This window comes from Zingiber officinale, chromosome 11A (genome assembly GCF_018446385.1).
Source record: "Zingiber officinale cultivar Zhangliang chromosome 11A, Zo_v1.1, whole genome shotgun sequence".
In the NCBI taxonomy this organism is placed as follows: Eukaryota; Viridiplantae; Streptophyta; class Magnoliopsida; order Zingiberales; family Zingiberaceae; genus Zingiber; species Zingiber officinale.
Window position 1 is genome coordinate 84,033,468 of NC_056006.1, and position 72,089 is coordinate 84,105,556.

The window sequence follows — 72,089 nt, forward strand, 5'->3', positions numbered from 1 at the left end:
GGAGGTCGAGCGACACAGATCCTCGGGCTTGCAGACCATGGTGGACCGGCTTGAGACCCAGGTCAAAACATATGATAAGAAGATCACTTTGGCCACAACAGGAAGAATCAGGCCATCACCGACCTGAAGACAAAGAATGCTGAGGCCCGGGCGCTTGAGGCGAAAGTCAACGAGTTAACCGACCTGCTGACCACTGAGAAGGACGGACGTTCGGCGGAGGTGGCTACTCTTCAGAGTGATCTGAAGACCCTTCAAGATGCATTAGAGGCCTCCCGAGCTACCTTCAAAGAATATCAAGATTTCGAACCGAGCCGGGTTGCTATCATGCAACAAAACTATATCCGCTCAGAGAAATTTGTGGAGAAAACCTGTGATCGGCTCGTCCACGCATTTGGGTTAGTCATTACTGCCACGACCGACTACCTGAAGACCAAGGGTTAGCTTCCTGAGGACTTCACTATTCCCGTCCGGGATCACACAGATCTTCTAACCACAATTTTGGATGAGATTTTTAATTATCTAGAGTGAAGTCGTGGCTTATGTACTGGCCATTCGACCTATCTTATCTTGTATGTTCGTCTTTTTTTGTCTAATGAATTTTCCTTATTGCTCTTCTGCTGTGTGTATTTGTGCGGGTTATCCGCTCCTTTGATCTTCACTAAATTCGTGGGAACATCTTTTGATTTCCGAACTGCCTCTCGACAATCGAGTACAAGACCACTTGAGTCTTGTTAAGCTTAAGCGATGCCATGGCCGAATCATTACAGAGGCTGATCGGTGATAAGCCGACTTTTTAATAGTCACTAGTTCGGCTCTGTGTTTTACATCGCCGCTCGACGGTCTTCGGGCCGGGGGGTTTATAATCGCCGGTCCGACTCTGGGATTTAACATCGCCGCTCGACGGTCTTCGGGTCGGGGGGTTTATAGTCGCCGGTCCGACTCTGGGATTTAACATCGCCGCTCGACGGTCTTCGGCCCGGGAGGTTTATAGTCGCCCGTCCAACTCTGGGACTTAACGTCGCCGCTCGACGGTCTTCGCGCCGGGGGCTTTATAGTCGCCGGTCCAACTCTGGGATTTAACGTCGTCATTCGACGGTCTTCGGGCCGGGGGGTTTATAGTCGCCGGTCCAACTCTGGGATTTAATGTCGCCGCTCGACGGTCTTCGGGCCGGGGGCTTTATAATCGTCGGTCCGACTCTGGGATTTAACGTCGCCGCTCCACGATCTTCGTTCGGCCTAAATTGCTCGTACCCTTGGTTTTCTTTGATTTTACTCCTGCGGTCAAAAGATACAGAAGGATTGAACGTTATGAATTACAATGACACACCTTTCACCCAGCTCGGTACGGCTGGAGATGATTTGCACTCCACGGTTGTTCTAGCTTCCATCCGTCTTCATCCTCGAGGTAATAGGCGCCCGAATGGAGCTTTTCTACAATTTTGAATGGTCCAGCCCAAGGAGCTCCCAGCTTGGTCACATCGCCGACCGACTTAACTTTCTTCTAGACGAGGTCGTCGACTTGAAAAGATCTGGGAATTATCCGTCTGTTGTAGTTTTGCTTCATCCTCTGCCAGTACACCATTGACCGGACGGCGGCCTTGGCTCGCGTCTCGTCCACCAGGTCCAGCTCCAAATGCCTCCGCTCAGCATTGTTCTCGTCGTAGACTCGGATCCGATCGGATTCTACCCCGACTTCTGCTGGGACGATGGTCTCTCCCCCATACACCAGGTGGAAGGGGGTCGCTCCTATTCCTTCCTTGGGTGTCGTTCGGAGTGCCCATAATACCCCGGGCAGCATGTTTACCCAACTCCCACCTTCATGGTCGAGCCGAGCTCGTAGAACTCGCAAAATCTCCCGATTGGCGACTTCAGCTTGCCCATTGCTTTGGGGGTACGTAACGGAGGTAAAAGCCTGCTGGATGTCGTACCCCTCACACAACTCCATGAGTTGTTGGCTCGAGAATTGTCTCCCGTTATCTGATATGAGTCACCGCGGGATGCCGAACCGACAAATGATGTGCTGCCAGATGAATTTTTTGACCATCTACTCGGTTATTTTAGCCATTGGTTCGGTCTCGAGACACTTAGAGAAATAGTCGACCGCCACTAGTAGGAACTTCCGTTGTCCTGTCGCCATTGGAAATGGTCCTACAATGTTCATGCCCCATTGATCGAACGGGCAGGATACTGTGGATGTCTTTAATTCTTCCGCGGAACGATGTGAGAAATTGTGATACCTTTGGCAGGATAGGCACGTGGCGACTGTCTAGACGGCGTCCTCCTGTAAAGTGGGCCAAAAGTAGCAGGCCAAAAGAATCTTCCTTGCCAACGAGCGGCTGCCCGGATGCCTGCCGCACAAGCCTTCGTGTACCTCTTGCAGAATATAGTCCACATCCTCCGAGCCAACGCATTTAAGCAGAGGCCTAGAGAACGTTTTTTTGTAGAGCTAGTCACCAATGAGAACGAACCGACCAGCTCTCCTTCTGAGCATATGTGCTTCCGACCGATCGGACGACGTTGCTCCTGACTTCAGAAACTCTGTTATAGTTGTCCGCTAGTCATTTGGAAATGTGAGTCCCTCCATCCGGTCGATGTGGGCCTACCAGAGACACCTGCTCGACTGGTTGCTCGATGTCGATCGGTGATATCGAGCTGGCTAGCTTAGCCAGCTCGTCTACAGCCTAATTCTCCGATCGGGAGATCTTCTGTATCAACACCTCTCGGAAATCGACTTTCAATTTTGCAAAGACTTCCGCATAAAGCTTGAGCCGGACGTTGCTTATCTCAAATGCTCCCGAAAGTTGCTGAGCAGCCAACTGTGAATCTGAATGAATCAAAACATTTCTAGCTTCCACATGCCGAGCGACTTACAAACCTGCTATAAGCGTCTCATACTTTGCTTCATTGTTGGTTGCTCAATAGTCCAGTCGTACGGACAGGTGCATTCGTTCTCCATGGGGGGAAACCAGCAGTACGCCAACCTCACTTCCCTGCCGAGTGGACGATCCATCTACGTATACCTTCTAGGTGGCTCCGGGATCGGGATTTTGTACCTCAGTGACGAAGTCTGCCAGCGACTGCACCTTGATAGCCGTTCGGGGCTGATACTGTATGTCGAACTCGCTAAGCTCCATGGTCCATTTGATCAGTCGCCCGGACGCCTCGGGGTTCAGCAGAACTCGACCTAAGGGGCTATTTGTCATGACAACGATCGTATGCCCCAAGAAATAGGCCCGGAGCCTCCGAGCGGCGAGAACAAGTGCGAAGGCAAGCTTCTCAAGACCAATGTAGCGAGACTCAGCATCCTTTAGAATGTGGCTAAGGAAATACACTGGTTGTTCTTCGTCGTTCTGCCGGACTAGCACCGAGCCGACCGCGTGCTTGGTTGAAGACAAATAAATGCGGAGAGGCTCGCCGACATATAGCTTAGCTAATACAGGTAATGAGTTTAGGTAGGCCTTCAATTCTTCGAATGCTCGGTCACATTCCTCATCCCATCGGAATTTGGTTGCTCGGCGTAGGATCCTGAAGAAGGGCATGCTCCGATCGACTGTCCTGGAGATGAACCGGGATAGTGCTGTTATGCGACCCGTAAGGCGTTGGACTTCCTTCAAGTTTCTGGGCGGCGGCATATCTTGTAGCACTTTGACCTTGCTAGGGTTGGTTTCAATGCCTCGCTTGATGACTATGTAGCTTAGGAAACGACCACTTTTTGCTCCGAACATACACTTTTGCGGGTTCAACTTGACCCCGTAAGCCCGTAATGTCCGGAAGGTTTCTTCTATATCTGCACAGAGGTCGGCCGTTCGGAGTGATTTAATGAGTATATCATCAACATATACCTCTAGGTTTCGCCCGATCTGCTTTCGGAACACCTTGTTCATGAGTCGCTGGTACGTAGCTCCGACGTTCTTCAGTCCGAACGGCATTACGTTGTAGCAATAGGTGTCGTCCGCCGTAATGAAGCTTACTTTATCTTGGTCTTCCCGGGCGAGCGGCACTTGGTGGTACCCCTGATAAGCATCCAACATGCATATCAGCTCGCATCCAGCGGTTGAGTCCACCATTTGGTCAATCCGGGGCAAAGGGTAGAAGTCCTTTGGGCATGCTTTGTTGAGATCACGAAAATCGATGCAGACCCGCTATTTGTTGCCAGGTTTGGAGACCAGTACCACATTCGCTAACCAACTCAGGAACTGTACCTCGCGTATGTGGCCGGCCTCCAAGAGCTTCTCGACTTCCGCCTGTATGATGATGTTCTGCTCGGCACTATAGTCCTGCTTCCTTTGCTTGACGGGAAGAGCGTCCGGCCGGACGTGTAGCTAGTGCTGCGCGACGCTTGGCGAGATCTCTGGCAGCTCGTGCGGTGATCACGTGAAGACATCGTGATTTTGCTGGAGGCATCTGACCAACTCTTCCTTCCGTTCTTCTTCCAGATCGGACGCAATGAATGTGGTGGCCTCCGGTCGCCCTTCCTGAATCTGTACTTCCTCCTTTTCCTCATAAACTAAAGTAGGGGTTTTTTCAGTTATAGCGTTTACCTCGAGGCGCGGTGCTTTCCGAGCGGACTTTGCTTCGGCTTGGACCATCTCCACATAGCATCGTCGGGCCGCCAGCTGATCTCCTCGGACTTCTCCCACTCGATCTTCTACGGGGAATTTGATTTTTTGGCAAAGGTTGAGACGACCGCCCGGAACTCATTGAGGGTCGGTCGCCCCAATATTACATTGTAGGTCGAGGGGGCATCGACCACAATGAAATTAGTGGTCCGCGTCCTCCGTAGCGGCTCTTCTCCCAGCGAGATAGCCAACCTGGTCTGCCCGATCGGAAGGACTTCATTGCCAGTGAACCCATATAACGGGGTCGCCATTGGCAATAGCTTGGCTCGGTCAATTTGAAGCTGGTCAAACGCCTTCTTGAAGATAATGTTGGTCGAGCTGCCTGTATCAATAAATATGCGGTGGATAATGTAGTTAGCTATTACCGCTCGGATGATGAGGACGTCATCGTAGGGTACTTCCACTCCCTCAAGGTCCCCGGGACCAAAGCTGATCTCGGGCCCGGATGCCCGTTTTTGGCTGCAGCCAACCGCGTGGATCCTGAGTTGTCGGGTGTGTGACTTTCAGGCCCGATTCGAGTCACCGCTCGTCGGTCCGCCGACGATGATGTTGATCTCGCCCCGAGCTACATTGCTTCTATTCTCCTCCTCCCGAGCAGAGGGTCTTGCTCGCTCCTGTGAGGCTCGGGGGTTGACTCTTGGCTGGTGATGTTGTTGCTGATGGTGATGTCGCTCAGGTGAACACCTAGCTATTCGCTGCTCACCGTTCTGATGATGAGCTCGCCTGTCCAGTGAAGGTGATCAGCGGCGATAGTTCCTCGGCTCAGGTTGGCTGACCGGGGGTAGACTCCGGCAGTCTCGAGTGTTATGAGTGGCTGATTGATGGATTCTATAAAACATGAGCGTCCATACCTTGCCTTTTTGTCTAGGTCGCTCAGCCGCAATGTGCTGAACGACGGGCGACCTGGAATCTTGATGTGGCCTCATCCCCTCGGCACGTGGTCCTCTCGACGGTTGCTGGCTCGCGTGGGGTCTACGTTCGATCGGGGCCGAAGGCTCGCTTGGTGCTTCCTTCTTTCGGGCCGCTTGCGCTTTCTCCACGTTAATATACTCACTTGCTTTTTTCAGCATGTGGTCGTAGTCGCGAAGCGGCTTCCTGATGAGCGAGCGAAAGAAATCCCCGTCGACTAAGCCTTGTGTGAAAGTATGCATCATTGTTTTGGACGAGACCGCGGGGATGTCCATAGCTGCTTGGTTGAAGCGTTGGATGTAGGCTCAGAGAGTTTCTCTTGGCCCTTGTTTCATGGAAAAGAGGGTGACGCTGGTCTTCTGGTAGCGTCGGCTGCTGGCAAAGTGATGAAGGAATGCCGTTCGGAAGTCTCTGAATCTCTTAATTGATCCGTCCGGCAACCTCCGGAACCAGCGTTGTGCCGAACCCGACAATGTAGTGAGGAAAACTCTGTATTTGACTCCGTCGGTGTATTGATGGAGAGTAGCAGCATTATCGAACTTACCGAGGTGGTCGTCCGGATCGATTGTACCGTTATACTCTCCGATCGATATGGGAGCGTAATGCTTTGGGAGACGGTCTTGTAAGATCGCCTCGGAGAACTGGCGATTGACCCGCTCGGGGGATGACTCAGCCCACGGCGCCTTCTCCTTCCTGGCGTCCCGTACGGGTGCTTCATCGGACGATCCCTAGTTGGCTAGGGCCAGCTCTGACGGAGTTTGGAACAGTGCCCGATGAAACGTAATAGGGGCCAGCGGCGCGTCTCCTGGTGTGCCGGTCTGCCCCTTGTTCTATGCCCAAGTAGAGAATTGCTTCGGTCGGTCCTCCATCGTTGCTCAGCCACCAGAAACCGAGGTGGCCTACTGCGCTATCTGCTCGGCTTGGGCTTTCTGTTGTTGCTCGACCATCTTCGCAGCTCGCGCTTGGATGAGTGCGTCGTGCTCCTCGGGAGAGAGCGTCACCATGAGTTGGCGTCCAGCTTCTTCCATCTTCTCGGCTCATATTCAGGTGCGTTCCCACAGACGGCGCCAATTTTATCTTATCCGAGAGTTGAGTCGATGGATGCTGTGGGCGTGGCGCTCTCTGCTGACTCCGCGTAGACTCCAGGATGACGTGGTCTCCTGTGAACCTGCAACAAAACCGAGTCGGGAAAGGAATCCCGGCGACGACCCTCCGACGCTCAAGTCAGGCAAGGGGAAATCGAAACAGCACAACGAGGCCAAGAGCTACAGTAGATGAGAATGCATACCTCCGCCGAAGTCTGAAGGTCCTTATATATGACCCCAGAGAGGCGCGTGCAGGCTTCTCGGGGCGTGCACGCTCCTCAAAGCATACCTCAGAATAGTTATGTCAGAAAAGCATGTCTGACGCCATACCGCAACCATCTGAACATATCTCTGACTCGACAGTGGAAACTTCCACCGTACGATCCTTGGTACGACCCGACCGCCGACCATGCTATTTGTCGGCGGTAGGTGTCTCGAGAATGATATGACTAGTTGTCCTCTTCTGAGTCTTTTGTCTCTTATTGGGCCGGACGGGATTGATCGCTCGGCCTCCAGGGCGCTCGGGTATGTACGCGCATCGGACCGGGCGAGAAGGCCGCTTGGTCATATACTCGGACGGGAGTACGAGCTGGTTGATCTGCAGTTCGACCGAGCGGATCGGTCGCTCGTCAAAACGGTTCCTCTATAAGGGAAACTCGTGAGCGTCGAAAGCTCAACCCAAGGTCGAACTATCTTCGTGCCGACTCGGGATTCACTCCGGTCGGTCGGCCAGGTGACCCCCCGATCGACCGAGTCCCCAATTTGATCTTGACTTTCACTCTCCTGTGTCGTTGACCCCTTCCTATGTGGACCCCTGATCCATACCACCGGATCAACTATAATATTATTTTTTATTTTCAAAATTATTATAACAGTTTTCACTAATTACTATATATATATATATATATATATATATATATATATATATATATATATATATATATATATATATATATATGTATATATATATATATATATATATATATATATATATATATACCGTAGAGTTGTTATAACGGTTTTAAGATAATTTTGAATAAATTGATAAAGAATAATTTGATATAATAGTGTCAGAGTTTAGAATTTAAGATTCTAAAATTTAGAGTTTAACCAGGGGCGGATCCAGAATTTTAAATTTAGGGGGACCACACGCTAAGTGACAAAAATAATTATCGTCAGAAATTTGTACACTCTTGAATAACCTCTGAATTCTCAATTTATCACTGAAATCGAGGTCAAAATTTACCTAGAAATCACAGTCCTAAGTTACCGTGGTTGACAAGACAACAATAACAAACAAGTTCAAATGTAGCTCCGACACGAAACAAGGGCCAACGACCCTTCTCAAATTGCGATATTACTTCAAGATTTTGGTATCAAACTACTGATAGAAAATTTAGGTTGCGGACTTTCTAAATATGTAATCAATTTTGAATTCTGGCGATCGACGATGCTACAATTGACAATGAAATCAACAATAATGATTTTGGTGTGAATTGGAAAAGATCGAGATGTCTAGCCATAGGAGAGAAAATGCCTATATCATAAATTAGTAAAGATTTCTATATAGTAATAAACTAATAATATTATTACAAATAATATTTGTATATAATTAATGATCAATAGTTTATTTTTGTTAAATTTAATTTTTTTTTCAACATAATTCCTATCAGGTAAATTAAAAAACACCCAAGAAAAATATTTTTCTCTAAAATTATATAGCATATTTAATAAGTATATCATCGATTATATTAAAATATATTAAAAAGGAAGATTAATTTCATCATCTTGTACTCCTTCACCATTTTAATTATATATATATCCTAATATATATAATATAACCATATATATATATATATGATTTACATGGAGACTGGGGGGGGGGGGGGCCGTGACCCCCCCAAGCCCCCTTGTAAATCTGCCACTGAATTTAACCATAGCATATATACTTACTCGATGACTGATATACTATGCAGATGTTAATTGGTAGGTACTACTATATAAAAATTCAACTATTTTATAGTTCAAAGTTTATGATTTAACTATAATGTATAGAAATTAATCAGTAATTATTACTTGATAGTCGCTACAAAATATAAAAAATACTTGGTAGTTGTTATAATATATGAAAAATTAACTATTTTATTAAAATTCTAAATCATAACTTTAAATATTATTATAATACTTTTTACCAACTTAATCAAAATTATTTAAATTGATTAAAATTATTTGAAAATAATTATAACGGTTATCTAATAACTACATTATGTATAAACTATTTAGTAGCTTCTACGTAAGTACAATAATATTATATTAAAGTAATTAATCGTAGCTATTATAGTAGTGTTGAAAGTAAAAGTATTAATAAAATATTTGATGGGTGCCTTTGGCTTATTTTTAAAAGAAAAGTCCTTTTAATTTGATAATTTATTTAATTTGGAGTGTCATTTTGATTTTTTTTCCAATAATAATTGTGAACAAAATTTAGAGAACTGACTTTGGCCGTCCACTTATTTTTATAGAAAACATCCTTATCTTCTTTGAAAAATTGTTTTGTTTTAAATCAAATTAGTTTAGATCGACTCACATGAATTGCCAGAATGATATATACAAATATTAAATAAAGTTTTAATAAGAAAAAGTTATGTCAACTGTATCAAAGATAATAATTTCAAACAAAATGAGCATGGATTCTTGTGAAATATAATACAATCCAAATAGGAATAATGGCTTCTTTCCTTCTTTCTTTATTGTAGTTGTTTCTATCCAAATATAATATTCATTTATCTAATTGTTTCTTTCTTGTTGTGGATCAATATGGAGAAATCTATAATGACCTTGTGACTTTGCCTAATACTTATTCCTTTAGTGAAAGTAATTAGATTTTTCTTTGTATTGACAATCATGAACTCATACTAGTCAAAAGTAAAACAAAAGAATGAAAAGGATGAGAAAAATGAACACTTGATCATAAATTCATTATGAGATTTTAAATACTCTAATACAATATTAATATTTTTATATTTAAAAGAATTTGTTTTAATTAAAGATCTGAGCATGTTTTGTAAAACAATGAAAGGCCAGAGTGTTTTTTTTAGGAAAACATTAAATATAGAATCATTTTTTCTAATTCTTAACTATAGAGAACTACTTATGGAGCCATTTTTCTCAATTACGAAAGAACATATTTTGAGACAAGGATCAACCATTAGCACAGGTTTTCACTCTACTCTTTGACTTTACACAGACGTTAGTGAAGGACAGCTGAAATATTCAATGCATTCATCCTCTCACACAAACATCAATCAAGGACAGATGAACTAAACAATAGCTTTTAGCTAGTTTGAGTTTGAAATCAGCTTGAATTAAATAGCTTTGGACGTACAGAGTTGCACATATTTGATATTCATCACTCATCATTCACAACCATAGAATAGAATATATCAGTGTGGCACACCAACTCCACTGCACCAAAGCAGAACAAGCGTGAAGGAGAAAAGGTAGAATCAAACGCGTGCCGAAGCTTAAAGCTGAGCCAAATCTGGCAGACAGTGGGGCCTTGTGGTCTGGTGGTGCGTTCACGCTTTGCAGCTCAAACTGTACATATTCCTCAAAGATAGAAGTTGTGGTGCGTTCACGCTTTGCAGCTCAAACTGTACATATTCCTCAAAGATAGAAGTTGTAAAGTGAATCATGACCCACTTGAAGATAAAAGTATCATAAAATGAACAATCAAGTGCTTACCCGATTGCTAATGTTCTGGTTTGGACATTAATATTCTTCAGAGCATTGCAACACTGTAATGCATTTTAAAAGTTTAACTATGAAGCTGCTGGTGCTGCACAATGAAATGCTAAAGGAGGAGATTTATTGAATGATGTAACAACCAGCCTTAAGGCACTGGAAACACAAAGAATCTGCTTCAGTTGCAAAGAGTAATGCACTAAACCATTTACCAGATAAAGAAATTATGTTTTCTTTTGATCAGGCACACTTCACTTTTGGGTCTGTATAAATTGGCATGATTCAAGTTTGGACTTGGGCTAAGTAGACTCGATTATTTGTCATCCATGCCTAGTCATAATCCGAGTGACTACAACATAGGAATTAATAAACGTTTTAATAATAATGCTCGGAGTCAAACTGATGGCCATTACATTACAAATACAATGCTCTAAGCTCTAAGCTCTAAGCTCTAAGCTAAGCAAGCCCACGTAACACATAATGTAAGAAAAAATTAATATATAGAAATCTGGAAAACTACCAAATTTTACCTATTACTTAATCTTAGTTAGCTATCTATTTTAGTTCTGTATTAATTACTTTAATAAATATTATATAACTAACTATATTTATCCATATAGATAGAATGAGTTATAAAACTTCTAACCATAACTAATAACCTAGAATTATATATATGCATTTTTATTTTCCATATAATTTCTAGATAGATTATAGATATATAGTCCTTCGAATATATAGAAACAAGATGTTTTTGTCTTCTAGCTCACAAATTTTCTCCAACCTCCATATGGAGAGGAACTGTGAAGGCATGTGGTAGTTCGGACGGTTCACCTACAAATTAATGCTGGTCGGCACGAGGGACAGACGATGTCTCCCACTTTTGAATTTTGATTGATAATGTTGAGATGGTTGGGTTTCATTTGGTATTTTATCTATTGAAAATTCTAATTAAATATACTCAGTCGAGACACCAGAGAAGACAGCCATAATAGAAGCTACATAAAAATGCACTTAAGGCAATGCCATAATAATTAAATAAACATTATATTTCTTCCCAAACTTTGGCTTGCACATGACTAGTACAGGTTTTGCTTCAGGACAGGCTCTTCCCATCCTGAATAAATTTGACTATTCTATTTGAAAGGCATAGATATGAGAACCATGATACAAGCGTTACCTCGCACGAGGCTGGAAAACAGAGAGATACTTACAAGAGCATTGATGGGAAAGTTTTACATTCCGACACAAATTAACGGATGCAAATTTTGTAGCCATATCTATTAGTTTTCAAGAATATGATCTGACAGTGAAAAAAGAGACAGGTTCATCTCTAGATGAAAAGCGTGCCTTTAATAATTTGTTGATTTGTTTCCCTATTAAAATATCTAAAAATCAACGAACAAGATCCATGTTACACGTGCAAAGATATATAGAAAGCACAAAAAAAAAGTCGTGTAACAACCAAAATTTTTAATCACTCTAATCATTTTCAAAGTTTGAAGCATTTTTTTAACCATAAAACAATGATATTATGTGATTGAATCAAAGGTTGACTTGCTCTCTGTTGTTATTGTCACTACTGATGTTTCTAAGTTGCTGAACTATGAAGATGCTAAGAAGAAGCTAGGTATAGAGTGACAGATATTTGCAAGCATCAATAAGTGAGAAACATAAAGGACTAGGAGCAAGTCATCAATTCGATGTCAATGCAATCAACAAACAAGCAGCAGCATCTGGATGGTAACACCAACAAAACAACAATATTACAATCCAAATGTATTTCGAGAACATCAGACAAGTTTTGTACACATCAATATTGCACTAAGAAACTTAAAGTCATTGATTGAACAGGAAGTATTGCCATACATGATATACACCAAAACAGTGTAGAACAATGTACCTTACCAAATTACCTCGCCATGTCCTGCCGCTGCTCGCGCAAGTATCGGAGAAGCGTCTCTGCCTGCGAGATAAAGCATCAAACATGTTTTAGCTTTGGAGGAGTTGGAAGCAGAGGAAGGTTGCGGTGGCGAATGCGTACCTTGAGCTTGGCCCGGGCGGAACCGCACTGCGAAAGGGCTACCAGCGGCGGAATAGCACCTTCCCTGACCAGGAGACCGCGGTTCTGGGTGCTGTCGGCGCAGAGCAGTACAAGGGCATGCACAGCGAATTCTCTCCCCCTTGCTGGCCCGGCCTCGATCGCCTCTACCAGCGCTGGGATGCCGCCGGCCTCTACTATCGCCTCTCGTCCCTCCGGGATCGCAGCCAGGCTACCCAGCACCACCATTGCCTTCTCCGCTGTGCCGCCATCGGGTTCTGCGATCATGCCCACCAGAGGCACTGCCGCGCCCGCGCTCACCGCCCGCTCCTTGTTCCGAAGCGTGGAACACAGCTTATAGAGCGTGGTGAGGGCGTCCTTCTTCCCCCGGCTCGATTCACCCACGAGTAGCGCCACCAACGGTGGGATCGCTCCACATGCTCCTATCGTTGCCCGGTTCTCCTCGATCATCGAAATGTTCAGCAACGCGCACGCAGCGTTCTGCTTCGCAGAGGCTGTCCCTGTCCGCAGGGCGTACACCAGCGGCTTGATCGCGCCCGCCGCCGCTATGCGCCTCTTGTTGGCCTCCTCCAGCGAAAGGTTAAGCAGCGCCGTCGCCGCATTCTCTTGCGCAGCCGGATCCGTGCTGCGCAGCAGCGGGACGAGGGCCGAGATCGCCCCCGACGCCCCGATCAGCGACCGGAAATCCGACCGGTGCTTCGCCAGGAGCCGGATCCTCGCCGCAGCCTCCCGCTTCGCCTCCACCGACACCGACCTCAGACGCTCCACGCAAGCGCGCACCACCGGCTCGACGCCCTCCACCGACGCGTACTCTAGGCTCTCCGACGACGTGCTGAGCCCGGATTCGTCGAAACCTTCGACGTTGGATGCCACAACGCTCCGCGGCACCTCAGATATGGAAAAGGAGGCCAGCCTCTGGAGCTCGCCGGAGATGTCGGAGCCAAAGCTGGAGCAGTCAGAGAAGCCCCTGGAGATTTCGAGAAGCTCCTCGTGCTCGGCGCTGGAATTGGCAGAGCGAGAAGGTCCTGCTCCGACGGAGGCAAGCTCCCGTAGCTTGAAATCGACGAGTGAGTCGGTTAGGTTTTCGGAGACAGCGGCGGAGGATGGGAGGACGGGCGGTGTTGATGGGAGGTGGGACCGGACGGTGCGCATGGATCGGCCCTGCTGGTAGCGCTGAACCCTGTCGCACTGGGAGTCGGCGAGGGAGACCATCTCAAAAGGGCGTAACTTCTAGAATGATCAACCGATGGAGGGCGCTGGGCAAAGAAGGGGGATTGGAAGGCTGGCTGAAGAACAGAAGAAGGAGACAGGAGCCCATGAGCGAGGTGGAGGGGAACACTACAAATCACGCTGCGGAAGGAAGAGTACGGCGGACCCACACCTATCTATGTAAATCAGGAGTCAGGCCCCACAGTATAAACTTCCAGGTAGTCGCTGCAGACCCGTTGTTTTGCGTTCGAATTTAATTGCAAATCCGCTTAATTAATTATTTTCGACATTATTTTTTTATTCAACTAAGAAATTAATTTTATCACCCAAAAAACAAGAGAGAGAAGAGATTGTTTACGTAGACGTTGACCAAGAGTAGTAAAAAGAGGATACAATTCCAACTTAAGTGACAGTTCTTAAAAATACTTGTAAATGTCATCAACCATTCACTCAAGCATGACATTAATAGACTAATTTGACTAAGTTAATGAAATCTAACCCCAGGAAACAAATTAATAGTCAAAAGCAAGCTAACACTTCTGAAAATCTAGGAACATATTCCTTTGGTTTGTACTTTTTAGAGAGACAATACAATATACAAGATGCCTTGGGACTGTTATATTTTTCTTGTGAAGCTGGAGATTAGAACCAGTGATAAACTATAGATATATTTTATTATAAAGGGGAACCTAAGAGTTTTGGCCCAACTTTCAAAGTTCTTGCTGACTAAGCCGGTTAATATTGCAGGACTAACTCTTCCAACATTCTATAAAAACTTGAGAAGGCAAAATGATATAGCATATAATGTTCCCAATTATGTGTTCTCTCACTTGAGGGCTTCTATCTCTCTCGTAGCCTGGGCTTTGTCTCCTTCAAATTGCTCATCTTCTGCAGAAAAAGTTGGGAAAATGACAGCAACAAACAATAGCCAAATCTTGATCAACTAATCCTGATCCGATCCTTACTGCTTGGCAGTAAAGTTGAGTAAATGAGTTTGTCCACTTAAGTATTTGCTTCTTAGTTATCTTTATCGATTTGATGTCAAACAAAAGTTGGAAATGAAAAGAAAGTGCTTTTATTTAGTAAATAAATTGGAGCTCTGGCATACCTTTATCTAACTTGATTTGTTGGAGCAAACGAAGAAGCTTGTTCTGATTTGTGATCAGTATAGTTCTTATTTCAGGAGGCTTCTTTTGATTGACGACAAAAAGCTAAAAAAATTTCAAAGAAAAATTAACTCATAACTAAGAATAGGTTATTAAAAAAAAAGTTTCTAAAAGAAAAAAAAATAAGGATGCAAGGTATACCTTAAATACACGGAATGCTTCTATTTGAATATTCTGACTTGATTCCTATCAGCAGAGATGATTGAAAAATGATTTCTGATAATAGTCTAGGTAAATATAAAATAAGTTTATCATATATAACAATAGCAATGAAATAATACCATTGCTTCTAGTTGCAAAGTAATCACAACAAATCATTGTTATTTATCAATAGAAAAAAAGGAATTGTCAACTTAACTATAATAGTAAATCATTAAGCTATATGAATACGGATAAACAAAGATATGCCATTTGGCAAACATCTTTTTACGTATATTTGATACATTTAACTTAATTTACACTAGCACTTACTGGTGATTTTCAAACCATATAAAATTTAGCCTTTGTAACAAAGTAAGCATAGAATGCTTATGAATCCTGATTAGGAAAGATTTGAGTAAACGTACCCTTAGGAGATTCATTAGGATCATAAGATTATCCTTTGAACTAACATAACGCACCATAATTGCAGTGTTTGATTGATCGAGTAACATATCACCTAGAAGCTGAGTTAAAAGAGAGTAAAAATAAGGTTCTTGAAGTAACTACTCAAAACTGTATATAAGATATATAACTTCATTAAATTCCAAACACCAAACTGAAAAATGCATCTAGAGCATAATTTGGAATATACCTTGACAGATTGTCTTCTTATGATGTAATTGGAGGATGATAAGAGCCTTGTGTTGTATTCTGCAAAAAACTGTAAGAGAACACTTTAAAACAAAAGAAGCAAACACACATTAATTGAATGCCTATGGCCTTAGGGTGACTACAAAGAAAATGCAAACTTCTGCTGACTGAAATTTAAGACCACTCATATTAAAACTAATAATCCGAAACCAAATAACTTAGTTAATATTCAAACCTTTAAAAGGAATCAGTTATTTAAGTTATTCCGTAATTAGTTAGTCCTAACTCAATGGCAAAGTGGTTGTTATATTAGCAAAGTTAGGTATTCATAAGCCTGTTGTTCACGTTTCAGCTCTTTTTTTAAAAATAAAAAATAAAAAACAAAAATGAAATAAAGTTCCACTCCCTGCAATATTTTACATTTATTTTCAAAAGAAGTGAATGCCTAGCAACTAGGTAGTTACACTTGTTAAGCTTCACATCAGCCATGGTGCTGCTTGATTAGGATCGCCCTTAAAATTAAAGGCATTAAAGTGATGCCACAGTTTTAGGTGCTCTCTAAGGCACCTTCTCAGAATAATTCCTTTATTTACACCGTAGATGATAAAACAGACCAAATATCAGCTTTGTCCTCTCAGGATCTTGTATCCTTTACCATGAAGGAGAATTGAGAATAATGATGTGTCTGACTCATCAGCAAAAGTTTTTTTTTCCCCTAATTTGGGCATCTTAGTTGTGTCCTGATGAAGGACGTCTATAAGTTTTTTGATAAGCATTGTAGTACTAAGACTATATTAACCATTTTAGGCTAGTGATTCAAGCCTAAGGTCTTTACAGATAAAATCAAAATAGATAGTCCAAATCTTGATGAGGTGGCCCAAAAGGAAAGGGCTACCTGTAATGTTGCGTGTACAACTGGGTCTAAGATGCCTTCAGTTAAAAACCTTGAGATTTAACCATGTCGCCACCCTTCGGTTAGAGATTTTACATCGAAGCTTAAGCCAAAGGGAGGTTTTGCATTAACAAAGGATTATAAGGCCTAGATGAGTTCACCATCACTAATTTGGGTTCAAGAATTTTGGATCAGTAGTTCATACTTACCCAAATTGATAGGACAATTTTCTCATTTAGGTTAAATCATTTCATATTAGTTTGGAGTTGATTGAGTTGTTGAACTAAAGCTTGCTGAGGTGGAGGTTTATATGGTTGGCTCTTCCAGCACTAGCCATAGTAGCTACATTTATGGTCGAACACCCTCAAGGGGTCCAGCATAATTCAACTAAACCAGACCTTGACCAAATGAATGCATGATGATCCTGTCCGAGCTCTGAGTCGACGGACGCTGGGGATGTGGCGCTCTCCGCTGTCCTTTGGTGTCGAGGTGGACCTCCGGCGAACCTGCAAAGAAGCCGAGCCGGGAGGGGTTTCCCGGCGACGACCCTCCGACGCTCAAGTCAGGCAACGAAGAAACAGAGTAACGTTAATGTGGTTACAGTGGTCAAGATTGCATACCTCCGTCGAAGTCTGGGGGTCCTTATATAGGACCCCGGGGAGGCGCGGGCACGCTTTTCTATGCGTGCATGCTTTTCTATGCGTGCACGCTTCCCCAAACATACCTCAGTAGGGTTGTGTAAGAAAAGTACGCCTGACGCCATTCCGCAATCGTCCGAGTATATCCCGGATGTGACGGTGGAAGCTTCTACCGTACGATATTCTGTCCGTTCCGGCCGCTGACCATGCTGTTTGTCGGCGGTAGGTGTCTCGATTACGAAGCTACCAGCTGTCCTTTTTGTCTCCTAGCGCTCTTATCTGTTCCCGGGCCGAGCGGAACAGCCGCTCGGCGCTCATGTCCTCCAGGAAGCCCTATTCACGTGCTCGGCTGGGATTGCGGATTACTGTCCTGCAGCTCGGCCGAGCGGCCGCCTGTCCGACCGGCACGTGCTCAACTGGGATTGCGGATTACTGTCCTGCAGCTCGGCTTAAAGACTCTTTTACCTTGAGCATCGGAAACCCGCCCCATGGTCGGGTTGTCTCTCGTTCGGCCGTCTGGGAGACCCGGGCCGGGTGCCCGGTCAACCGGATGTCCAGGGATGGTCCGCCAGTTCGCGCGGCATGACCTTGGTGTTGACCCTCTTGACCCTTGACCTCCACGTGTCGTTGACCCCCGCTACCAAGGGTCCCTCATCCTTATTACCGGATCACATGTATACAATTATTGAAGGCAACAAATACAGAAAAAGTGTTTTTACTTCTCTTAATAGTGCTGTTTCTAGGAAGTAAAAGTAAGATCTTTGCTTATATATCTCATCCCGTTTGTAAGTATAGAGGGGCATCAGCCTCTAGGATTCGGGTGTAGGCACTGCTTTTCTCTGTTTATTTTTCACCTTTTCCATCTAATTTTTATCTAGAATATACAATGATTGTGACACTATATAGAAGCTATTGTGCAAAAATTTTCCAGCTTCATCTTGGATCAACAAATAAAATACATGTTAGTTTCAAGTGAAAACCGAATCAAGTTTATGGCTCTCCTAGCTTGTGTGTTTGGTGTTTGTCACTTATGTTGTTGAGATTGATTTCAATTGCACATAAAATTTTTGGTTTCTTCGCCTTGTTGATGGAAAATTATGTTATGCAGTGTTCTGATTGGTTCAGTTTCAAATACTAGGAAATTAGATGCATCCCATCTTCATGGGAAAGATCAAACAGGTGGTGTCATAGTGATATTTTGTTCCACAGGTATCACAATAACTCACATAGGTGTATCACAGCAATGTGAATGTGAATACTAAGAAATAATATCAAAATAGAATTGAGACCTACAATTTATATCTAAAATGATTAAGTTCTACAATTGGCACAGCCAGGTGTTTTTTGGCAAATAAATGTCTTCCAAAACCAACACTAAATTAAATGTATGCAAAAAAATTTAAATTGTCAGCTGGTCCTAACTATACCAAAATGAAAGAAGTACTAATCCCAAAGTAAAACAGAAAAAGTGAGAATAAATAAAATGTATGCAAAGTATGGTACATGAGTTTGACCATAACAATAATAAAGAAGAGAACATAACCATCTGAATAAAATCCCCAATCAGCTCTGAACAACTTGGTCCAATGCAACTGATTATCCTAAAATTTACCTACACAAAAGAACTCTTGAGAGAAATATCCTTACCCATTCAAAATTTTTCGAGAGATATTCTGCAACAGTTGATTTGTGCCTTGTCATGAGCTCCTGTATAATAATATCTTTAGTGGTCAGTTTTTTTTCTTGCCTTCTAGAGAAAGAGTGGGAACTCAGAATAGCTTTAGCAGACTCAGATTCCAATACTCCCAAGTAGAAGTTGGAAACTAATTTCTTTGTTTTCTGATTGTTCTGCACTAATTACTAATTCTCAACTCTTATATAATTCCAAATATTTTAAAAATAATAATAGTTTTATATTCTTCATATCTACTATTTTCCATTGTAAATTTCCTATTATTTATAAAGTTAAAAAGGGATCTTAAACCAACTTAAATCCAAACATATGTTTATATTATCCTCATCAAATAATCATTAGGGAAAAGTAATTCTATACCAGTTCATACAAATCTGCTTAATCCATTCTAAAGTTTTGTGGTCCCTACCTGTCTCTTGGTCAACCAACAAACTTAGACCATAAAAGCTCTGTGGTTTGAAAATTTAAATCCTAGCTGGAAATAAAACAAATATATGCTCTTAACCGTTTAAGGGTAATAACTAACCAAAATTGATAAAAATAAACAGATTGTAACAGTTGCTTGACCTTAAAAGTTAAGTAGGCATCTGATGATATGTCAAAATTTGGAATCTCAATATAATCAAAGAACTTCTTCATTTTATCGAACTCTAGAACGTACCTGCAAAAGCAAATCAAGGACAAGTGCAATTGGCAAACAAATGGTTCCAAGTGACAAGCATATTTAATATCATATAAAATGGAAACCAAAATCTTAAAAGCAAGAAACAACACTTATCCAACAAAGTGTGATGTAAAGACAATACATAGTCCATCAAAAGTTCTGTTCATCTTAAACTCTCCACAAATTGAATCTATTGGCTTATATGAAGTTATTTATACATTCCTCCTCATCACTTATATCAATTTTCATGATTATGTGCTTAACTGTATTTACTCTGGAATACTAGTTGGTATAGAGTTTTAGCACAAAAGCAACAACATTTAAAAATTCTACCAGCCAGGAGTCAAGACTGTTCAAACTTAAATATTACTGGTTTATGTTTGAAGTGGAAGAATTTTAATTGAACAGTGTCTATTTACTTTTGGGACAGTGAAGTCGACACCACAAATTTAAAGAATGCAGGATTGATTTGAGGATAAAACTAGTCAATGAATACAAGTATTTCTAAAAGCAAAAAAGTGAAAGAAAAAAAAAACATCAGAGATTTTTTTTGCCAAAGGGCTACTACCAGTCAATGTAACACATAATTCATGCAAAAATTCACAGAAATATACTAGTAACTGCAAATTCATATGGATAGAAAACATGCCATCATAAGGGAATTGTAATTGTCGGGACATTAGTTCCGCCATTGTGGTTAGAGCTAACCACACTATTTTGATGGTTTGACAATGTGATTTAAGTTAGGTTTTTACATTTGATCTAGCACCATTGAAATGCTGCAATTATAAGTACAAGATATAGATACTTTTAGTAACTTTTTCTTTCAATATTTGGTGCATCTCCTCTATCCCTCCCTTCTCTTTTTAGTGTTTCATCTTCTCTTCGTGATTAACAAATGACAAAATTGAAAGATGAGTGATGGAAAATGATTTTTCGTCTTGGTAGATATTCTTTATTCGTGTTGCTTCTCTTGGCATTCCCTCTTCTTTTAGTATTTATTTCCTCCCATGACTGGTGAAAAGAATTGAAGGATACCTTCTTAAGTTAATTGCAGACTCTATTAGTCTAGATAAACTATGACTTGATTGGCACTATAGAAACCCCGAAAGCATAGGCGTCACAATAACATTTACCTAGGTATCAAGTGATGATCAGTATGCTGCATTGTGACCATGTTAACCTATACTGGTAGCATAAAATAATAAATAGAATTTCAGAAAAAGAGAGATACTGATAACACAACATAACCACCTATCACTAAAAAATACTTTCTATGTAAATGAGGATCATTCAAGTCGTCATTTGCTTTTCTATCTTAGATTGACACCGTCTGAAAATGCATTACATTTTCATTCATAGCCAACACTCTAGGGAACAACAATTCAGATTAAAATATTTTGAGTGCTAAAAGAAAAACAAAGACTATACATTACCTTGTTATACTCTGGTGCCGAATACATTCTCTGAGCATTAGTCCATAATGTAAAGCCATATTTATGTCTTCATACCTTTATACACAATATGAGAGATATATTAAAAAAAATCATAACATAGATCTTAGTTTGAGTACATATAGATGTATTTTTAAATTAGTAGAACAAGGAGACAAATCCTAAATCTGAAATGGATAGGCATCACAACAAAATAAATAGGAAGGTTGAAAGCTATGTTGGGATGTATACTATAAGCCTAGCTTTTGTATGAACATCTGTTTTGAAATGAGAATCACTTTGGTCAAATGTTTGCATTTTATATTTATATATATATATATATATTAATGCAGTTGTCCATTTAATTTATATTATAGATAACATGGTTTGTTGTGCCACACAGAAGATCATGTTATTGGTTCCTTATAAATTATAAATAATAGCTCACAACCAAGATGGATTGGGGCAAACCATTGGAACGGTTGTAGTGTAATTTGATAGTAGTCTGTCTTGACTATAAAATTGCACTAGTACACTATGTGTGTATTTAGCAGGATTGTTTGAGGTTGTTCGATTTATACTGACTACATAAAAGAACAGAACCTCTGTTATTATGGATGTGCGTCCTCTTAATCCCTATATAATAACAAGCATGTATACTTAATATTTATTTCTTTAACTTATCAATGGGTGTGATTTATTCGTTAAATCAATAGGCCCGATGAGTTGGGAGATAGTATTATTTATATGGTGTGTTGTTAATTATAGAAGGAAACTGTGTCCTAATTATTTAGGTTGATGATGTCCCCTTGAGGAGCTCATAAGGATTATCATGTAAACCTTGCACGTGGACTTAGTCCGGCATGATAATAAAGTTGAGTGGTACTACTCTTGGAACTAGATGTTAATTAATTGGGTTGTTAGTAACTCAATTAATTAACGGACATACGATATCTTAAACACGGGGAGATTAACACACTCATGATAAGTAGGAGCCCATATTGTAATATCAGATTGGTGCGGTAGTTCAATAATAATCCTTTAGTGGTATTGGTTATTATTGATGGACTTGAGTTGGGTGTTCGGGCCGAACACAGGAAGCCCAAGCCCATCAGGAGGCCTAAACCAATTTCTCCTCTAGGTCCTTGTTGTAGCCTCTATATAAAGCCTTGCATCCACCCATCTTTAACTTGGTTCAGTTTAACTTAACTTGGTTTGATTTAACTTAACATAGTTTGGTTTAACTTAACTTGGTTTGGTTTAACTTGGTTATAGAAAGAGAGATTTTTTCTAAACAAAATTCGGTTATAGAAAGAGATATTTTTTCTAAACAGAATTATGTTATTTTTCTTTCTTTGTAACCGACAGCAAGCCTATAAAAAGGAATAGGTGGTGGTTCTTAAAACCTAATTTTCTAATTCTCCACAATCCTCTTCTCTCCTTGTGGCCGGCGCCCCTCCTCACCTTGCTAGGGCCACCCCTTCCTCACCTTGCAAGAGCCGCCTCCCCTCCTCTCCTTGCTTAGGGTCGGCGCCCCCTTCCTCTCCTAGTTAGGGCCTGCACCCCTTCCTAGCAATCCATTGGTGGCTGGCGGCTTGAAGAAGAGGAAGAAGATTAGAAGGTGCCCCATCCCAGAGCCTCCTTTTGTAGCGGACGGTTTGGAAACCGAGAAGAGAAGGAGGGTGGTGTTGTCTTGGTAGATCGTCGCCCACACGACGTCCAAGAAGAGGAGAGGAATACGGCAGAAGATCAAGAGGTCTTTAGCTACAAAAAAAAAGGTACAACTAGTTCTTTAATTCCGCTGCGTAATTAGTTTGGTTTTCTTTGTATCGATTTTGAATACCAACATAAGAGGTCAGCGATCTTGTACTTCGATCAAGGTGTGCTTTAATCCATCAAGAACACATGTCTGATCGAACATGCGGGTTGTTAGGAAGATAAGCATAGATCAAAACAAGGTTTTATATTTCATTTAATACTATTGTAAAAATATGTGCATTATCTTAATTTTCTTTGATGTTGTAAAGTCATAATAAACACGAAATGAAATTTAGTCTTAATTCCTCTAATGTCACGAAATCATTGCAATTTCATAAAACTTTTCTTCATGCATCTGAATATAGATGCATAGTTTCTTCCTTATTTTATAGTATAATGACGCAAATTGGGTCCCCAATGTTGGGAAATGCCAAAATCAAGCTCCTTTTTTTGTCAAATGCATAAATCAAGCTCCTTCCACTTTTCTAGGCCAAAATACCCTCAACTATTTCACCAAACAGAATTTAAAGTTTTGGTGAAATAGCTTGACTGAAAAATAAATTGAAAAGAAACATATTAAAAAAAAGGCAAATGCCCATCTAATATTACAGGTAAACATGTTTTTCTAATTTTAAAACTGAAAAATTAATTATTCCATCAAAAGCTATTTGGAGAAAAAAGTTGATGGGTAGAAATTGGTGAAAATTAAATTATTTTTTCTTCAAAACGAATACCAATTAAATTAAATAGGAGATTTTTTTTAAAATGAATTCTATTAAGTTGCTTCACCTACAGTTTAATAATCAAGTTGTTTGATGAAACAACTTGATGACTGAAATACTTTGATTATTTTTTAATCAAAAGGAGGCAAATGCACATTTAATTTTATTACTAAATGTTTCAAGTTGTTTGGTAATTCATTCCCTTAGGGAATAAGTTCCTCCCACCTAGGAGGCCGCTCGGTACTGTGATTTACTACCCTTCCACAAGCCTTGGGGCGGGCCATGGAGGGGTGCCTGGGGTGAGCGTTATCACCTTTTGCAACACATGGAAACATATGATTCAAAATATGTTATAGATTACATATACTTGTATATACATACCATATTAGAATAATATCCCTCATTTTCACAAAGATAATTGATATGGTGAAGACAACCAACACCACATGGCATGGTCAAGTCAAAGGTCAAGTTGAGCTGGAAGTCAAAGTCAAGATGAACTTGGGTCAAGTCAAATTAGCTTGGATCAAGACATATCGAGCTCAGGTCGAGTTAAACCTAGCTCAGAGCCATTTAGACTGAGTCCCGATCAAATTAAACCAAGCTTCAACCAAATCAGCTCTAAAAGAAGACCTCAAGTCAATTAAGCCCGAGTAACATCTGAATGTCGTTGGCCCAAATTAGGACCTGACTCGCCTATTATTGAAGCGCCGATCACCAAGGGATGCAACCGTTAAAGCACTAGTCAGATAGAGAGACGCCTCTCAGTAACGAAAGAAAGAGGTTCGCCCTTCGAGAAATAGGGTCACCCTTTCACTTTCTATTTAAAGGTAACTAGTTACTTACAACATCAAGGAAAGCAATCTAATAACTTTCTACTTTCTTTACTTTTCTCCACCTTTTCTCATGAGCGTCGGAGTGCCCAAGCCGAGTCATCTGCCCTCTTAATGTTCTTCTCGAGTCTTTTCAGATCCTCACTCGAAAAATCTCCTGATTACTCGGTCTATTGAAGCCCGACCCGAAGGCAGTCAGTCTATTGAAGTTCGACTTGATTAAAGTCCGACCTGATAGAAGATTGAATTGAAGATAGCCTACTCTACTTAATTTGTATCCTGGTCGAAATTACTCGATCATGGTTACTTTGACCAAGTCATCCCATTCCTTGATCTCAGACTGGATCAATAATCATTCTAGACTTTTCACACTTCTCAAGAAACTCAACTAATGCATTTACTTTTTTTTTTTTGAAAAATCAGAACTAAATACTTAAATTACTCTCCGTCCTTATTTGTACCTCTCTCATCTTAAACAATTGAAGAACCACCATAGAGAAATGACCAGACATGTGTTGGGAACATGGGCGATTATCTTTATTTATAAGAGAGTAAAAATGAAAGATAAGAATTTTAATTACGAATGACAAATAAGAGGAAACTACTATTTCTCCTTAACCAACTCTTTTTTGTGAAAGAGAGAGAGTACTGCCTAAGTTGAAAAAAAAATGACAACTATATGAGAAGACATTAAGGTAAGTGGTAAGAAATTTAGAGATGATTTTGGATTCTCGACTTAGGAAACCTGCAATGCAAATTTCTCAAGGTTAGTAGAGACTAATGGAGATTAAAAAGTTTGTAGAGAGGACAGCATTATTCTTAAGGAATGTATTTTATAGGAAGTGCCTCATGTGAGAGTGGGGTTACACTTGGGTTGCAGTCTTTTTTTACATAGTGGCCATCATCTTATCCATTTTTTTTACCTTTGCTCTCCTGATCATATTATATAAATTTGAATGCTCTACATGAGAGGTAAACTTATGCCAAACGTTCTTGTCCATTCTTTACGTTTATGTTTGCAATCTTGTGGTGTTGGAGGAGACAACTCTTGACTACACGAGGTGTTTGATATATTGCTTCTACTACAAAAGACAAAGATACAACTTGAAATAGAGGTAATTTTGCATTCTACCTGCATAAATTTTGACATATAGAGGATATTTAAGGTGGCATATTCAAGTATCAACTTTATTGAGATTGAAGTTGACAAAATACCATTAACAGAATTTTAAGAGTCTTTTATGATCATCATGTGCTCCTTAGGCTATAAAGTGTTTTACAATACTGTGGCTTGACTCACTATATTTTATGGATTAATTTAGTATTGTAGAAAGGATAAAACTCATAAAATGAAAGATATTAATATCCAAGAGCAATTAGGTGTCACTTCAATTTTCAATTTATGATAAAATAAGACAAAATAAGTTAACTTAAAGAGATGAATTGATTCGAAAGATTTAGAGTAAAGGGAGATCAATTAAAGTTTTAATTGATGTAATAAAAAATAATTTAGTTGGTTTAAATATTAATCTTTTTATAGAATTGCATGCAGTTAAAGGAGAAATAAGATCAATGTAGTTGACCATAAATAGTTAGGGAAACTTTAGCTTTTTTAAATACAAACCTTATGAAGAATTTTGTTTCCTTAACTAGGTATCTATTTATCGCCAAAGAAATAGGTAAAAGAAATTTCCATCCAAGATTTAATTGCTAGTCCATTCTCATCCGGGGTAAAGTCCATCTTGTTGTGATAGAAATGAATAAAAACAAATAAGCTTTAACTAATGTAACACAGATTCCAATTGCCATTCCAGAGACTCCAGATATATTTTTTTATTCTGAAAAGTTCAGGAACAGATATATATGGAATAGATACGCTACAACTTGTAACTCAGATCCAAACAGTAAAAACAGGGTTAAGGGGAAGAAACAGACACAAATGGCAGAAACCTTCCTATAATTCTACAATACATAACTGACATCTATGAGATAGATCAGTTATACATGAAACTTTAAATAGGAAACTCACCCAGAAATTAAGAGGTCCAAGAGATCTTTGTTAGCTTCCAAATAGTCAGATGCAATTAATCTTGACTGGACCTGCTGCCTTTGCAAATTAGCTACAATTTGGGTAGCATCATTGCGAGCCTGCAAACTCACACAAGATCAGACTTCAAAACCAAGTTATATGCATGTATACATATATTTAGGACTTTTTAATCACAGCATGTAACAATAAAACAGATCTGTGAAAAAAAATTGTAAAATGTTCTTCAAGATTAATCATGCACTTTTAAATCTTACTAAAATATCATAGATTAAGATACTTACTTCTAGGCTTAACTTTGGAAGACAAACAATTAGCAGGCGTAGGGTGTTCTCCCTAAAGAATTCCTGAGTTACTTGTGCGCAACCTTCAGCAGTTGGCTCTGAATCCCTGTTGCCATAAAGCACAATTTTCACCTCCCTGATGCTGCTAGATAGTTCTGTCATCTGCATAAGAAGAGATGATAGTTTGATGGACTATCAATATCTAAAAATTAGCTCGCTGTATGATACTGAAGATCTGAGTTGAACAAAGATACACTTTTCAACAACCAAATCTAAACAAGAGAAGACGATGCTCAGTTTGGCATAAGAGTTGGATTTAGATATTGTGGCTGGAAAGAAAATGAAGGTAGTTTCATATAAAGTTTTCAATTGTAAACTGAAATCCTCTTAAGCGGTATCACTTATTTGCTTGGAAATTGAAGTGGCCAAGTAAATCTACTGCATTTTCAGTAAAAAAAAAATGGATACAGACAAGAAGATCCTTTTTTATGGCTTAGTAGACATCAAATAAAGATTCGGCTTCCAACCGCATCTGAATTTGTCAATGGCCAGCCTTCATTCCCCTGAAAAGCAAAATATTTTTGATTGCACATATATTGCTCTCTCCAACCAATGAAGATGCCACTCCATGTAAAACGCGATAAAAATATTATTACTTTTGATCTTTCTCATTGATAGTAATCGTATGCTGCTCTTCGATACGGAAAACAGAGGATTATATTCACCACTGCCTCAGCATAGTGAAAGAATTCACACACAAGGAAAATGACAAAACGAAGAGCATAGAACCGAAGTCGATCATGGAGCCAGATTTCAAAACCCGATCTCACCGTTGCGCAAAATGCCGATTAATACCAATCCTTGGCACAGATATAAAGACACACACACACAAAAACACGATCCGAATCCAAAGATCGATGAACACAAAAAAATGAGAGGGCATTGACTAATCCCACCTTCTCCTCCCGTTTGGCATCCCGCAAGTCTCCGTCGCGGTCGATGTATCTCAGGAGCTCCCGCGTCAGGCGTACGAGGTCGGAGGGGCTCCGAGGCTTGGTCTTGATCAGGTCTTTCACGCTCTCCTCCGGCGGAATCCGCTGCTTGCGGCGGTTCCGGGGCCGCCACAAGATGGCGAGGCACCCCCCGCCGAGGGTGCCGCCGCCGCGACGTCCAGATTGAGAACTCGTGGGTGCTCGATGGAAGGACAGAGGGAGAGGGTGAAGACTTCGATTGACAGCGGCGACTCCTCCTCCTCTGCACTGGACAACAGCAACCACGACGACCACCCACAAACCACAAATAGCAACGCCAACATTAATAAAAGACTCCACGTACTCTTCCCGACGGTTCTTCCTAAGTTCATTTGTTTTAACCTGAGGCTTAATCTATAAACAAGCGGCAGAGTTTTAAAATCACACCTATATTTTGCCTTTCCCAAATCAAAGCCTCAATTTTGGAAACTTCTAAAATGCACTTATGCACACCTTCTCAGACTTTCTTTCTTTACATATTCAAACTTATCAAGTTTATTTATTGAAAACCCTGAATTTTACTGAAACAGCCTAATCAGGTTTCGGTATTATCCAAAATCCAACTTTTATAATATTTAAATCATGTATCAAGTTTCGGTATTATCCAAAATCTAACTTTTATAATATTTAAATCATATATCATATTCCTAAAATGCCGCTTCTCTTTTTTTTTAATAGGTCTCCCCATCAATTTTATGCCAAACTAATTAATGAACTCAATCACTGTAAATCAAATCTAATATACTCTTCAAAATCTTTGTTGATCCTCGACGGATGCTGGGGACGTGGCACGTTCCCTTATCTCTGACTGTTGGTATAGATCTCCAACGAACCTGTAAAGAAGTCGAGCCGGGAGGGGTTTCCCGACGACGGCCCCTCCGATGCTCAAGTCAGGCTACGAGAAATGAGAGAGGCAACGTAACTGTGGTTACAGTGATGATTTGCGCATACCTTCGTCGATGTCTGGGGGCCCTTATATAGGACCCTGGGGAGGCGCAGGCACGCTTCTCCAAACATACCTTAACGAGCCCATGTCAGAAAAGTACCTCTGACGTCATTCCACAATCGCCCGAGTATATCCCGGATGTGATGGCGGAAGCTTCCACCGTACGATCCTACGTACGGCTCGACCGCCAACCTTGCTCCTTGTCGGTGGCAGATGTCCTAAGGATGATGTTATCTCCTGTCTCCTTTGTCCTTTTGCGTTCCCTGTCTGTTCCAGGGCCGAGCAGTTAGGCCGCTCGGCAGGCGTATCACTTCTGCCGCCGGATGTAGGTATCGTTCCGACCGGGAGGACTCTCGGTCGTATGCTCGGATGAGATTGCTCCTGCCTGTCTTTGTTGCCTTGTGCCCCGGCCGAATGGACAACCCACTCGGCCCTGAAACCTACCTTGAGCATCGGAAACCCGACCCCTAGTCAGGTTGTCTTTTATTCGGCTCGGGGGATTCTCGGTCGATCGGCCTGCTTCGTCCGGTCGGTCGGGTCTCACGGTTGAATCTCTTGACCTTTGACCTCCATGTACCGTTGACCTTCTGCCAACGAGGGTTCTCCGTCCTTACCACCGGATCATTTGTATTTATGCCCCCAAATATAAATTTAATATGTAAATTAACTTGAGAGAACATTTCTAAATTTTTACTCTATCAATTAAAGAATTCATTGCTCTCAATTTATACTATTGAATTTAGATTTGAGGACATAGATATATTGAAAAGGTTTTTAGAAGAACATTAATTTTGATTTGAAGCGATTCAGAGTTCTTTGGTCTATCAATCAGTTTCATCCGAAATTTTACGCCATTAAAAAATTTAAAAGTTTAATATTTTTCAAATAGGGTAATCTTAAGAATTCACTAGTGATGTTGGTTAGTAAATATCATTGTCCAAGGTCTTATAATGAGTTTGTGACAATTTTTTCAAATATTTATCCGCTTAAAAGTTTACTTATTTCAATTTATGTTATCGAATTTAGATGTGATAACATAGTTATATTAAGAAGATTTTTAAGAATATATGTATTATGATTTAAAGTGATTTAGAATATATTTATTATGGTTTGAAGTGATTTGGCTAATAGACCTAGAGAGAAAAAGGAGTATAGAAATATGGTAATATTGAAACTTACTTATAGAGATTAGTAAAACATAGAAAATCCAGCATTTTATTGAATCGCGGAAGCAAGTTTATCTTATTAAACTTAAGATGAACTCAAACTTATTCATAAATATTATTTAAGCTTTTAATAAGCTCAACTTTATTATTTTTATAATTTATATTAAATGCGTGTGAAAATTTAAAAATAATCTTCATTTTTATTCCAAAATTTAGGTTCACTATAATTTTTTTTTCCAAAATATTTAATGGTTTACAATATCTCATTTAAAAAAAGTTGCTCGTGTTAGGTTAGAGTTTTGTGGACAATAGGCATGCCATGCATTGACGCATAGAACCAATAAATATTCATAAGGAGTGATGACTGTTGCTAAGGGTGGGTATGAAACTAATAAATTAAGGTAGCATTTTGTTTACATATTTGAGAAGGAGGGAATAAATTTATTTTCAAATTTTATGATGGATGAGAAGGAAATTAAAATTTTAGAATAAAATCTTAAAATTTAAATTTTGATTAAACCCACCTTTCCTCTTAGGTTTTGATAAAGAATAAAAATGAAAATTAAGTTTTGAAAAAAATACCCTTAATATATTTATTCAATTTTTCTTTAATATCATTTTTATCTTTTGTTCTCTCTCATTGTATTTTCTCTCTCCTCATTCTATCATCATATTTTTTTCTCTCATCATACTTTCTCTCCTCACTCTATCATCACACTTTCTCTCTCCTTAAGCTCTCCCATCATGCATGGTCTCTCCTCATTTTCTATTATCACATTTTCTCTCTCCTTAAGCTCTCCCATCATGCACTGTCTCTCCTCATTTTCTGTTATCACACTTTCTCTATCTTCATTCTCTCCCATCATACTTTCTCTCTCCTCATTCTTTCTCATCATGTTTTCTCTCCCATCACACTCTATTTCATCATTTTTTCTTATCACACTTTTTCTCTCATCATACTTTCTCTCTCTTCAATCTCTCCTATCACACACTCTCTCTTCTCATTTTCTCTCATCATATTTTTTCTCTCTTCATACTTTCTCTCTCATCATGTGCTAGTCATTATTCTAAAGGCTAATAGTCGCTCGTGATTTACCTTCTCCGTATTGACCCTGGGACGGGTTGGCAGGGACGCTAGAGATGAGCGTATTCGCCTTTTGCACCATGATGCTCTCCCATCACATTCTCTTTCATTTTTTTTCTCATCACATTTTCTCTCTCCTTAATTTTTCCCATCACACACCCTCTCTTCTCATTTTCTCTCATCACACACTTTCTCTTCTGGCTCTCCATCATACTTTCTCTCTCCTCATCCTCTCTCCATCACACTTTCTCGTTCTTCATTCTTTCCCATCACATTTTTTTCTTTAATTATTCTCTCTCATTAAATTTTTCTCTTAAATTCAACTTTCTTGTACATCTAATTTTTTCTCTTATTTTTCTATAAGGGTAAAAAAGAAATTTTAAATTTATTCCGATAGAAAATATTCAACTAATCAAATATTATTTTTAAGAATAATACCTATACTCATATTCATTCTCATTCTACAATACTATAATTCCTATTCTCATTCGGATCCTTTGGAAAGAACCAAATGCTATTTAAATCGAACGAAACCAATTCAAATTAAAGTACTGAAGATACCATGACTTGTTTAAACAAATGACTGTTAAATTATAATCTGAGATGGCAATCAAAAGTATAATATTTTTGTTGTGCCAAGTACACGATGCTTTATTGTTAAATAAACGACCTGTTTAAAATTTTGTCTGGAGATGAGATCCAAGAGAATCAATATAAACAAATTAATGTGGTAGGTTTGAAATCACATCAACATGTGATAAATAAAGCTTCTCATTGTCCTTTTACGCATGAGACAAAAGTGATTAGATCTGAGAGTAATAGTAGAAATGCAGACGTAGTAGTCATCTATGCAATGCACATTTCTTTTGTTCCTATATGATCAGAGTTTTTCAGGCCTCATAAAAAAGCTTTGAATGTTGAGATAAACAATAGCAAGTGGCCATCTTTTATTAAATGGCAGCTCTTGCAATGGATTATGACATCTTTTTCCTCCTTGATTACTCCACTCTTGTGCCTTGGTTGTTTACTTCATTTGAAGTAGTGTTGATGTAGGCAAGTATTTTAGGCAAGTATTTTGATTCTAGCCTATCTGTTGAGAGAGGAGGTATAATTGATAATATATGATTAAATACTGGAGCAATAGAAATCTAAAGTTATACTCACCATCATACTCAACATAATAGACAGAAAGTTGCTATTCTAGAAACATTGTCCGACTGTATTCACAAGAAGTGAGCAGAATGCACTTCTTGGAATTATCTGAATGAAAAATGAATTGAAATAATCGAACCTTGCAGTTCATCCAGATTGCTTTTATTCTATGGCAAGAAATATGCAAAGGAGCAAGCATGACTACCAATAGGGGGGGGGTAAAGGTACATAAGATTTCCTACATTTAGGTCGGGCAGATTCTTTGTATTCTTCCAGAATTGTCTGTCTAGTCCTTCTTAGCTCTATTTCGCGCAGCTTTGGCTGAGGCTGAACGCTCGGACTGGGAGAATCTAACAAAAATGTGCATAACTGCCGTCACCAGTAAAAGCCCCGTAGCAGTAACTGCAACTCCTTTCCATGTTGACAATAGTTCAGTCCATTTGAAGAATTTGAATGTTGCATATGACAGAAGGCCAAACCAAAACATTACCACCTGTTTGTAAAGTTGATTAACCAAAAAAAAACAAGAATATCAGTTGAGTACTTGTGTAAATATTGAAAAGTCGAATCTAATGGCGATGCAGAAAGTATTTTTTGTATTGATAAAACCAAGAGTGTCGAACTATTTAGATTAACCTAAATTTGAGCAACAAATTGTTTCTTTTATGAATAGCGAGTCTAACCCAAGTGCAGAACAAAATTTACAACCGTACAAGTCAATATTTTCTTCTCAAAAGAAGCTGCAATATTAAATCTCCATGTCAGCAAAGGCATTTTCCAACACTAATTTCTCTTTTATCAAACATGAACACCAAGGCTGCATGAGTAAAGTTACTAGTATGGGAAAAAATGACATTGGACAACGAGCAAGTGAAAACCACCACCAGATGGTTCTTTCAAGAACAAAATTTTTATTCTTCATCAGAGCAAGTGTCAGCAGAATGAGATGGACAAATTTCAAATACTAATAAAACAGGATAGCATCATCATAACTACAAGCAAATTCTGTTGGCAAATTAATATTGAATAAAACCTTTTTATGTCTTACCAGCAATGATTTCACAGGACGACCAATTTGCCTTTGTTCAACCCCAAAGCTGCCCTCTGATTTGTATTTGTCCAGGAAAGCATCCTGCCAAAAAATAAAAAAAGAAACCTGGTATGATGCTGTTGCGAGGAAAATATAGCATAAGGTACACTACAGCGAGTAGTCCTAAAACCAACGATATTCAACTATTATAGACCAAAGTAATAGAACTAAGAAACCCATATGAGGCTTGCCAAGAAAGATACTATGCCTTAGCTACAAATATGTCTTTACACCACTGCGACACCCCCTCGTCTGTTCCAGGAAGATCCGCTAATGGGTGTCGTTTCACGTGGACATGCACCTGAAAGCACAGGAATTTTCAATGAGTACAGAGTTGAAAATAACTAATGTCAACTGAACAACCCACATTAAATTCTGTTGTTGACATATGAAGCTTAAGCTAAAGTTCAAAATAAAATTTCATAATGTAACCACTAAAGGCAGAGGTAAAATAAGAAATCCATAAAGTAGAAAAACAAGTAAACTTCAAATTCAACATTATCAGCAAATTGAACATTCCTAACCAGATTATCATTGAAATCCACATTAGCGATAGCCTTTGCACAACTTTTCTAGATCTCTGTTCCAATCAGACAGTAAGAAAACCTTCTTCTCATCTGATTCGATACTCCTCCAAACGGCTGCCATGCCACTGCTGCTCCTTCCCTTTTCTGTTCAAATTGTTCCTCAACTGAATATGCTATCTTTGCATCTTCTCTAGAACATAATAAAATATTAAAAAAGTGGCCTCAAATCCCAGAAGCTGACAGCAAAGAAACTTTGGCTGCAAAGAACTACTCTTTCCCCTCTCTTCTTTCCCAAATTCTTGTCTTCTTTTCACTGGCTATAGATTCATGCAGCATTGTCTCATAGCTCAGAATGTTGGTTTCTCATTTTCCTTTATTTTTTCCAAGTATTGGTTAAAATCAAAACACTTCAAATTGTTGAGAAATGGACCAAGCTCAAACGAATATTAGAAGAAAGTAATATGGAAAGGATAAATTTTGAAGGCAAAAACTTATAGATTACATCAAAGGGTATGGACAGGAAGGTCAAGCAAAAACTATATGTGCGATCTCCACAAATATATTAACTTGATTTAAACATTTATAGGCATCTTTCATCAATCAATATTCTGTATAAGTGACCAAAATACTATTCTTCGAAATAGCTCATCGCCATTTTATATGATACAAGAACATTCTAAAAAGTTTCAATTATAGCCCATTGTCAAGTTGAGATTAGCAAATGGTTAAATTTAGCTGACATAGCCCTAAAACATTTATATTTTAAAAAATTTCCCAGGCCAACATTGATGAGTATAATTTTTCTTCATTAAATTAATTTTTTAAGTGGAAGTCATTAAAATAAATCATATTTTAGAATCAAGTCAAATAAAGTTCAATGATTTGCTAAACTCAAGTTGATAGTGAGCCACAATTAGCATATTTTGTGATGTTTGTGAATAAAGGGGAGAGCCTTGGTGCAATGGTAAAGTTGTTGCCATGTGATGTTGTGGTCAGATTCGAGTCGTGAAAACAACCTTTGTAATGTTGGGTAAAATTGTGTATAATAGACTCAATGTGGTCCGATCCTTCATCGGGACCTACATATGAGGGAGCTTCGTGCACCAGGCTGCCCTTTGTGATGCTTGTGAATAAAATCTCTACGAAATGGAAAACTTGTTATACGTTGAACAGCCCTTGTAGTTTGCCTACATTTAGACATTACACCAAATTTTTATGACCAGATAAGGGATCACATTACTGGATTCTGCAATCTACATAGCACACTAGCACCCATAGTTATTTAAGACGTGAGGCACTCAAAAGCATATAGTTGCTGTGGGGCATGAGACGCTAGGTGTAAGGTGAGGCACACTGAAATAAAATGCTTTGGGTATAAATTTTTACAATTCAAACACATATAGGGATTTTCTACCAAAATATTTCACTAACAAAATTCAAATATGTTAAAAACTATTAAACAATAATGTATATATAATATTCATTAACATCCAAATATTGAAATAGTTTATTTTCATAATCAAAATCAAACTTCAAATTAAATCCGTGAGGAAAAAACATACTATTATGACAAAATTAAAGGAGAAAAGCAAGAAAGTGTAGCCAAATCCAAAAGATCGATGTTGATGTTGTAGGCGAGAGAAGAGTTCACGTTTGAGAATGGAGGGGAGGGGAGGTTGATGCTAATTTTTTAAGGGAGACGAAGAGTCATGCAAGAAATAAGTTTCCAAGGGACTAAGGGAGGTTGATGTTTATTTTCTAGAGGAAAGGAAGAGTCACGTAAGAAGAATGTGTCACATGCATGCATGCAAACTAGTTAATTTAAAGGGTAATTAAAGGTATGGGTTGGGCTTTTAATTTTTTTTTAAAAACTTCAATAAGGTGAGGAAATTCGCGCCTCAAGCGCTTCTTAACCTCTCATGCTTAAATGTGTTTCATTCAAGTACTGTGCTTCAGCCACTGCCCAGGCGCGCCATTGCGCAGCCAAGCGCATACTTTTCACAACTATGTTAGCACCAATGACTTAACTTAAGATCTATTTATTATTATGCCCCAAGAGTGAGCGACTTTACAAAGAATAACATTATTCTGATTCTCTTACAGATTAGCCTGTTATAATTATAAGAAACATTCTTGCGCTGAACTTGCATCAATGACTCAGACACATAAATATGTTTACTTTTCTACTATCATGAAAGTGTAGCCTTACAGCTAAATACATGTTATTCCTTGCTTTCATTTACAAATTCAGGAAACTTGCTGTTCTACAAACTAAAATCTACAAAAAATTACATATATTAGCATACTCAAGATACATGCACAAATAAACTGCATATTATGGACACCACTAATTCTGTGTACATACCACTGATGGTTGCCCTTTCAGAATCCTAAGCATTGTTGGTGATGGTTGATCGGAAGGAATGGCCACTGTTACATCATATACAGCAGGAACAAAAGGTCGCATGATCTGTACTGCTGAAACAAAACCCTGAAATCAGAATGTATATCTATCAATACCATTTATGACTGCCCCAGAGTAGCTAATTAACTTCAGTTAATAAAGGTCTAGTACACCAGAAGGGGAACCAAAACCAAAGTAGTTAGTGTTTTTAATTAGTCATTAGTTTGTTTGGGATTTAATATGCCATTAGGGTTTTACCAATTCAATTATTTAAAATCCTGTTATTTAATTTTCAAAGATTTGTTAGGATTTTGGAATAACCCAGTCCATTTGAAAAAAAAAAACTGGTCTTGATCTCAGTCTATAAAAGAGGTTTGAATCCCTTGTATTGTTTTATATTTCAGTTTAATACAATGTCCCCTCTTCATTCATTGAGAGTTTATGTTTGGTTGCATGGTTTGTTCATGTTGCATCAAGTAGTATCAAAGGTGAAATTCTATTTCGCTGGTTGTCTCAACCCCTCCTTGCATGTGCTGTTGTTGCGGGGTAAAATCCCATCCTGGAGGGGCTGCCAAAGTGACGGTTTCACATTTTGCTGCCAAAGGTGAAATTCTATATGTTTGTGAAGAAAATCTCTATAATTTACTCTTGATACTTGTTCCAATACTCCAACTTGGAGCCCTCTGTTTCTCTCCATCCATGAACCCCTGGCTTCACTTAAGCCCAACCGCTCCAGATCAACTTCAGCGAACCATGCCTAAATTTCTACACTTGTTACCACAACCTCCCTCCCTTGAAGCTCTTTGGCCACTTTCTCTCTCACTTTCCCAGAACAAGGAGAGTTCTGCCTCATTCATTGCATCAATGGGAGATTGTTGACTTCCATCAAGAAGGTGACTGGGCTTGCAAGAAGTGACCCCATGGCCATCGCTGACCCCTCTCATCTCCTTCCTCGTCATTGGTGAGAATGGCAAAACCCACCCTTTCTGCTACTGGATCCACTAACAGAACAGCCACACATCCTGCAGTGATGGAAATCAGCAACTCAACAAAATCCTATTGCGGGATCGACCAATCCAGATGCTCCATCACCACAACAAAGTGGACGAGATCTCCTCCCCGATTTCTTCCAAAACTGACTTAATCCAAACCTGGCCTTTCAGATTTTGGCCCATAAAACTAGTAGATTTAAATATATACGTAACATTTTTCAGATTCACAGCACCAAGATTTATTTGTACTTGAGGAGTACATCATCCCCCATCAATTGAAACACATGCAGGACAGACTTCGACAATATAACAGACTCACATTACCATGTTAAAATCATTCTAATTTAATAATTACTTTTATTTAATGTAGTAAGTTATCAATTTTTAAACATTTACCTAATTTTCTTACAAATCTTAGTTTGTTTAGTCTATACCCTTAGTTTACTTGTGTTACATATTTTATAAATTTCATTCCTTGTCAAATCGAAACATAACATGTCGAACCCCCTTGGTAGGTATGAGACTTTTAAAGTCAAATGTCAAGACTTGGAAGACAAGGTCAAAGTTCTAACATTTCAAGTGGGCAAACTAAAAAATTTTAGAAACACATTAAAAAAAACTAGGGGACATGTGTAAAGAGATAAATTTCGACGGATGCACTTCACCTAAACATCGTTTGCATCGTGACTCTCAACACACACCAAGAGATGAAAACAAATATTTCCCTAAACACAATAACTATAGACATAGGGTTAGGCAAGAGGAAAGAGACATTACTAGAGGTAACATAGATGTCCCTAGCTTTGACATTAGATTAAACCCAAGTGCATTCTTTGAATGTGGCTGAGATTGAACATTATTTCCATTGGTAAGGAATGAACCATATTGAACGAACTCAACTGGCCCTGAAACTGTTATTGAACTGGTGAAACCAACAACAAATCCCAAAATTGTTATTCATGTTCAGTGTCAGTTCTTCCTCCCCATCATAGTTGTCCATATTATTGAGAGGGCCATTAATACATAGAGGTCGTTGGCTCCCCATGGAAATACTAAAAGATACTTAGTCCACTGGAAAAGGCTTCCAGATCTAGAAGGCACATAAATCAAAGAAGTGAAACTACAACATACAACACCTAACTTATTTGTTAAGATTCATTAAGGGTGCTAGAACCACCTTCCATGAAAGACATTGTTGTTCGCTTTGCAATTATGTGTGGTGATGCATGACTTGAATAATCATCCTACTCACTACTCGATAGAATCAAATTCTTCTTGATGGGAGAGAATGACATAGATAGGATTTTTAAACATCATTAGATTTTTCGAGACTATTAATAATTGGGATTTTGTCAATTCAATTATTTAAATTTTGTTATTCAATTTTTAAAAGAGTTATTTAGATTTGTTAGATTTTGAGATATCAGTCATTTTTTTACAAAAACAAAGTTATTATGTCTATAAAGAGGTTAGAATCCCTTGTATCGTTTTATCTTTTAGTTTAATAAAAAAAATCCCTTTTCATTCGTTGAGAGTTTGTGGTGGCAAGATTTGTTCGTGTTGCATCAAAATTACTTTTACGATCTACATCATTTGTGATCCATGCACTTCAAAGTATATAGAAATAAGACTGAAAAAAATAAAGAAAAAACATTCTCCTAGCAAACATAAATAATCATAAACTAAATGAAACCTTGGTTCGAGGAATGAGAACATTTCTAGGGATGGGCAGACCCTGTGAAGCTGCATATTCTTGCGCTGCTAAAAGCTTTTCAGGAGTAAAGCGTGTCCCCTCAACAAACAAAGCCAGCCAAAATGGTCTTGGAAAGTCTTTCAATCGTTGTAAACCTAACTGGATGTCTCAGTCATCCAAATGATATCAGAAAATGCCAAAACAGAACAACCAAACACAAATCAACCAAACCTTAAGTGTGTTCTCATCCTTAGCCCAACTTCTTTCCAGAAAGAGGTATTCAGTAAACCACATTGACCATCCAATGACCTGCAAGTCATAATATATTTACTTTTGAAACTATATATTGTCATTCTTTTTCATGACGACTAAAGAAGGAAATAAAGAAACAACTAAATGTGAAGGAGAAAGAGACCAATGCCCTATTAATATACTCACTGGAAGGAGCTTTGATGACTTCTTCATGACTGCTAATGCACTACCAAGGCAGCCTGAACGCTGGAATTAGGAAATCAAGTTAATACTAAAAGATTCACAGAATCAACAAGCAGAAGCAGTGCAGAAGTGCCATAATATTTTCATCCTGAGAGTTCGACTGCTCGACCAGTGAAAGGACAACATGAACCAACTGAATTCAAACTACAAACTAAAGATCAAGAAATAAGCAGAAAGAGAAAACCTGTGCTAGAACCCATCCGACAAGCCAATCAATATCACTTCTATGATTGCATATGAGAAGTGCATGCTCTTTGCCTGTAAAATTCACCATAAAAACTCATAACAACAATGAAGACTAAGAGAAAAAATATGGAGATAAAAGAAAAAGAAGAAATTGACACAATGCCAACTTGACCCAGAAAACTTGTAGGTTTACAATGATAAATCCTCACCCATTAATTCAAAGGTTTTGGAATCTCCATACAGCTCAACCTGTAACCAGAAAAACTACATTAATTACATTATTACGAACCATCAAAATGAAGAAATGAGCAGCAGAGGTTCCATTGACCTCCAATGATTTCACAATTGTGAATAAACATCAAACTTAAACAAACAAAGATGGCATCTCAATTGAGATTGTGGCAAGCTCACTACAATCATTTTTCATGTTTTGGCAGTTTAAAAATTCCATATCTGGTTTATTGCGGCAAAATGACACCGAGGTTAACATGCAAATGATGTTGTGTTTGTGAGAGAAAGCAACCTAGCTCAATATTTGCATCATTTTGTCACATTTTGTGAGAGATAAGCAATGACAACCTCGTTGACATCATAATAACTTCACTAATTTTGTTAAGGACGGTAATCTTTAGTCGGAATCTTTTAATATCGAAATCTGTAGATCATGCCATGTCGTAGAGTAGATTGTTGGTGTACAGGACTCAAGATTTATGTAACAACTTTAAGGATCCAAATTTGCCAAAACATTGTACGTATAATAGGGGAAATTATGAACAATATATAAAGAAACTAATCGAATAAAAAGTACACCTTGACACCAGCCCACCAATCAACCAACCAGACTAACTCGATCCATAGTAATTCAGCCACCACTCTATTAATCCTCCTATACATACTCTTCGAAAACGGTCGTATTGTCACGAAAAATATAGCCTGCAGGAACAAAGAAGAATTATCTTTTAAGAAGATGAACAAAAAGAACGCAAACCGCAGGACGAGACCAAAACGCAGGAACAAACATCTAAAAATCAAACCCTAAGGGCAATGAACGCGAAAGCTGATGAATTTATCTGCGAAACTCCAATCGACACGGAGAAGGGACCAGACGAGAGGAAACAAACCTCCGAATCACGGAATGGGAAATCCAAATGACCTACCTGAACGAAGTTCACTATCAGGCCGGAAAGGAGGAAGAGCAGGCCGAGGGGAAGCACCACCAACGCCACGGGAACTGCCATGGGGAAGACGTAGCGGCAGGGGGCGAGATTTGACGGCGCGCGTGAAGAAGATGAGGGCGGTGCTTTGGCCTTCCGCCAATCCGCTCAATCCTCAAATTTCAGGTTGCCTACCGCCGCTGCAACTTGGGCAGTACGCTGGAACCCAGAATTCTTATATGTCCATTGTGTCGGGTTCAAAAAGTTAATTGGACAATTGTTGACTTATTCACAGAAAACTTCGATAATTACAAAAAAGAATAATAATAAAAGTATCGATAATTACTTTAAAAACTTCGATAATCACAGAAAACTTCGATAATTACTTAGAAAACATTTTAAAAATCAAAATACTCACAAAGTGAAATAATTTTAAAAAAAATCCTATATTTTTTATTACTATAAAAGTATATTTCATAAAGTTTTTATTTTATGAAAAGAGAAAGCCAAATAAGAACAAATCTGCATAATAAAAGAATGGAAACGAAAATACTGAAAACTAAGATAAAAATACTAGCTATTAAAATGGGAAAACATCCAAAAATTTAGATATAATCAATGATTTTTTCATAAATTGCTTCAACTATTTATTGGTTCAACCACATGCAAGAGTTTCTGGGGGTTGGTGAATCTCCTAAATTTTCCCATCTGCCTTACCTCCTTGTTTCCAGTACCATACATCCACTTCATTATTTAGAAGTTATACTGCTTTGAATCTTGTAGCAAGAACAAGAGTTGCCAGCAATGACAATAAATATATGTAGTTAGATAATTTAATGAACAAACCCTACTAAGTGACTTGGGCTATAGTTTAATCAACTGGGACCAGACCTCAAGCTTGAATACTGAAAGCAGCTTGAACTTGATGGTTGAGATCAATTTACATTGAACATTAGACGGGTTTCGAGTCTGGTCTTACCTCATTAAGATGCTCACTGCACATGTAAGCAGTAGTGTAGGGATTTGTGGATCCATGATTTTTCTTGTAGGTGAATTTCCTGCATCAGTCATCATTACAGATTTACAGATTACAGATTTACAGATAAGTAGTGCAAGAAACAGATAATCAAAGTAAAGGTAGAAGATCAGTAATTAAAGATGACTTAGATCAGGTTAAATCCTGCTGCATTATTAAGTTGCCGAGTTCTTGCTGTCATCTTATAAGACGAGCCTGCAGGCGTAAATTAAAAACACAGTGCCACACCAAGGTAAAGCTTATTACATGGACTTTTCTCAGTTTTAGATTCAAAAGACATTGATTAGTATCTTTAGCATGCTAATGGAACGAAACGACTTGATTGATTAGAATGCTATCGAATGTGCTTGAAGCTTAAAAATGATTGCCCAATGTGTAAAGAAATAGCCAGCTCTGAATCATTTGCAAATAATGGCGTCACGTCCAGGTCCGACGCCAATGTAATGAATGGGAACACCAACAAATTGTTCTATCCGCTCAACATACTGACGAGCGGCTAAGGGAAGGTCGGTGTACTTTCGGATAGATGAAATATCGCTGTTCCACCCAGGTAGCACTTCATAATCGACCTACACCAAAGAAAATTAATGATGAACTAGATCATAACAAGTGATTCCTGAATTTTGACATGATAATCCTTTACAATCTAGCATAGTTATTCCACGCATCCACCTAATTAAAAATAATTTCTTTGGTCTTTTCTTAAAATACAATATCTTTTAATTGTAATCATATCTTGGCCTTCACTTATACAATTTCTGCAAGCCAAACATAGGAATAAGCCATGAGTATATATATATATATATATTATTATTATTCATATCTACTTTATTTCATTCCCTAAGAATACACAATCCTGCATCAAACATGGCATAGTATTGCAGATAACTTACCTGTACTTGCTCAAGAAGACTGAGATCTGCAGGAAATGACTTGAGCTTTTCGCCATCAGTTTGCCGATATGAAATACCAAGCTTGATTTCTGGAAGTTCAGATAGCACATCAAGCTTGGTGAGATTCAGAGAAGAAAAACCATTGATCTGACAGCAATACTTCAATGCAACTATATCAAGCCAGCCACAGCGGCGAGGACGACCGGTAGTTGTTCCAAACTCCCTCCCAGCATCTCTAAGAAGGTCACCATCTTTGCCCAATATTTCTGTTGGAAAAGGACCAGAACCAACTCTGGTTGTGTAAGCCTTCACCTGCATAAGGTTATATTAAAGAAGTTAAAAAGAAAAAGAAAAAAATGGAAAAAAAAATGGACTCATAAAAAGAAGTTAGAGAATGATTCTACTTACAACACCAATAAGATCACCAAGGTTTTTTGGAGCTATCCCCAATCCTGTGCAAATTCCACCAGCGGAGGGACTAGAAGACGTCACAAATGGATAAGTTCCAAAATCAATATCCAACATAGTTGCTTGACCACCTTCAACCAATATTTTCCTCTTTTGCAAAATTGACTCATTTATCACCTGAACAGTATCAGCAACAAAAGGTTCTAACCTCTCTGCAAATCTTTTGTACTTCTCAACCTCACTCTTAAGAATGTCAGTAGTATATTCAAATCCTTCAAACCTAGATGCAGCATCCCTCAATAAAATCTCAAGCTTCTGTGTAAACGTATCCATGTGTCTGAGGTCACAAACCCTTATTCCATTCCGTATAACCTTGCTTGAATAACATGGACCGATTCCTCTTTTGGTTGTTCCAATAAAAGAATTTGCAAGCTCGGCTTCTCTCAATCCATCTACGACTTGGTGAAAATCAAATAACAAATGGGCACGATCAGACACCAATATTCTTCCAGTGCATAAAACTCCATTGGATTCCAGACCATGAATTTCTTGAAATAAACCAGGAAGATGAACTACAACTCCGTTACCAATAACACAGAGAGTTTCCTCATTCAGAATTCCAGAAGGAACAAGATGGAGTGCAAATTTTTTACCCTCATCATTGTAAATGGTATGTCCAGCATTTGAACCACCCTGATGTTGAAAAAATAAATTTTTTATTCAGATTCTCAAGAAAAGAGCAGAACCATTAAATTATTTTATCTCTTCATTAAACATAATCATTAAGAAAATTGAATAAAGAAAACACATTGTAAGCTTAAACTAATTGACTCATGCAACGAAGCATGATGAATAACAAACAAATCCTTAGTAAATAGCCAAATTCTTTTATCATATAATTTACAGTGAAATTATGACAGATACATAGTGAGTTAGTATATACACAGAGCAAAAGCAAAAGGGCAGAAGGGCTTATTACTATTTTTGCTAAATTCAGATTACCAAATACAAATAGTAACTAAGTTATTAGTAATGAAAATTTGGTGGCTCTGTTAGTGTTATGGAGATTACAATAATTTCTCACATCACATTTACATATAATTCTGACTACAATTCTGACTACCTCTATAATAAGCAGACACCTACTTGGTATATGATTTTTGTCAAATTCAATCGAATCAGATGAACATCTTGAGTTTTCATTATGTTAACATCAACAATAAGGAAATGAGATATAGCAAAACCAAAGTTGCAATACTCTTGTCTCCCCCAAATGGCCAAATCTAATATCTCAACATACATCTAAAAATTATCCAATTCAAATCCCTATCTTAGATACACAAAAAGTTTTCATCTAGAATTTTCTAAATACTTCATTAATTATAACACTCGATCTTTTTAGGTGGATAATTTGAATAACACCTTTTTTTTTCATAACACCAAGTCCATAATTACACTACCATCTCCAGTTCCATTCACAATATAACATTGGATCTTATAAGACTAGCTACTCATGACATATGTTTAACTTCTTCAATATATAAAATTTTAAATATCGTGTTACCTATTTATTTAGTCCTTCCACCTGCCCATTGTATCTTGTAAGCATATTACATATATCCTCCTCCTGATCATCATTGAGTCTACTAATTCTAATCTGTTTTCCTAAAAGTGTTTACATTGCAATGTGTTGTTGTAATAAACTAACTTATTTACCTGCATTAGCCCATAACAATGTAAGAATTTTTCCCTATTTAGCAATTATTTGTGTCTATGTGATAGATTACTTCTAGCAACCATCTAGTCTAACTTTTCATATCAGAACACTTGGATCGTGAAGGTGCATTATGAACCCACTTACAATTAGCAGCCCATCCTAACAAAGTAAAGTTAAGATCTGTTTTCATCAGGTTTTCACATAGTTTTGGTAAGTTGTCAAAGCCTAGAACAGTCATCCACATTTTACAGACGATATTGGGATTGGACATGGATGCATTGCATCGAGCATCAAATTTAATTGGATGAAAAAAGGACAATCAACTGCCACCAAGGGCTTTCTCACTGACAAACTGAAAGGAAAACAGTAAAATCATCAAACTCTTGAACTTTACTCCAAAAACTAGTCCAATTGCTTTATGTCTAGTGATAAGTAAGTTGTAAGGTAAGATATAGTAGATCCCGAGAACAGAAGATTTGTTTTTTCCTTAGTAATTTGCGCCCCCGCCAACCCGTCCCAGGCCAACACGGAGGAGGATGCCTTAGTAATTAGTACATGCAGATCAAGAAGTTCAGAAATCAATCTAGATTACAAGAGAATCATTCGTTAATGCGTTCAATTATTTTTGATATGCAGTAAGCTACTGGGAACTCATGAGTATCTTGTAAAAGATTTCCATAAAAGATCTACACAGTAATACGAATAGAAAAGCAAATGAACGGGAAATCTTGAAAAATAAAACATGCAAAATCAAACTTTGGAGTCGTAGATAAACAGTAGCCCAAAGCGAAAAGGCAAAATGAAGAAAAAAGATAAGATTTTTTTTCTGGATCATCTGAAAGAAATATAAGGCGGAAAAACTTTACCTGGCAACGCGCAACGACATCAAAGCTCTTTGCAAGGATATCGACGAGCTTCCCTTTACCCTCGTCGCCCCACTGCGTGCCTAGCACGGCGGAAACCTGACTCAGCGACGCCACCCTGTCGAAGACATCCCCCTGGCCGACCTCTTCAACGGCCGTTGGGGCCGCGGTGGCCGACACAGTTCGGGAGGCAGCAGCAGCGGAGGCCTTCCTACGCCAGCCGAGCCCATCCGAAGGGGCCAAGTGTGAGGGAGTGAGGGAACTCCAGATCCGACTCCGGATACCGCCGCCGCAGAGGGCGACGGGATCGACGGCGATCGAAGAGAGGGCCATGAAGAAAAGATGCGATGTTTGCGTTACCAAAGTGCGCGGAGCTCTGCTCCGTTATTTATACTGCTGGTGGTTAGGGATTTGACCGGAGCCAATCGTTATTATTCCCATTTCGAAGTCCAAACATAAAGCTAAATCGTTGATTAGTTTCAACTTGACGGCCATTATGCCTTAATATTTACTTTTTTAATGTCCTGAAATTATTATATATTTACTATATATATTTCTCTTCACCCGGCAAGTCAATGATTTATTATTATTATTTTTAAAAAAATATAAATAACGGATATAGCAATTACTACTTGATTAATATATATATTTATACATATATTAATCAACCTGACAATGCCATATACGTGCATTGTTCACAATGGCGGATGAGATCTCCTCGGATAGGTCTAGTGACTAACGTATGAGGTGTTGTCATCATAAGGTATGAGGTTTGAATCTTGACAAATTCGAGGTAAATGCCTCCCTTATGTGCTAATCATTATTCCAAAGGAGTAGCCGCCCGTGATTTACTTCCTCCGTGTTGGCTCTAGGACGGGTGGCGGGAGTACTGGAGGAGAGCGTATTCACCTTTTGCCATCATTGTTCACAATGGCGCATGAAGCATCACATATCATATATGCTACCCATCGCTTCGTGCACGACTATGAGTGATAGGCATACGTGGTACTGCCAACTTGATTTCTTTGTAAAAAAAATATTCCTTTTTCTCCTTTCTCCTTTCTCCTTTCTCCTTTCTCCTTTCTCCTGTTATTCAAAATAGTGGTGAACGAATTTTTTTCAAATTAAATTCCCTCACTCTCTCTCTCTTGCTCTCACCTCTTCCTTCGTCGTCGTCTTCCATCGTAGCTCGCTCCTTCCGAGCACATAGCTGATGGTTGAAGCTTGTTCTCGAGTTGGCTGAAGCTCCCCAAACTGTCAAACACATAGCCGACGCTGGTTTTGAATCCACCCCTCTCCATTCTCGATTGTAAGTTTTTTCACTCTAGTGTCTATTTTTCAGCTTTTGTACAATATTTTTTTAGCTCTGATATATCCTACAATGCACAAGCCCTAACTACTTTCTTACCAGTTTTTGCTTATATAATTTGCAGGGAACTTGCCAAATATCAATTCTCATATTTCATAACCAATGGTAATTCATTTCATTTTAAATTGTAATTCCTGATCGTGATCCTAATATATATTAAAAGGAATTATGGTACAATGTACAAGGTTGACGCCTGCTACAACGTCCGCATCCACTTGGACAATTAGCTGTTACAAGTTGTAGCAGCTACTTCAAGGTTAGCTGCTATACGTTGTAGTAGCTAAATGTCCAAGTAGTTGCTACAACGTATAGTAGTGACTTAGTAAGTCATATTATTGTAAGTTGTAATTCCCTCTATTCCTAATTTAAACTGTTTATACGTGATTCTAAATGATCTATTTAATTAATATAAGAGAAAACATATGTTGCCTTTATTGGATATCACGGGTGTTAAATTGTTAATTAATATGGCTGTTACAATGTTGTAGTAGCTAATTTGATGATTAGCTGCTACAACGTTGTAGCAACTAATTTCACAACTATCTGCTACAATGTTATAGTATCTACTTCCACAGATAGTTGGTACAACGTTATAGCAGCTACTTCAATATTCCAAACAACCTTTTCTTACATTTTTTTTTATATAATTTGTAGGAAACTTGCCAATGTAGTAGTTAGCCAATTGATAGTTGATACACGTTGTAGCAGTTACAACTCGTAACAACTATCCAACAGCAGCTGGTACACAATGTAACAACTATCCTACAATAGCTGCTCCACATTATAACAACTATCCTACATTAGCTATTACACGTTGTAGTAGCTACTTCGACACTCTAAATAATCATTTCTTACCAATTTTTTGTTATATAGTTTAGGAAACTTGGCAAACATCATTTCCCATAAACCATTCGATAGTAAGTCTTTTCAATATAAGTTGTAATTCCCTCTAATCCTAATATATATTATCATGCACGACCGGAGAAAGCGAAAATATATTATGCAATTATCGTTTTGCCCTCATCGGCAAAGTTTATCCCCTAAATTGGGTGTGCGACAAATACTTCGAAAGAATTTCATTAAAACTAGATTGGTGTCCTACGGTGTCTTCGTCAATCAACCTTACCGCGATGACTTGTTTCTCCTCCGAAGCTTTGCCTCCATTCTAAGTATTTCGTTAGCCTTGAATGTTTTGATTCTTCTTCTCTTATTTAGGGGTTTGATTTTTTAGAGTTTTTGATTCTTCTCCTAGCTGCTACAATGGTGTTTAATGATTATAAATCTTTGGATTGAAGATTTACTTTTAGGGAATAAAGGTTTTGAAAAAAGGTTGTAACGTTGTAGTAGCTACTCGACAGTAGCTGCTACAACATAGTTAAACACTAATGACTGATACAACGTGATTATACCCTACAGTCCATATTGTCTTCTTATTAATGCAACAGTTACTTGATCGTAACTGCTACAATGTAATTAGTAGTCATATTGTAGTAACTACTAATCACATTATAGTAGCTAGAAGAAATTATAGACATTGTAATGTATCATATTATAGTTAAAAAATAATAGTGTAATATATCATATTATGGTTGAAACCTTACAACATTGCAATGAAGCTAAATAATTATCACTAAGATCTGATGTATTTGTTTGACAGAATTAAATGCTGAGCTAGAGAACTTCTGTTTCCCGTGTATATCGTAAGAAAATACATTGGAAAAGTAATTATCCTCACTTCAATGATTTTTTATCATCACCGGACATAAATGACCGGCAGATGAAGTTGATAAATGGAAGCCCATTTGCTTGGGCTATAGTCATGCCTGAAATTGCAAATATCTTAAGCTTTATACAAAATATGTTTGATAATTAGGATGCTGAAGCCATATGTTTCATTTTTCATAATAAGGAGATTAACTTCACAAGGAAACAAATTTAACTGATTCTAGGACTCCTAAACTAAGGAAACGAAGTAAATTTGCAGCAGCATGTAGCCACCACTCCACTATATTTTCAACACTTTAGTAATGTGGAATGTACACAGAAGGAACTAGAGAACAAGATGATCAACCTCAGCAAATAACTTTCATCTGCTGAATCTGATACTCTCTTTTGCAATTTTTAATATTGTATTTCTTTATTTATGTTTATTTACTACTACTAGCAGTATATTTAGATGACCAGTACAATCACTAATTGATTGTGTAGTTGATTTTGAGAATTTAGATAGGTATAATTAGTGTAACGCTGTATATGACTATATGAGCCTACATATGGGGGTCATTGGTATGATGCTTTCATAGAGGCCGAAGCCAGAGGACCTTGAGGGAAATCAAGCTTCCATGCTCAAAGGGTTTGCATATCTCCTCGCGGTAAGTTCTTAAATTTAATGATATATTCATATATTTTATGCATAAAATTTGATATTTAACCATTTTTATTGTATTGCAACTATGAATGTGTGAACATGTCAGAATAATGGATCCTTACAGACAATACACTCTTCCAAGAATATGCAGATGGAAGTGGCCAGACTCTCGTGTGGTGATAATAAAATCTAGGATTGCAGAACTACCTATTATCAAAATAATTATTGATTTAAGATCATTGGATCTAGAGACACATCTGCTCTCAAATGATTCTCTAGAAGATGTTGTAGAACACATATATCAACAAATTACTGAGATGTTTATACAATCAGTTTCTGAGGAAATTTTTGAAAAAGTTCCTAAGCAATTTCCTGAGCAGGCGGCCGAAGCTCAGGAATATACTGCAGAATGTGTTTAGGAGAAAGTGGTCTGTACATTTTACTAAGCAAGAGAGGGCGAAATTGTTCATTTAGAGTCTCTGGTTGATGGTAACATCCAACTCATTGCAAAGATGGAGACCAAAATTAGTGAGTTAATTGATGAGAATAAAATATATGCCAGTGATTCAAAAATTATAGTAGCGGTTAAGGACCAAACAATTAATGAAAAGGACAGAATTATAGCTGTAAAAGATAAAATTATAGCAGAACAAGAGAAAAAAAATCAAAGATCTTCAAAGTCAGTTGCTTGCCAAGGATATAGAGGCATTACCTGCTAATCGACCAATAACAAGGGCAAAGGACTGATACAAAGAGAATCATACCCACACCTACAAAAGAGATTGAGAAAGTGTCCGTGGCCAAAAGAATTAAAAAAGTTAGTTTCTAAGATGGGCATAAAACACAGATGACCAAGGGTAAAGGAGAAATTATATTGGAATTATCTTTTTATTGTATTGTCAAACAAACATTTCATAATATTGAAAAAAATCGACCATGCATATTTAAAAGTTGCTATAACATATATAATTTTAGTAACTGCTCCAATAGTAGTAGTAATAGGTACTAGTGTTGTAAAACATAATTTATGGACATGTTTTGTTTTTTTTGTTTATGTAAGGCTACGATAAAGGAAGTATGGTCCAATGAAACGATTTCATTGACTATGACATCTTTCATGACTATTTTTGATTCGACCGTAGCCACAGATGACGATTGCATAAATGTATATTTTGCAATCATTGCATAGGAAGCCAAAATTTCTGGCATACCATATTGGTCATCTATATTTTGTGCTCTAGGTTTTGTTGTAAATATAAAACCAACTACTACTACCGAGTTTTTTCTCTCCATATATTCCTTTTACAATGTTTGTGTGTACACACAAGATTTGTTTGAAATGATGTCATATGAGGTATTTAGTCTATCAGGAAACACTGACAATGACACGCCAATCAGATATATATTTTGTCCATTAAATAACACAGATGATCACTGACAACTACTAATCATAGACCTCCAAGAAGCTCACTATATGCATTATAACTCTCTTAGAGCCTTAGAACTGTACTCTTCTAAGTTTCAAAGTTCTGTAAGTACCTATCATGTTGAAGAAATCAATACGTATCAGCTTTTAGTGTGTATTGCTTACAAACTTCATCCTAATGTAAATAGACTTTTTTTTAATAATATGGACCAATCTTACTACGATATATGGTATCTAGGGCTACATTCGTTAATGTCAAGAGACTTTGACGTATCTATAATTCCGGGTCCAACACAAGTAAAATCGTAAGTATATGATTATCCATGTTTTTTATACATCTCTATATTCCTGTTTGCAATTAAATTATTAATCGTGTGAAAAAAACTCTATCTTTTAGGTTAGATTGTGTATTTTTTGTTATGCGATACGTTGAGAGTATAATATATTAAATACTAACAAATTTTGGATAAGCTGGAATGAGAGAATTTAGTTTTCATATTGGTCATAAAATTTTTACTAGCAAACACTAGATTACTGAAAAGCTGGTGTAAATTTATTGTAAAACTGATGTCAATTTAAGTTACCACATCTTTTTTGCAAAGTGGTGTAAATGTTTTGTAAAACTACTATAAATATATTGTCAAGATGCTACAGGGTGTAGTAGCTACTCTCGAGTAGTTGCTACACAATATAGCAGCTAACATCGAGTAGCTGCTACACGATGTAGCAACTAATATCAAGTAGTTGCTATATTACATAACAGCTACTCCCGAGTAGCTGCTACAATATGTAGTAGCTATTGCTAAAGTTGTTGTAGCTACTATATTCACGTTGTAGTAGTTAATCGCAGTAGTTGCTACAACATATAGTAGTTTATCGGGAGTACCTGCTACAGGGGCAAATACTCTACATATTAATAGATGCTGCTACATCATAAAACTGACATTATAATCAAAATGTATTCTTATTGAAAATTTTTTGTGAAGTTGTTCTAAATGTATTGTAAAACTATTATAAAAGCTGGTTTAATCTATTGTAAACCACTTGTAAATGTATTGTCATATTGTCTAGTGCATGTTGTAGCAGTTAGTCGGCAGTTGCTGCTACAACATGTAGTAGTACTACTGCACATTGTAGCATCTAGTCAGCAATTACTGCTACACCGTGTAGCAGATACTCCTGAGTAATTGCTATAATGTGAAAGTGAGAGTCTAATTACCCTTCTGCCCACATTTCCACGACCACTACTAACCCATACTAAGTTCGCAAGTTGTGATTGTTGCTTCATCTATCAACCTCACCGTGATGTCTGGTTTTCACCTTCGAATCTTCATCCCTGTTGTAAGTTATTTTAATTTGACTCTTTACCTAATGATTAGGGTTTAGACTTTTAGAGTTTTTATGGGTTTGAATCGGCTTTTAGAATAACGTAGTTACTTCTACGAGCATTTTAAAGTTTTCTCTATATTATATTTGTCCTTATTATTCTTCATGTACCATTGAAATTTTAAATTTATTTTGAACTAAATATGTCATTCTCTAGCAATGGAAGAAACCTATTTTGATAATTAGCTATACATTTCCCAAGTTGTTGAAGATTAAAAACCAAGAATTAGGATGGAATTTGCATCAGTGGAGGAGACATTTTTGTTCTATAACTAATATGCACGAGAAGCTGGATTTAATGTCAGAATAGGCAACAACAATAAAAATAAGAGGACAATTGAAGTTATATGGAAATAATTTGTATGATTTAAAGAATAACATATAAATGATAAACGACAAAAAGAAACACAAGTTCAAGTAAAAGAAAAGAGCACGTGGCGAAGTTAGGACTAGACGTAAGTTAAAAATTTCACTTGTTAAAGAACAGACCGGGCTAAATTGGGTTGTCACAAACTTTATGGAAAGTCATAATTATTCACCCTTCACTCCTTCAAAGGTACATTTGCTATGCTCAAATCGTCATGTTTCTATAGCCAAGAAAGTATTAACTTAACTGTTTTCGAAGGCTAATGTCTCAACTTGTCAACAAATTCGATTATTAGAGATAGATTATAGAGGGCTTGAGCATCTAGGTTGCATAGAAAGATATATTAGAAACTTTGAGAAAGAGATAAGGGATGAACAAAAGGAATTAATGCCGAAACACTAATCAAGTTATTTGCAACTAAGCAAGAGAAGAATTCAACCTTTTTCTTTGATTATGAGATTGATTCAACTGACAAATTCACTAGGTATTTTTAGGTGGATCATGTATCAAGGAGGGTATACAACGTCTTTGGTGATGTAGTTGTATTTGAAATGACATATAATACCAACAAATATAGGCTGATTTTTGTGCCATCTGTAGGAGCTAATCATCATCATCAGACCATTGTGTTTGGTTGTGGCTTTCGAAGTGATGATAAAACTAAGTCCTTTGTTTGGTTACTTAAGAAGTTCATAGAAGTGATGCTTAAAGGTTCACCAACCATGATCATCACTTATCAAGATCCAGTGCTGACGAAGGCCATTGCACACGTTTTCCCTCAAACAATGCATCGATATTATTTGTGGTATATACTCAATAAATTTCTAAATAAATTACCCCTTTGACTTTTCACAACTACTATCAAATCATAAAGGATGTCATTGTAAACTCCTCAACACCCGATGAATTTGAGAAGTTATGGGAAGAAGTTATCAAGTGTTCTAGCTTGAAGAAAATGATAGGTTGTCATTAATGTATGAATTTCGACAAAGGTTGGTCCCATTATATTTTAACCATGCATTTTTTACTGGAATGTCAAGTAGTCAGTGATCTAAAATCTTGCATTCATTTTTCAAGAAGTATGTCTCAAATAAGAACTCATTGATGGATTTATCACGCATTTCAATAGGGCATTATGACATCAAAGACACATTGAGTTAGTTGTCGGCCATATTGATATGAATGAGCATCCCAAGATTAAGACAAACTAACCTATGGAAACTTAAATAGTTAAGTTGTACACAAAAAAAATGGTTGGATTTTTAAAGTGAAATGAGCATGAGTCATGGTTATTATGTGCAACAAACATCTATAGGTGGTGAAATAGTGGTTTATAATGTCATGAATTTTCAAAGTGGTTCTTCCATAAAACCAAGGGTGCTCACACATGACAAACATATGAAGTACATATCCTATAGTTGTAGGAAATTTGAGTTCAAGGGAATTCCATGTAGGCATATGTTAGTTTTTTTTTTCATATCAACCAAGTGTTTCTATTGCCTGATAAGTATATACTCAAACAATGGATAAAAAATGTAAAAGTTGGAGCAATATATGCTTTGGGTGAGCAAACTTTCATCGATAATCCAGATAGGAATTTGATGTCAAGATACTCGAAGTTATCCTATAAAGCTTCAGTAGTGATTGATGATGCATATTTGACTGATGAAGGGACAAACTTCTTAGATGAATAATTCGATTATATATACAGTAAAAATCAAGAGATAAACATTAGTAGAATATGTGACAATAAAAGTCAAAGAAAGAAATCCATGGATGGGGTCCCCTCTATTGTTGATCCTTCTTTAATAAGGGCAAAGGGTTGTGGGAAGAGATTAAAATTATCAAAAGAGACGTCAACCTCAAAGTCCAAGCTATATCATGGATGTGTCATCGAGGTGTCTCACACGACAAGTGTAGCTGTCCAATTTTACAGCAAGAGTATACATCCATTAATTATATATTTGTAGTATAATTTTGTTCCCAAATCAATGATTGGTATTAATTAATAATAAATATGATGATGTGTCGATTGCCAGATCAACTACTATAGAGAATCATTATACTAATGATGACAAATCATATGAAGAGGATTTGACATCTATAGCTAGTATTATCAAAGTTTTATTTTACTTTATTAGTGGATCTTGATAAATTTTAGCTTATAATTGTTTTATTGTTGCAGGTTCTAACAACATGTCCTTTGAGTTATGAGGATACATTTATGAAACTCTCGGTGAGCAATTATTAGTTATTACAGATGGATATGATAAACTTATTGATTATTACAGATGAATTTGACAAACTTCTGTGATACTGTTAACAATAGCTATTATGACCTTTTGTATGTAGAGCGGTGTATGTATACTCTCCCTTGGTGATAATGAGAGATACTCTTTTATAATAGAGAAATCACAAATATTTTTATTCCTTTTCTATTTTTAAGCCTTCCTCTTTTGATCTTTTACACAAGGTAAGATTTATTCACACCCTCACATTTTTCCTAAAATAATCAAGATTGGGAGACTTTTTCCTTCTACTCCGATTCTTACATTATTATGCCATTAATAATCTGAGTCGTATTACATAAAACTTCCCTCTGTATTGTAGCAATTATGGATATGTAGCTGCTATAATATGAAGTTTCTGTTGTAATAGTTACGGACCCATAACTACTATAACATTAACTTGATTAAAATTAAATTTTACCAACTCATTCCATTGCATTTAATGTAAAATACCGAACCAGATAATAATTAAATAATAATGTTTAATAGGATAATAGCCTTAACAGAATTTTTAGAAATTTTTAGAAATTTTCTGGGAATTTTTCGGTGCTTGTATGATGTAGGTTAAGAGGATAAATTATTAGATCAGGACAAAGCCTGTTTAAGCTACCGTATTTAAATGAGGAAATGTTTAATTTCTTTAAATATTTTCTTCGTCCTTTTCTTTAAAAACCCTTCCGTGCCCTAGCTTCCCACACGGCACCAACTTCTCCCCGAGCCTTCACCCCCGCGACACCCCCGACCCCTTCTTCCCTCTCCCTCTCGCGATCTTCCTCACCACGCCGTCGGCCTCTCCTCCTCACACCAGCACCAGAGATGTTGCACCAGCCGACCTCCTTCTTCTCCAGCGCCTCCTTGTGACACCGCCGGTCTCCTCCTCACGCGAGCGAGCCACAGCCACCGACCTCTCTTCCACGACATCGTCGTCCTTGTGCTCTAGCACTGAAGCTAAAGCCGTTGACCCTCTCCTCTCCGAGGATGTTGATTCGAGATAAGCATCACGACGTGGGTTTTAGTCTCATACGATTGACAATGAAGGCGGGTACTTCTTGCTTGTTTTTCTTTTAGTAATTTGACCTTAGTGCATGAATTATTTTGGATAAGGACTGTTACCTTGACTCCACTCTTATTTTTCCTGTGCTTGATACTTCCATGTAATCTTTGAGAAATTCGTTCCATATCTATACAGTCTCTTGTTGTTGTCCATGATCAGTAGTAGATACTAGATACCATGTTTGTATGCTTTGACTATTGTTTATTTATGTACGATATTGAGCATGCTGGCTTCATGTAGCATACCTGTTTCTGCTTATATATATATATATATATATATATATATATATATATATATATATATATATATATATATATATATATGATGACTGTTGTATTGTTCGCATGTCATTGCATGCATGCTGCATCCTCGGCCACTCGTGAGAGTGGTAGCTGGAGTTGATGCCGCTTGTCCTTCATGCCGCACTCGGCCACTCGTGTGAGTGGTAGCTGGAGTACGAGCAGCAGGGACACCGTCGCAAATGTAGCTAGTTAGCTACTATGCAACTGTCCCATCGGCCACTCGTGTGAGTGGTAGCTGGAGTGGTGTATAGTCTGTCACTTGTTGGTTGCTACTCGGAAAGCCTAGAGATTCCACTGTACAAAAATTTTGTACAAAGGTCTGAACCTTTTCCTAGCTACCATGTGTTCTTTTAAATTAAATTTTGGATCGCCTGCGGAACTTAACACGTTTGATCTAAAACTTAATCTATTTGTTCTTTTAGGTTTTGACTTGGGTCTCCTGCGGAACTTAACACGTTCGACCCAAATCACCTTAAGTTATTAATTCCATTAAATATTAATTTCCATAATTGGTTCCCAGTACTGACGTGGCGAGGCACACGACCTTCTTGGATATGGGAGCAACCACCACCGACTAGACAAAACCTTTTATAGAAAGCTAATATTTAATTTCCTAAAATAACTTTAGGTCAACCGAAAAGAACAATCAAATCCCAAGGAAAAAAAAACAAAGAAACACTATATCAAAAATAAATTTGAAACACTAGAATCGTATGCCTCTTGTATTTAGTATTATTTCCAAAAATAACTAGTATGATGCGGAAAGAAAAATTACTAGTTATACCTTTTAGAAAGACCTCTTGATCTTCTACCGTATTCCTCTTCTAACCTCAGATGTTGTGTGGGCAACGATCTTCCGAGATGAGAACCACCAAGCACCTTCTTCTTCCTTACAAGTTTCGGCCATCAAAACTTCTCCTAGGATGAAGAGGTTCGGTTACCACCACCATGCTCCAAGGGATGCTAGAAAAGAGGCTTCTTTTCTCTCCTTCTTCTCCTTCTTCTCCTTCTTAGATCCGGCCACCAAATCTATCTCCACCATGAGAAGGTTTCAACCACACAAAGGAGAGGAGAGGAAAGAAAGGGCCGACCACACCCAAGGAGAAAAGAGAGGAAAAATAGAATAGAGTCGTTCACCTTGAAGCCTCCTCTACCCCCTCTTTTATAATCTTTGGTCTTGGCAAATAAGGAAAATTTAATAAAAACTTCCTTAATTCTTTTGCCATTGAAAAGGAAAATTTATTTAATTAAAATAATTTTCTCTTTTCAAATTATAATGGCCGGCCACTCTTCTCCCCAAAACAAGGAGAGTTTTAATTAAAACAAAAATTAAAACTTCCTAATTTGTTTCTAGAAATTTATAAAAGTTTCTCCAATAATTTTAATCCCTTCATGATTGGTTAATAAAAAGAAATTTAATAAATTAAAATCTTTATTTTAAACATGTGGATTATTTCCAAAAAGAAAAGTTATCTCTAAAAATTAAAATCTCCTTTTAATCTACAAATAAGGAAAGATATTAAATCTTTTCTTAATCTTTTGTAGAAACTAATAAAAGAGAATTTTTAATTTTTAAACTTTCTTTTAAATCATGAATATAATTAAAAGGAAAGTTTTTACCAAAATTAAAATTAACCTTTTAATCTACAAATAAGGAAAGAGATTTTAACTCTTCTCTTAATCTTTTGTAGAATCTTATAAAAGGAAGGATTTTAATTCTTAAACTCTCTTTTAAATTATATTATCCACATAAGAAAAATTTAAAAATTTAAAATTCCTTTTTATTTAATAGGGCCGGCCACATGAATTCACCCATGAACATACCCATGGCCGGCCCTAGCTTGGTCTCCAAGCTAGCTTGGCCGGCCCTTATAGGATGGGTAAGAAGGTGGGTATAAGTGGGTATAGTACTCTATAATTAAGAGGCTACGATAGGGACCGAGAGGAGGAATTGGTTTTGGTCTCCCGATAAAATTAAACATCCCGTGCTCGCCCCGAACACACAACTTAATTTTATCAATAATAATTCATTCCACTAGAGAACTATTATTGAACTACCGCACCAATCCCAAATTACATTTTGGGCTCCTTCTTATCATGAGTGTGTTAGTCTCCCTGTGTTTAAGATAACAAATGTCCACTAATTAAGTAAGTTACTGACAACTCGCTTAATTAATATCTAGCTCCAAGAGTAGTACCACTCAACTTCATCGTCATGTCGGACTAAGTCCACCTGCAGGGTTTAACATAACAATCTTTATGAGCTCCTCTTGGGGACATTCTCAACCTAGATCACTAGGACACAGTTTCCTTCTATAATCAACAACACACACTATAAGTGATATCATTTCCCAACTTATCGGGCTTATTGATTTATCGAACTAAATCTCACCCATTGATAAATTAAAGAAATAAATATTAAATATATGTGCTTGTTATTATATTAGGATTAAGAGCACACGCTTCCATAATAACTGAGGTCTTTGTTCCTTTATTAAGTCAGTATAAAAGGAACGACCTCAAATGGTCATACTCAATACACTTTAAGTGTACTAGTGTAATTATATAGTTAAGATAAACTAATACTTAATTACACTACGACCTTCCAATGGTTTGTTCCTTTCCATCTTGGTCGTGAGCTACTGTTTATAATTTATAAGGTACTGATAACATGATCTTCTGTGTGTGACACCACACACCATGTTATCTACAATATAAATTAATTGAACAACTACATTTATCATAAATGTAGTCATTTGACCAATGTGATTCTTATTTCTAGATAAATGTTTATACCAAAAGCTAGGCTTTTAGTATACACTATAACAATCTCCCACTTATACTAAAAGACTAAGCTGCCATATCTGCTGCCATACATCTGATTCTCATCCCTTCAACATGCCCATCAAAAGCTCTTGCCTTAAGGACCTTAGTGAAAGGATCTATAGGTCATCACTTGATGCAATCTAGGCGGCAACAACTTCTCCTCGTTTATACGATTCCTCGTATTGGGTGGTACTTGCGCTCTATTGTGTTTACTTGCCTTATAGACTTATGGTTTCTTCGAGTTTGCTACTGCACCAACATTATTACAATAAATTGTAATAATTTTTGGACAAACCAGAAATCATATCTAAGTCTATCTTGAGGTTATTGAGTCATTCATCTTTTATGGCTACCTCAGAGGCTTGCCATATACTAAGCTTCTATGGTGGAGTCCAGAAAAACACCTATGCTTATCACTCTTCCATAGTTATGACTTTACCTCTCTAAAGTAAACACAAAACCCCGAGGTTGACTTATTATTGTCCCTATCGTTTGAAGTCAAAATCCATGCAACCCACAAGGACTAAATTAAGCGCCTTGTAAGCTAGCATATAATCTCTAGTGCTTCTAAGGTACTACAATATATGCTTTCCTGCAGTCTTGTCCAGGGTTACTTGATATCTGCTAACTATGCCCTTGGCAAAACAGATTCGATCTCGTGCATAACATACATTAGGCTTCCAATAGCATAAAGAACGCCTTTATTTCCTTTATCTCCTTTGATGTCTACAGAGACATATCTTTAGATAAAGTTACTCCATCCTGAAAAGGTAAGAAACCTTTCTTGGAGTTTTGTATGCTTAAAACGAGCAAGGATTTTTCCGATGTATGAAGCTTGGGATAAGTAAAATATTCTTTTCTTGCGATCCCTTATTACTTTGATCTCAAGAATATATATATTCTCCCAAGTCCTTTATATCGAATTGTTTGGACAACCATACCCTTACTTCTGACAATATTTTGATATTGTTTCCAACTACCAAAAATGTTATCTAAGTATAGTACAAGAAATACCACCACGTTTCCATCACATCTTTTGTATACACAAGACTTATCCGGTTACTAAATCCATAGATCTGGATTACTTTGATAAACCTAATGTTCCAAGACCTTGAAGCTTTGCCTCAGTCCATAGACTGATTGAGCTTGCACACAAGATGCTCTTAGCCCTTTGCAATGAACCCTTCTGGTTGCTTTATATGGATGTTTTCTTCAAGACTTCCATTAAGGAATGCTGTCTTGACATCCACTTGCCAAATAGATAAAAGAATCCGGATAGACTTAAGCATGGCTACCAGTGAAAAAGTTTCCTTTTTCATCTAGCCTTGCTTTGAAAGTTTCTACCTTCCTGTCTATCCCTCTTTTCCTAATATAGACCTTTTTACACCCAAAGGCTTTTATACCATTTGGTGGTTCTATAAGCTTCCAGATTTTATTAGAATACATATATTCTAATTCTGTTATTCATTACTCTTTGCCAAGATATTGCATCTTTATCTTGGAGTGTTTCGTCATATGTCCGGAGATCAGGTTCATGTCCTCCAGGGATCGAGTCCAAAAACTCTCCCAAAACATGAATCTTTTTAGGTTGCCTAACAACCCTCCCACTACGACAAGGCACTTTCTGCAATTGTGTATCATTTGTGATACGTGTTGCAGTTTCCTTGTGGTATCTCATCTTGTACAGTTGGTACTAGATTAGACATGCCTTTTATTATTTCCTTAAGAACAAATTTTCTTATGGGCACATGGTTTATTACATAGTCCTTTTCTAAAAATCGGTCATTGATGCTAACAATGACCTTCTGATTTAAGACTATAAACCTACTTTCATTTCACTAGGATAACCCACAAACAAGTGAATTCCTGTCCAACTTATCATTGTCTCTCTTCTGCATATGTGCTGGACTACCCGAATCCGAATATGCTTCGAAATAGGCTTACGCCTATTCAGCAATTCTATATGAGTAGAGAGTTATGACTTTAGAAGGTACTATATTCACTCCCATTTCCAGAGTATATCCTTAAAATGATTTTGATAATATTCTTAATAACTCATCAATCTACTTATTTCCATAAGAGTCCTATACCTTCCTTTTCCTACACCATTCTGTTGGGGTGTACCAAGGTGCAGTTAGTTGGGATTGAATCCCTACTTCTGATAAATGACTTCTAAATTCTCCCAAGAGGTACTTGCCACTACGATCTTACCGTAGTGTCTTGATATTTTTACTTTGTCGTTTCTCCACATCAGCCTCGTACTCTTTGAACTAATCAAAGCACTTAGACTTGCGGCACATCAAGTAAATATATCCGTATCTCAAATAGTTGTCTATAAAATAGATGAAATATTTGAAACAACCTCTTGCCTGGATGCTCATAGGATCACACAAATCAGAATGAACCAATTCCAATATATCTTTGACTCCATACCCCTTAGACTTAAAAGCTTCTTGGTTATTTTTCCTTCCAAGTAAGACTCGTAGGCTGGAAAGATTTTCACTACTAATGAACCCAAAAGTTCATCAGCTACCAATGAATCCTACTCAAGTTAATATAACCTAGCCTTAGAAGCTAAAGATATAATTGGTTCATTTTCGAAGGTTACTTTCTCTTAAAGTTAGAAGATGTGTTACTAATTTCCATTTGTTGCATCGTGAGATTTATTGGATTTATAAATTGCCAACCAACGTACCAGAACAGATAACTTCCCTCTTTTTCTTAATAACAACTTTGTTATTTAAAAAGAGGCAGAATATCAAGTTCTTTGAATAGTTTAGAAACTGAAAACTAGTTCTTTCTAAACCTGGTGCGTAAAGACAATTACTCAAAAATTCATGTTTTATTCTTATCAAAAGATAAACATCTCCCACTGCCACAACTACCATTTTTACAGTAGTGCCCATGTAGACGGTGTTTTAATTTTCATTTAGTTTCGGGTTTCGAACCTCCAATGAATTGCGGACATGATTAATGACATCTGTATCTACACTCCAGGTTCTGGTAGATAACACCACTAAACATGTTTCAACTAATAAATTAAATACACCTATATTGTTCTTAGTTCTAAGAAGACAGTCTACCTTAATGTCCAAGTCCTATTTCCAATCATTACAATTGGGATTACTAAGTCTTTTCTATAGTATGACTACTAGGGAATTGACAAACATTTTAAATCCTAAGAATCACAAAAATATTTGGTCAAGATCAACTCCTTAAAAATCCCCATGAATTTTGTATGCCACGATAGTGTGAACGTATACAAAATCGAAGAGGAGATTTTATTCATTAATTTTATTATCTCGTCAACTTTACTTTATGACGAATAAAATTAATAGTTGATTTATCTTTGATCAAATATTTGGTCAAAACTTTTTGAATTTAAAATAACATTGATTCCTCAAACAATATTATTTAAATTAACCAACACCTCAAACACCGTGAATTTTGCATGCCACGTTAGTGTGGACGTATACAAATTCAACCTTTGTAAAAGGAGGGTTTTAACCCATTAATTTTATTATCTTGTCAACCTAACTTTTTGACAAATAAAATTAATAGTTGGTGTCTTTTGGTCACATAAATAATAGCAATGACTCCGATGGGGAGGATACTATTAGATGTGTCTAAGTGTATACCATTACTTGACACTAAGTCCATTAATAAGATTATACCCCTTCCGTTGGGGAAGATCACACGTTCTTAATTAACTTCCTATAGTCATCCAAAAATGGAAGTCTGTTCTAGTGATCCACAAACAAGCTCATCCGTTATGGAGGAAGGCACTCAGAGCCAACGCGTAAGCTTGTTTGCATCACTTACAAACCAGTAATGGAGACCATGGGATTTATTTAAAAATCCCTCTCCCACTTAGTTATTTATAAACGAGGAATTTTAACTATGTTAGCCTACTAGTCATGTATACTAACATGCACACACAGCACAATATAAAAGCAATAAATAGAAAATCTAATTTTCAACTATTATGGCTTTTATCTATGGTTGTCCTCCGTGTGTTGTCATCCCAAGCTGCTGCCATATTTGGCCACCGCCACCGGGTCTAGCTGTCGCATCCATCTTGCTCCTTGTTCCATCGCGCCTCTGGTCCTCAGAAGGTTCTACGCTTTGCAAGATTCGATCCGCGACATAAATAGAATTTTACAATTTTGATCCTATATTCCATAAAAGGAATATACATGTATCTAGATCAAAAATAAAATCCTAATAAAACTAAATACAGCTCCTGCTGTATTTTATAATACAATCATGCACACACATATAAATGCCCTTGACATGTCCAAGGGTCCAATCACACACATAAAACTATAAGTCATAATAGTTGGATCCTGCATCCACAAAGTTAGCACATCCTACTATTATCCTGCCTAAATTATGTATGACATGTGCATAATTAAACTAATACCAAATACACAGAGGCAAAACCCTAGCTCTGATACCAATTGTTGGTTGCTACTCGGAAAACCTAGAGGTTCCACTGTACAAAAATTTTGTACAAAGGTCTGAACCTTTTCCTAGCTACCATGTGTTCTTTTAAATTAAATTTTGGATCGCCTGCGGAACTTAACACGTTTGATCTAAAACTTAATCTATTTGTTCTTTTAGGTTTTGACTTGGGTCTCCTGCGGAACTTAACACGTTCGACCCAAATCACCTTAAGTTATTAATTCCATTAAATATTAATTTCCATAATTGGTTCCCAGTACTGACGTGGCGAGGCACACGACCTTCTTGAATATGGGAGCAACCACCACCAACTAGACAAAACCTTTTATAGAAAGCTAATATTTAATTTCCTAAAATAACTTTAGGTCAACCGAAAAGAACAATCAAATCACAAGGAAAAAAAAAACAAAGAAACACTATATCGAAAACAAATTTGAAACATTAGAATCGTATGCCTGTTGTATTTAGTATTATTTCCAAAAATAACTAGTATGATGCGGAAAGAAAAATTACTAGTTATACCTTTTAGAAAGACCTCTTGATCTTCTACCGTATTCCTCTTCTAACCTCGGATGTTGTGTGGGCAACGATCTTCCGAGATGAGAACCACCAAGCACCTTCTTCTTCCTTACAAGTTTCGGCCATCAAAACTTCTCCTAGGATGAAGAGGTTCGGCCACCACCACCATGCTCCAAGGGATGCTAGAAAAGAGGCTTCTTTTCTCTCCTTCTTCTCCTTCTTAGATCCGGCCACCAAAGCTATCTCCACCATGAGAAGGTTTCGGCCACACAAAGGAGAGGAGAGGAAAGAAAGGGCCGGCCACACCCAAGGAGAAAAGAGAGGAAAAATAGAATAGAGTCGTTCACCTTGAAGCCTCCTCTACCTCCTCTTTTATAATCCTTGGTCTTGGCAAATAAGGAAAATTTAATAAAAACTTCCTTAATTCTTTTGCAATTGAAAAGGAAAATTTATTTAATTAAAATAATTTTCTCTTTTCAAATTATAATGGCCACTCTTCTCCCCAAAACAAGGAGAGTTTTAATTAAAACAAAATTAAAACTTCCTAATTTGTTTCTAGAAATTTATAAAAATTTCTCCAATAATTTTAATCCCTTCATGATTGGTTAATAAAAAGAAATTTAATAAATTAAAATCTTTCTTTTAAACATGTGGATAATTTCCAAAAAGAAAAGTTATCTCTAAAAATTAAAATCTCCTTTCAATCTACAAATAAGGAAAGATATTAAATCTTTTCTTAATCTTTTGTAGAAACTAATAAAAGAGAATTTTTAATTTTTAAACTTTCTTTTAAATCATGAATATAATTAAAAGGAAAGTTTTTACCAAAATTAAAATCAACCTTTTAATTTACAAATAAGGAAAGAGATTTTAACTCTTCTCTTAATCTTTTATAGAATCTTATAAAAGGAAGGATTTAAATTCTTAAACTCTCTTTTAAATTATATTATCCACATAAGAAAAATTTAAAAATTTAAAATTCCTTTTTATTTAATAGGGCCGGCCACAAACATACCCATGGCCGGCCCTAGCTTGGTCTCCAAGCTAGCTTGGCCGGCCCCTATAGGATGGGTAAGAAGGTGGGTATAGGTGGGTATAGTACTCTATAATTAAGAGGCTACGATAGGGACCGAGAGGAGGAATTGGTTTTGATCTCCCGATAAAATTAAGCATCCCGTGCTCGCCCCGAACACACAACTTAATTTTATCAATAATAATTCATTCCACTAGAGAACTATTATTGAACTACCGTACCAATCCCAAATTACATTTTGGGCTCCTTCTTATCATGAGTGTGTTAGTCTCCCTGTGTTTAAGATAACAAATGTCCACTAATTAAGTAAGTTACTGACAACTCGCTTAATTAATATCTAGCTCCAAGAGTAGTACCACTCAACTTCATCGTCATGTCGGACTAAGTCCACCTGCAGGGTTTAACATGACAATCCTTATGAGCTCCTCTTAGGGACATTCTCAACATAGATCACTAGGACACAGTTTCCTTCTATAATCAACAACACACACTATAAGTGATATCATTTCCCAACTTATCGGGCTTATTGATTTATCGAACTAAATCTCACCCATTGATAAATTAAAGAAATAAATATCAAATATATGTGCTTGTTATTATATTAGGATTAAGAGCACATGCTTCCATAATAACTGAGGTCTTTGTTCCTTTATTAAGTCAGTATAAAAGGAACGACCTCAAATGGTCATACTCAATATACTTTAAGTGTACTAGTGTAATTATATAGTTAAGATAAACTAATACCTAATTACACTACGACCTTCCAATGGTTTGTTCCTTTCCATCTTGGTCATGAGCTACTGTTTATAATTTATAAGGTACTGATAACATGATCTTCTGTGTGTGACACCACACACCATGTTATCTACAATATAAATTAATTGAACAACTACATTTATCATAAATGTAGTCATTTGACCAATGTGATTCTTATTTCTAGATAAATGTTTATACCAAAAGCTAGACTTTTAGTATACACTCTAACATCATTGACCCGGCCTCTCGACCATACAGGGGTCATGGTGCAGAGAGGTGGGCGGGAGTGACCATCCGTGCATACGTTGTTGTTATTATATTTGCTTTGGATGCTGCTGTCTATATATGCTGTTATTGCTTACTGCGGTTGTTCACATATACTTACTTGTGTTGAGATATATTCTCATTGTCGATGTTTAGTCATTGGAAATTTGTATACACCTTGCTTATTACCTCTGTAGTTATGAGCAGTACTGTAGTGCCAGTTTTGACCTACTATGCCTGGCCTAGGATATGGTTTCAGGTATGAGCATTTATTTTGATTCTATTGTAGTATCTGCTATTTCCTCTTATGAGACTGTATACTCTTGGCTCACTTTTTAGTTATATATTATGTTCATGCACTATCTTTCTTTACCCGCTGAGTTCCAATACTCACCACCCCATAAAATAGTTTTCTTTCGCCAGGTAACAGGTAGATGAGTCATGGATGCTTGGAGAGTCCCGGCTGCTAGTCCCACGTCACACTCGAGGACAGTTTTCTTTTTGAATTTTGTTATCGTTTGGGTGGTATGTTGATTTTGTGTATTTTGTTTTCAATAAGTCGCTATGAATTTTGGGTCAAGTCTATGATGGCAAGTATTTTTGTTAGTGTCGTTGTTGGTTTTACGTTCGTATCGTTTTATGTCTTCCGCTACTGTGTGTTTATTTTGTTCCAGCCGAGTGGGCTGTTATTAACTGCGTGGTTGTGCTTATATCCAGCCGTGTGGGCTGTTGTATTATGTTATATGTTTTATTCATTTATGTCCAGCCGGGTAGGCTGTGTATATTAACTGCGTGGTTATGTTATTTCTATTTTGCATATATATTCCAGCCGAGTGTGGCTGAGGTATATTTTGTATGTAGTAATGCTTCAGATTGTCACTCGTACAGGGGAGATGCTGCCGAAATTTCTTCGGACAGGGACTCCTCTGGGGCGTGACATTTAATGTGTTATCAGGAAATGATATTTTAGTTGCTATAATGGTGTAGCAGCTACCCCACACTAGCTGCTACAATGTGGACCTCATGTTCACAATTTATGAGTTTGATTATGACTCATGAGTCCACTTTAATTTACCACATCATGATAGGACAACATACTTAAGAAATAAAATAAAAATAATATATAAAAAATGATTTTATTGGGTGATTAAAAATATTAGAGAACATATTTAAGCACAATGTCTACCATCCACCCCACAGAATAATCACAATAACTAGTTGGCAGTAGCTGCTACATGATGTAGCAGCTACTCGGGAGTAGGAAAATAAGGTGTAGCAGTTAGGGTCGACTAGCTGCTAAAACGTGCACTAGCCAACTTAACAATATATTTACATATTATATACAATAGATTTTTGTTAGGTTTGAAATATGCTGGGGGGGGGGGGCTGAATAGCTTGTCACGCATCTCGTTGCTTGCTTCTTAGTGATGATGTGCAGCGGAATGAACAAGAAACAAACTTACAATGCTAACACAAGGGATTTACTTGGTATCCACCTCAAGAAGAGGTGACTAATCCAAGGATCCAACCCTCACTTACTCATCCACTATGAAAACACTCCTTTACGATAACTACCGAAGGCGGAGAAGCCTTGCACAAGCTCACACACAAAGATATACAAGAAGAACAAAATACAAGCTAATGCAATATCAAATCTTACAAGATTTACACAACAGAAACCCTAGCTTGCTTTTCTTCTTGCTTGAATACACCTCTTGACTTGCTTGGAAGTGCAACAACACTCCTCTCTAAGCCTCCAAGATCTGGTGTGTGTAGGTGAGCTTAGTGGAGAACAGATTATGAAGATCGGGAAGAAGCACTTGAAGCCGTATCGAAGAAATCACTCGCAACAGCTTTAAACTTGTACAATGGTCGGATCCTAATCGATTGAATGACTCTCAATCGATTGGGGAGACTTTGAATTGATCGGTCGATCGATTCAGAGTGCCTCTATGCTCTCTGAAAATGGTTGAATTGATCGACCAATCGATCTAGCCTTTCTCGCGTCTATGCGTGAGAAATCCAATCTCCAATCGATCGGTCGATCGATTGGAGATGCCCAATCGATCGGCTGATCGATTAGAAGAGGTTCTGTGCTTGCGATGATTGCTCCCAATCGATCGACCAGTCAATTGGGCCAAACTTTCTTCACGGCACACATCCAATCGATCAATCGATCGATAGGACTACGATTCAATCGATTGGTTGATCAATTGACCCACCTTTGACTTGCCTAAATGAAGTCCAAGGTTCCCAAACCCAACATCCGGCCAACCGTGACTTGTTGGAAACCCATGCCTAGCATCTGGTCGACCTTGACCTGCTAGGACTCCTTCACCAAGTGTCCGGTTAATCCCTTTGATCCACTTGGATTTTTCTCCTCGTGTCAAGTGTCCGATCAACCTTGACCCACTTGGACTTACCATCTCGTGCCAAGTGTCCGGTCTTTCATGACCCACTTAGACTTTCTTCCACCAGATGTCCGGTCACCCTTGACCCATCTGGATTTCCACGTGTCTGGCTTCACTCACCAGGTCTTTCCATCTGCCTATCTTCACTCACCAGGACTTTCACCTAGCTTTACTCACTAGAGTTTTCACCTGGCTTTACTCACCAGGATTTTCTCACTACCCGACTTCACTCACCGGGACTTTCACCTGCCTGGCTTCACTCACCAGGACTTTCACCTAGCTTCACTCACTAGGATTTTCACTTGGCTTGCCTGACTTCACTCACTAGGACTTTCCATCTGCTTAACCTTCAATTAGGACTTTCCCAGTCAAGTATCCAGTCAGCCTTGACCTACTTGACTCTTCTTCACACCAAACTGGTTAAACCCTGACCAGAGGAGAATTGCACCAGTAGTCTCCCCAATCAGACGATTGCACCTGCAATCTCCACATATTGTCAAACATTGAAACTCAAACATCAAGACTCAGGCTTGAGCCAACTCAAGCCTAGTCAACCTGGTCAACCTGACCCAGGGGATATTGCACCAACAATCTTTCCCTTTTTGATGTTTGATAATACCTTTAAGTTAGTCTAATCCAGAGCCTCAACTTCTTCCTCATGCCAAAGCACAAATAAGGGGTTCCTTCATTCTCTCCCTTTCCTAAAGGGCAAACTCCCTCTTAAGGTAATGAAGACATAGTATAGACCCTGCATTCTCCCCTACCTTTCCTAGAGGGGCAACAACCTAACTTAAACTCTACATTCTCCTCCTATTGGCATACATCAACAACTCTCCTCCTGAAGAGTTACTCACCGTTGTTCACGACTTCACTCATTGTTCACAACACCACAATGAAGGTTCCATACCCTTCATTATCTCTAATGCTCACCCTTGAGCATTAACCAATCCAATAATGAAGGTCTCATACCCTTCATTGTATCCAATGCTCATCCTTGAGCATTTTTCAAGAGAAGGATATACCACCTTCCATGGTTTTGGAAAATAATATCCATGTCCTTAGCAAGTGACTCCCCCTAAAGACATGCTCGTAACTTTTGTCATTGCACCAACAATGACTTGGAATCCCTAAATCTTTAGAAAATCCAAATTTAGAAGTTTTGAGGTTTAAAACTTCAATATTGAAACAAACTTCAACTTAAACTTCAACTTAGTCTTCCTTAAACAATTTATCCTTGTTTTCATCATGAAAACTCTCCCTAAATGTATACAAATATATGTCAAGGGGTTAGAAATGGTTACCTAGAATAAAAATGATTTAAAATACTGAAATCAAGCTTTCCCAATCAAAATCAGCATTTTCAATCGATTGGGGTTGAGTCTCAATCGATTAAAACCATTTCAATCGATCCACTTATCAATTCCGTGAGCTTCTGTTCGCGAAAATTACCCTTGAATCGATCGGCTGATCGATCCAGCCTGGGTTAATCGATCGACTGATCGATTCCATGGCATTCTGGTGGCAGAAAATGCATTCTCAATCGATCGACTGATCGATTGAGACTTTCCAATCGATCGGTTGATCGATTGGATTTCTGATTTCTTGCAATTCGATTTCAGCAAAATTCAGAAATACCCTAGAAATTCTATAAAATTCTTAAAATTATAAAAATTCATGTAGATATTACTTAGGGTATATACTATCATGGAAAAATAGTTTTCTATGAAAATACTTTCTATTTTCAAAGATTAACACAAACTTAAAAACTTGTAAAAACTTCAATATTTTCTTCTAGTTTGTGTCTAACTTTTCAATGATGATTATAATAAAAAGATAGTCTTCACCAAGATTTTCCAAAGTATATTTAAAATCATTTTCAAGACTAATATCCAATCATATTCTTTGGGCTCAATGCACATGACTTATATATTAGCTTTCCCAATGATTGGAAAATACATAATTATGTGTTTTAATGAACCTAAAACTCAAAAAGAATGCACTAAGTCAACATATTGAGTTTTATTCATCATTCTAACATCTCACTTGTATCTAATGTGTACTAAAACACATATAAGTTACCTTATAGTTCTTTGTGAGATGTAACATTTGGTTTTGCCCTGAACTAGGGATCATGCATATTTATCTAGGCATTTTGGATTATGAACATCCACCTAGGATGTTGCTTGTTAGTAAATGTCATTATCCTTAATTTCAAAGAATTAAAAATAATGTATGATGAGTTATGACATACATCAAAAATGAATAATTTTCAAAAGAAAATTTACTATAACTACATGATGTATGTATGACATGACATGGTATTTTTATATTTTTCATAATAAGTATGAATACAAAATATGATGTCATGGCATATGATGGGAAAACAATCATAACAAATTAGCATAAATAAAATATACCTAGATTACCTATCTAAGTATCCTTAACCTTGGCTAACTTAAATTTAAATCCTATATTACTCATTTTTTCTCAAGAAAATGTCAAACTCTCAATTTTGATATTTCTTTTACTTTTCTTAATTTTATCAATTTAAATTGAATTCCAATTCTTTAAGTTTTGACACATTTTACTCTTCTAAAGAGTAAATGATAATCCACTTCATTTTCAAAGGTTAACAATAACCTTGAAAATGCTCTCCAAGTGTCAACTTCATCAAGGTTGGGTTAACTACTCTTCCAATTGGAGTTGACACTTTCTAACACATCTAAGGGGTATAGAAAATGCTCCTAGGAACCCAAAACCTATTGGTGCTCCTTGGATGCTCTAGGTACTTACTAGGGATAACTCCCTAGTTACCTTCCTAGGTTTCTTAGAAGCCTTGGTCATCTCCTCTAGATCAACTCTAGGGGTTGCTTCCCTTGTGACCTTCTTAGTGACTTTCTTAGACCTCTTAGAAGTCTTAGTCACATTTGTAGTTGCAAAGATACTCTTAGGGGTAACTTTCCTTATATCCTTGACTTGACACTTAGATATAGAGTTGGTTCCATAGCTATATGGAATCCTATGGTAAGAAGTTATATCCTTCTTAACCTTATGTTTGTACTCCAAACCTCTATAGCCATTGGATGACTTTTGCACTCCTAGACCTAGGTTATGCTCATTTTACCCTTTTAGGATATTTTCCATCCTTTTTAGGGTCCTTTTCATTTTATCAAGCCTTGATATCAAAGCTTGATTTTCTTTCCATAAATTCCTAGATTTTGATTTTTCATTTTGTCCTTGAGCAATTTTATTTTTAGGCCTATAACTAAAATTCTTAGAGTTATTGCCTAAATTTTTATCTATATTCCTAACCCTAGGTGTGGTAGTTTTAACATGAAGAGCCACATGATTTTCATTAATTCTATCATACCTTCTATTTTTATGGTAAATAGTATTAAAATGATATAAATTAGAACTAGCATGCTTTTTACCATGATTTAAAGGGGTAGGCTCAACAAATGATACCTTGGATTTTACCTTGGAAGCTCCCCCTTGACTTGTGCTTCCTCCCTTTGGCTTGACCGATTTCTTACCCTTAGGACATTGACTTCGATAATGTCCTTTTTGATTACACAAGAAGCACACTCTATGCTCCTTGCTCTTCTTTGTTGTGAGGGCAGTCGCCTTGGGCTTCTCCTTGCCCTTTAGTGTCGGTTGACTCTTTTTCTTGGTCAACTTTAGGCATTTACTCTTATAGTGCCCTTTTTCCCTACACTCAAAACATATAATATGATTTTTATTATTAATAATTGAAACCTTTATACCTTCACAAGTAGGGGAGGCACTTGATTCTTTTGATCTGGATGTAGAGGCTTCTTCTTGATCCGACAATGATGGTCCACCCCCCCCCCCCTCCTCAATCCTAGAGGTGG

At 37.7% G+C, this 72,089-nt stretch overlaps 5 protein-coding genes across 14 annotated transcripts; all 5 read right to left on the reverse strand.

The window, feature by feature from the left end:
- Positions 1-1,501: 1,501 nt before the first annotated feature.
- On the reverse strand, positions 1,502-1,945 carry LOC122031522. Its single transcript, XM_042590628.1, has one exon. The coding sequence runs from the start codon at positions 1,943-1,945 to the stop codon at positions 1,502-1,504; it is 444 nt and encodes a 147-aa protein (XP_042446562.1).
- An 8,010-nt stretch (positions 1,946-9,955) lies between these two features.
- LOC122031060 (U-box domain-containing protein 4-like) lies at positions 9,956-13,957 on the reverse strand. Of its 6 annotated transcripts, none has more exons than XR_006125720.1 (4): positions 12,399-13,957; positions 12,263-12,320; positions 10,358-10,410; positions 9,956-10,266 (listed from the first exon to the last, which is right to left on the reverse strand). XR_006125720.1 is itself a non-coding variant. In XM_042590116.1 (3 exons), exons 1-2 carry the CDS (start codon positions 13,626-13,628, stop codon positions 12,267-12,269), a joined length of 1,284 nt encoding a protein of 427 aa, XP_042446050.1. In that variant the 5' UTR covers positions 13,629-13,957; the 3' UTR covers positions 9,956-10,410; positions 12,263-12,266. The 6 variants fall into 6 exon arrangements, 2 of the variants coding, with proteins under 2 accessions (XP_042446050.1, XP_042446049.1); XR_006125718.1 differs by having other exon boundaries at positions 12,258-12,320; XR_006125719.1 differs by having other exon boundaries at positions 9,956-10,210; positions 10,570-12,320.
- A 148-nt stretch (positions 13,958-14,105) lies between these two features.
- On the reverse strand, positions 14,106-27,902 carry LOC122031062 (putative MO25-like protein At5g47540). Of its 5 annotated transcripts, none has more exons than XM_042590118.1 (12): positions 27,504-27,902; positions 27,075-27,110; positions 26,548-26,709; positions 26,246-26,364; positions 20,907-20,981; positions 19,374-19,467; positions 18,761-18,820; positions 15,585-15,653; positions 15,358-15,456; positions 14,933-14,977; positions 14,734-14,836; positions 14,106-14,589 (listed from the first exon to the last, which is right to left on the reverse strand). In XM_042590118.1, the coding sequence occupies exons 3-12, from the start codon at positions 26,707-26,709 to the stop codon at positions 14,507-14,509; spliced, it is 909 nt and encodes a 302-aa protein (XP_042446052.1). In that variant the 5' UTR covers positions 27,075-27,110; positions 27,504-27,902; the 3' UTR covers positions 14,106-14,506. The 5 variants fall into 5 exon arrangements, 4 of the variants coding, with proteins under 4 accessions (XP_042446052.1, XP_042446051.1, XP_042446055.1 ...); XM_042590117.1 differs by having other exon boundaries at positions 14,106-14,513; positions 27,504-27,635; XR_006125721.1 differs by having other exon boundaries at positions 14,475-14,513; positions 14,933-15,018; positions 27,504-27,635.
- Positions 27,903-31,915: 4,013 nt separating this feature from the next.
- On the reverse strand, positions 31,916-40,714 carry LOC122030826 (1-acyl-sn-glycerol-3-phosphate acyltransferase PLS1-like). The gene is made up of 11 exons (XM_042589869.1): positions 40,471-40,714; positions 40,124-40,246; positions 39,523-39,562; positions 39,312-39,385; positions 39,071-39,130; positions 38,864-38,941; positions 38,633-38,791; positions 35,909-36,034; positions 33,225-33,317; positions 32,975-33,058; positions 31,916-32,419 (listed from the first exon to the last, which is right to left on the reverse strand). The coding sequence occupies exons 1-11, from the start codon at positions 40,549-40,551 to the stop codon at positions 32,213-32,215; spliced, it is 1,125 nt and encodes a 374-aa protein (XP_042445803.1). The 5' UTR covers positions 40,552-40,714; the 3' UTR covers positions 31,916-32,212.
- Positions 40,715-41,619: 905 nt separating this feature from the next.
- LOC122030825 (adenylosuccinate synthetase, chloroplastic-like) lies at positions 41,620-45,766 on the reverse strand. Its single transcript, XM_042589868.1, has 4 exons — positions 45,388-45,766; positions 42,805-43,497; positions 42,397-42,708; positions 41,620-42,072 (listed from the first exon to the last, which is right to left on the reverse strand). The coding sequence occupies exons 1-4, from the start codon at positions 45,715-45,717 to the stop codon at positions 41,902-41,904; spliced, it is 1,506 nt and encodes a 501-aa protein (XP_042445802.1). The 5' UTR covers positions 45,718-45,766; the 3' UTR covers positions 41,620-41,901.
- Between the last annotated feature and the right edge of the window lie 26,323 nt (positions 45,767-72,089).

Bases quoted from the DNA above. Each gene is read 5' to 3' on its own strand.
- LOC122031522 (XM_042590628.1), bottom strand. From the start codon at position 1,945: ATGGAGTTGTGTGAGGGGTACGACATCCAGCAGGCTTTTACCTCCGTT.
- LOC122031060 (XM_042590116.1), bottom strand. From the start codon at position 13,628: ATGGTCTCCCTCGCCGACTCCCAGTGCGACAGGGTTCAGCGCTACCAG. The intron at 12,321-12,398 runs GTACGCATTCGC...TTTATCTCGCAG, and splicing joins CCGCCCGGGCCAAGCTCAAG to GCAGAGACGCTTCTCCGATA.
- LOC122031062 (XM_042590120.1), bottom strand. From the start codon at position 26,709: ATGACAGAACTATCTAGCAGCATCAGGGAGGTGAAAATTGTGCTTTAT. The intron at 19,468-20,906 runs GTAATGTATAGT...TTGCTTTTGCAG, and splicing joins CGGCACCAGAGTATAACAAG to GTACGTTCTAGAGTTCGATA. The intron at 15,654-18,760 runs GTAAGGATATTT...GTTCTCTTACAG, and splicing joins TCTCGAAAAATTTTGAATGG to TTTTTTGCAGAATACAACAC.
- LOC122030826 (XM_042589869.1), bottom strand. From the start codon at position 40,551: ATGGCAGTTCCCGTGGCGTTGGTGGTGCTTCCCCTCGGCCTGCTCTTC. The intron at 39,131-39,311 runs GTTTTCTCTTTC...TCCTAATTCCAG, and splicing joins TCGGATGGGTTCTAGCACAG to CGTTCAGGCTGCCTTGGTAG. The intron at 33,318-35,908 runs GTATGTACACAG...CTGTGCTTTCAG, and splicing joins TGAAAGGGCAACCATCAGTG to GTGCATGTCCACGTGAAACG.
- LOC122030825 (XM_042589868.1), bottom strand. From the start codon at position 45,717: ATGGCCCTCTCTTCGATCGCCGTCGATCCCGTCGCCCTCTGCGGCGGC. The intron at 43,498-45,387 runs GTAAAGTTTTTC...TTTCAACATCAG, and splicing joins ATGTCGTTGCGCGTTGCCAG to GGTGGTTCAAATGCTGGACA. The intron at 42,073-42,396 runs GTAAGTTATCTG...TCTTTGGTGTAG, and splicing joins GTCTTCTTGAGCAAGTACAG to GTCGATTATGAAGTGCTACC.